Source organism: Nothobranchius furzeri, chromosome 6 (genome assembly GCF_043380555.1).
Source record: "Nothobranchius furzeri strain GRZ-AD chromosome 6, NfurGRZ-RIMD1, whole genome shotgun sequence".
Lineage (NCBI taxonomy): Eukaryota > Metazoa > Chordata > Actinopteri > Cyprinodontiformes > Nothobranchiidae > Nothobranchius > Nothobranchius furzeri.
The window spans coordinates 58,418,055-58,485,800 of NC_091746.1; the positions used below are offsets into that span (position 1 = coordinate 58,418,055).

Here is a 67,746-nt window from a genome sequence, read left to right on the forward strand (position 1 = left end):
GCTTCCAGCCCTTTGGATTTACCCCTAAATAAAGTATTTTTACGTTTTTCACTACTCCTGCTTTGTGTCATCCTGGGTCTGCATCTTGGGTCCTAACCTCCTCCAACTCACAGCGTGACAAAGCAAAAAGGTATTGTGCATTTGAAGCAGTTTGCTTGATTTCTTATTCACATGAATTTACTTTTTCCTTGGGTCTAATGTTCAGTTTCCATATCTTGACTCTAGCCCAGCTGCAGTTTGAGGAACACCTCCAGAAGCAGCAGGATAGAGGGCTATGCCTCCTCACCGGTGGACATCAGAACCACCAGATCAACAGCTTCTAGCATCGTGGTTAAGGGGCTCACCCCATGTCAGGCTAACTGTTCTTTTCGGGCATTTGGCAAACTTTAGCAACATGTTTTGTCTTATCTCATGATGCTGCACTGATTTACATTTCTGTAGAAAACATTGTACAAGGTGGATGTTGAGAACATGAAAGATTCACCAATAGAGAGCCATGATGCTTAACCAGCTACTTCTGCTTTCATCTATGGGAAAAAAAAACCTCCATCCAAGCAGTCCACACTGAGGAATCGAACTGTCCTGGACTAATTGATGGTAACCAAACAAAACGAGTTGCAGCTTCCCAAATAGTTTTCTTTCAGGATTGAATGTGAGGTCACAAAAAATACTGTAAAAATATTTTATTTTAATGGCTTGGGTTAAATTAGTGGTGTAAAGAACAAAAATAGGACTTGTTTGTTGTGTGATGCAAGACGAGATGCCATTTAAATATCTGAATTTAAGTGCATTTTTGTTTTGGCTGACTTTTAATGACATTGTGCTCCTAAAGCGACCCCAGAGGGTTAGGATGTGTTATTGTTTTAAATTAAATAATCCAGTTCAAATGTAATTAGATACGTGATGCTTCAAGGAAAAAATAAACAAATGTTTTTTTTAGGCATTTGTCAAACAAAATCTTCAATTTTACATCAGCTTGTGTGGAAAGTAACAGAAAAACCGAATTTTTTATAGAGCAAAGGTTGTTCGGGTGTGGGCATTATTCATACTTAATCATGCTTGCTCCTCTACATGTCGTAGTACATTTCTGTTTTCAGTAACAAAGCGGAGTTCAAGGGTCTGTGACTGCTTCTGAAGAGCGGAAACCCATCTTGTCAAGTAGGAGCTGATTTTCAAGGGTAAACGACAACAAGAAATTTTTTGAAGTGTTTCATTCAAACGATCTCCCTGAGTTTGTTAACCCTCTCAGGCTCAAAATAAGTTTTAATAAAAGGACGAACAACAAAGTCCTTCTGGGGTACTTCTGAACTAAAAAATGCTCATGAAATACGTATGTGGAGTAACCAGGTAGGTTTAAACTGCAAATCTGCAATGCCTGCCTCCAAAGGGTTACACGCTCAAACATAAATTCATGGTGCAGTGGTGAGAACTGGAAATGTAGTTTTATAAGGGATTTTTGGAGGTTGAGTCGTTTGACCAAAACACGTGTCTTTCTTTTCTAAAGAAATTGTCCAAATAATGCTGTCACAAAAACCAAACACAAGGTTCATGATTCACAGCAATGGCGAGCTCTGAAGGTGTTTGGTTTGCACCACAAGAGAGAGCCGAAAGGGCCACCAGGGACACAATTTTAATATATTTACATTCAAACCTGAGAACTCGCTCACTACAGAACACTCCAAAAAAATAGAGAATGGAGCACTCTGCTCATCATCCACTCACAAATTGGTGCTGCACGGCCGATGGACACTGACAATAAAAAAATTGGAGTTCTGGAGCACTCAGGTGAGCCAAGTTTTACTAGGTGCGAGTAAAACAAAGGAAAACTAATGTTTCTACACTGGATGTGTCTTCATCAGAGTTACAAAAAGTATCAGTTTATTTTGAAAGATAAGTTGATTCATAAAGCATTGATGTATTACTCTATCCATGACTCATAAAATGGACAAAATGTGTTACATTCACAATCACACAGACATACAATAGTACACTTTAGTTGATGTCATTGTGATGAGAAGATATTTCTTTTATGAATGTGTACAATAAGTCTGTTATTAATACTGGCACAAGTTTAAAACTGAAATTATAATCCTCTGTGAAGATTCAATTCAATTCAAAAATACTTTATTAATCCCAGAGGGAATAAAAAAATACATCCTGGCTTGGTTTGCTCTTCTGCTTTATTGAGGTCTCATCTTCGTTCCATGTAGTTTTGGATGGACTTGTTAAAAACTGCCAAGAAGAAATCTGCATCTTCCTTTGTGATGCACATGGGGGGTTTGATGCGAAAGGTCTTCAGGAGGGAAAAAAATAGAACAGGAGTGAAAATTATGCACTTGAGAGAAAAATCATTCCAGATGCCTTTTTCCTCTCTGACTTAACACAGGTCTTAAGCTTGGATAGTGTGGTAATTACAGCAAGGTAGGTTTAGTCTCATATGGTTCTGGGATGTTGTGGAGAAGAGAGCATGATGTTTTTAACAACCTAAAAGAAAAAATGTACACTAAATTACATTTTAAAGCTCAGTTCTTTTTTCCAACAGCCTCCCTTTCTGTCTCTTTGTGACGGCTATTCAAACCAGGCTGAATAAAAGTCAAATGTTAAGGAAATACTGCATTCAAAAACAACCAAGGCAAATGATTTTAAATGTAATATTTTAGGCTATACCTGTTTTCAAATGCCACCCACCTCCGAACCGAACATGATCAGAATTAAAGTGTGTATGAAATTAAATAGATCTTTTTTTGCTAACAGTTTTACCAGAAAAACCACAATGGCAGGTCGAAAGACCAGCCCGTCAGTCCAGAATCACGTTATTGTTGGAAGTCATTACCAGAGGATTGGCTTTGTGTAGATAATGAACAGAACAGAAATAAAGTGTGAAGGCAGCTACGTCGCACAGATCACGCAGAACTTTTTTCTTCTACAGAAGAAGCCTAATGCTCAATAAAGTTTCCTGATAGTAAAACCAGTCAGTGAGGCGGTAGCCGCCTCCAGAAAAGACTTCCTTGACATTTAAAATAAATTCATAAGGGAGCAAATATTTTTCATAGTACTGGTTCTCTTTGTATGGATGCAAGCGACAGATGGAGGCAGAAGGTGAGTGACGTTACCTGTCCATAGACTCCTCCTTTACCTATCAGGACTCCCATGTCTTTAACATCCTCAAAGATCTCAACCATGTCCTGATGGGACAGTGGGTCTCTGCTGACCTGTAGACAGATGAGACGGGACGCTGCAGTAAACAATGGCGGCCATGTTGATTAGGATAAATCACTCCTAGAATTTATGATAAACTGCTAATTTTCCTGAACGGCTGCACATTTCCAGCTTATATAAGATAGAAGAGACAATTTCACACAGAAGAACTCCTTACTATGCCACGAGTGAGCTTCAAGCTACAAAACATGTCCTAGAAAGATAATAAAGGAGTAAAGCACACACACTTCATTTATTATTATTATTTCAATTCAATTCAATTCAATAATTTATTTCACACAAAGCTTAAATATACAAACTTCAAATTAGAATATAAGCATTCAAATGAAATAGGGGGAGGAAGAAGAAAAAATCTACAAAATTATATAAATGTGGCTTCTAAAGCCTATGTTACGTTTAACGTCTCATTAATTCCCCTCTCAATGTTTCTTTTTCTTTTCTTTCTTTTTGTGTGCCCTGTCTGGCTGTGAAGCAAACAGAATTAATGTCTGAATGCTGGTGACAAGCCTTACAGATTTTCTCTCAGGTGGAGCATCAAAGCGTCTGCTTTTAATGTCACGCCTGATACTTAAAAGTTTATTGTTATTGTTTTTGAATGCTTTTTAATTCCGACCAGACACAGAGACAGAGGTGAAAGAGAAAGGAAAAGACAAAAGGTGTGTGTGTGTGTGTGTGTGGGGGGGGGGGTTCCACAAAAATAAACAATAATGAACAAGTATCTGCTTCTAGACCTGCAGAAAGAAGAAAAAAAACCAAAAAGACAAAAAAATAAAAATGGGACACAACAACAATACAAGAGGGTCAAGCTATCACTGCGTCAACTTGATGAAGAAATATGTAATCAACATTGTTTAACTGAACAATCACACGATAATAAATCACAGTGCATTAAGTGCCAACCACAGCCTTAAGACCTGTGTTGAACGTGCCCAAGTCCATACTTATGAGAGCACCATGTGAGCACCTGTGTGTGTACGCGTGCTTGTTTATGTAAGGTTTCTCTATAGGAGCGTCCAATAGAGAGTGTGAGGGGCCACAGATCACCCCCCAAAGATGTGCAGGAGATGGAGGGAGCTCCAAGTCCCAGAGATCCAGGAGCTGCCCCAGAGCACAGGAACTCCAGGGAGACTGCGACCAGAAAAGCCCCTGCCCCCGTCGAGAGGCGCAGAGGATCACCCCGGGGGGCCACAACCAGCAGCCGTCAGAGTCCCGGGAGATATCGGCGGCAAGCCCACAGGCCCGCCCGCAGCCTCCCACCCCCTAGCCGGCTGAGCCCGGGACCCAATGACCCGCGGGTGACCACCTCTGCCGGGGACCCAGCAGAGCCCAGGGACCCAGACCCTACCAGGCAGCCACCGGGCTGGGGCCTTTGACTCCTCCCTTCTCCTGGGACTTCTTTTGATGATGTAGATCTTCGTCTCCCCTCTCCCTGCCACACCTGGTGTGGAGTGCGGTGCCTTGGTCTACCTGGGTCGTGGCTCCTGGGTCAGGGGGTTTAAGATTTTTGGCATCTGCCTGACCAATCCCAGTGCCCTCTCAATGTTTCTAACAGAAATGTTCTACTTCCTGTCCTGCTAGGACGGCTTTCCTTTACTTCTCCTAGTCTGGATGGGTAAAAGAAAATAAGTCAAATAGATATTTTCCTTGCTGTTCAAGTCAACTTCTTTGTGAAAATACACAATTCTAAAGTCCAGTCCCCTTTCTTCAGACTTCTCCCATTAAGCCACGCCTCCAGGATGCTGAAGTCCTCTACTGGGGTTTCCACATCTAGGTTGGCATGGCTCAGCCCTTGTAGGTTAATTGTGTTCACATCTAGGTAATCTGTGCATTTTCTGTGCTCAGCTGAACGTTTTTTTTTTGGGGGGGGACCTGGTCTGTGGCGGTCAGGTTCACGCAAAACTGACTCAACTACTACCGACTGATTGGCCAGCTGAAGTTCACGTCTATAGAGGGAGCCTCTGATTGGCGAGTATAATTGGCCGGCAGTGGCTTCCCGTGTGCGTGATTCATTATCGGTGTAGATGCAGTGGAGTAAATATCTTCTCTGACTGAAGCTCAGAACCACCACTCCAGCAGGAGCAAGACAGACTGCTGTGAGGAGCATACGGCAGTGTGATTCATATCAGTCTCCAAAAGCAAAATGGCTCACAGCCACCTTTGTTTACTAACTGAGGTGATCAGTAAACAGTATGAAGTGATCTGATATTGCATCCAGATTGCTGTGTCTGTCCTGGCACAGCTGAAGCTGAGAGAGAGAGGGGGGGGCAGAGCAGAGCAGAGGGAGGGAGGGAGGGAAACGCTGTGTCAATATCATCCAGCCAGCGGCAAAAAGGGGCATTTTGGTTTGTAAATGGGAACCCCCTTCTTCTTAGTCGCTCCTGAATTGTTACTTCACATCTGGTCTCAATCAACATTTCAAAATAAGATAGTCATGATTTTGGTGAAATTCTCTAGCTAGCCTGACCAGCCAGCCCCGTGCTTCCTTATGGGAAGCATTGGTTCTCTGTGCAGAATTAAACAGAGGACGAGTGTGGCAGGCCAGGCTAGGAAATCTCAACTGATAAGGATGCTTCAGTAGCATTTTGTTGCAGAGGGACCGAGGAAGCAGAAAGAAAGAAAGAAAGAAAGAAAGAAAGAAAGAAAGAAAGAAAGAAAGAAAGAAAGAAAGAAAGAAAGATAGAAAGAAAACATGACTCGCAGCCGGAGGCTGAGGCCAAAGTGGTTTTGAAAACGATTCTTCCTCGTTGAGGAAGATGAGCTGAGCTGACACTAAAAAGAAGCGTTAACAGCGGCGCTTTATTTAGCTTTTTCAGCTTCGTTTTGGTTAGCGGTCTGCTTAGTGACGTACGTTTTTGGGAGGTGTGCTCATGAAGTAGCGTGTACTGCTGAAGTGACACGTTGTGCAGTCTGCCTCACAGAAATCTTGCGTCATACAGTAAAGTTTTCACAGTGTGGCATGAACAATCCTGTGCGATGGCCAAAAATCAAACAGTGTGATCCCAGCATCATGGACATATTGTGTAGACTTTTACTTTGACACATGTCTAGCAGTAAAATTTCGTATTTTGATGCCAATTCTGATTGGTTGGTGAAATGCTACAGTAACCCCCACTAAGGAGTTTTTGTAGCTCAGGGTTCAGGGGCCACAAAGAGGGGCCCGTGGGCTGCCTATTGAGTTCTGCTGCTACAAACAGAACAAACAGAATGGAACATGTTGTCCATGGTTTAGGCTTCACTTCATGTTCATCTGCTTCTAGCTGAGAATGTGCGATTTGTGCTCAAAGAGTGGTATGAGCCGAGGGGGGAGAGACGGTTTGAGGAGCGGTTTGACGGATTGTTAGTGATCCAGTCGTTATAAACAGAACGTTCACAATGAGGTTTTTCCAGGATGTTTTTAAGGGCAATCAAGCCCCCTCCCCCCCCCCCCCCCCTTATTTTAAGCAATATGGCTAAAAACGCTGCAGAAGAAACGTCTCCAACTGCATCTCATGCTGCACTTTGTATCCCTGTTTTAGATTAAAACAACAAATGATTTACCAGAGCCTGGAGTAAGCTATAAAAATGAGTTCAATCCTTTTTTTTACAAATAGTTTCCTTATAAATTATTCTATTTTCTACACCCAAAACTGTCTTTTTTGACTCTTTTGCAAAACAAATAGAGCATCAGCTGGAGTACATGCATCATGGCGGAGTTTGTTCTGTTCAAGATTACAGATGGACAATGGTTAACTAGGGCACTGCTGAACCATGTCCCAAAGGCATGAAGTAGACATACATGTTGTCCAAACATGTGAGAGGAGGTGAGTTTCGCTGCCGTCAAACACCTGATACCTTGTCTTTGACCATTTCCACTCCAATCTGCAGGCCTTTTCCACGAACGTCACCGATGATCTCATACTTGTCTCTGAGTTTTGCCAGTTCCACCATCAGATAGGAGCCAACGTCAAGGCTAACCTTCTGTGTGCCATCCTCTTTAATAATCTGTTAAACAAGAGTGAACTTATTTGTATCTAACATGTTTATATAAAGTCACAGTTTGATAAAATAAACAACAAACACTTACATCAAGCACTGATGAAGCAACAGCACAAGCCACAGGATTTCCTCCAAAGGTGTTAAAATGAATCCCTTTGGCAAATGAGGCTGCAATTTCTGGAAAACACATGAATAAACAAGCTCACACCTTCAGCCACTGCAAACTCAGATTGGAGCTTCTAGCAAAGAACAGAATGAATGCATTATGCAAAATCTATTTGTTGAGACATTGTGATTTCATGTCCGCATTTGTTCTTGCAAGTGTCTTTTCTTAGAACTAAAGAACACCTTTAGAAAACTACAGGGGTCTCCAGGTATGCAACGTGTAATTATTAACAGATTGCCATAGCAACAGGCTATCACAACAAATAACACAATAATAAATAAGACATACTTGTTTGGAGGCACAAAGCTATTTTTTAACAGTACTGTGGAGGTGAGGGTCAAGAGAGCTCATATGATTCATTTCTTAAGGCATTATTAAAATCAATACAGGTCTCAAAGGTTGCTAATTCTGCTGTAATAGGAATGATATCAGAAATATTTCACTGTTGTTTTGTGCTACGGCACTATATATTATTCACATCGTTCCAAGATGGAAGTTTTTCAGCCTAATACGATCCATTCTTTAAATTGTAACATTTCTGATCTGCTGAAAGTAAGTTTTGTTTAATAAAAATCAATATTAGGTTCAGCCCAGCCTTTAAAATAGCATCTCAGCTCTTCAATGCACAGTTTTAATACTAATGCCATAATCTCACCAGGTGTTGTAACAACAGCTCCCATGGGGAATCCATTACCAATACCCTTAGCCATTGTTACCATATCTGGAATGACGTCATGTCCTTGGAAACCCCAGAAGTGGCTTCCAGTTCGGCCAAATCCTGTTTGGACCTGCCAGGTGCAATAAAGAACGATATGGAATCCCATTAGTGCTTAGAAAGCCGAGCGATTAGGGTGATGGTGTTGCAGGTGTAGCATAGCATTATTGTAATGGACGTATCAGCCCACAAATGAGAAAAAAGTTAACTACAACTTCATTAATCCAACCTCATCAGCGATGCAGATCCCCCCTCTCTCTCTTACAAGTTTGTAAGCCTGTTTAAGGTAGTTTTTAGGGTACTGAACAGCTCCTCCAACTCCCTAAACAAACCAGAACAGAAAAGAACAAAAGAGGATGAAATTACAGACTCCCTCTATGCAACGAATAAAAAATAAGATTTAAAGTGCTAATGTGGTAGCTTTATGAGGAAAAGGCACGAATAAGAGTAAAGTGATTATTTGATTTCTTATAATAATTTACAAGTGAAAACAGCACCTGAATAGGTTCTCCAAAAAAAGCAGCAATTCTAGTTGGGACACTTGTAGCTAAAGTCTCTTGGAGTTGCCCAATGTATTGCTCATTTGCCATGCAAATACCTGTATCATAAAACAAGGAAATACTTTGGTTCACATATAAAACATCAGATCATGAATACAAACAGGAAATTAGAATTGTCTTCAGGACTTGTGAGAAAATTCCCAATAGTCAAATGTTAGCTCATAACTGACAAAAATAAATAAATAAATAAATAAAATAAAAAATCTACATTTTAGTGTTGCTTCGTCATGTGATTTTATCATACAACACTTTGTATTCGCTGCAGGGGCGAGATGGCCATCTGAATCCTGGAGAATCCCAGGACGGTCGACGATTGCCTGCTGCAAGAGTCCATTTGGGCCGACAGAACTCCGGACTCTTTGTTTATTGTTCTAATTGGCTCATAAAACCAGTAGATCAGCCCGATCACATTATTAAACACGAACACGTTTGCTTTGTTTCTGCTGTCATTCGGTTAGAAAAAGCAATTGAAGAGTTTGTCTGAGAACCACCAACCCGCTGACACATGTGGGTCTGGAGACCATTTTTATTTCTTTCACTGACACCAGCCTGGTCCAATCATATGAGACACCTGCTCCCTTTGGCGTTGTGTGCTGCTCTGTAACATTATCTATTACGATCTTTTCAAATGGGAACAATATGCAAAAGGAGTGGAGAAACTACAAAACAAAACAAAACAAACAAAAAAAGAAAAACAGCTACTTAAGCAAATGCTGTTAAATGAACAAAAATAGCAGAAAGTCAGTGAGTTTCCTTGTAATTTATGGCATCTTGGTGGGGGGTTGTGGGACGAAGTAAGAATTTCAGTGTACACTGTACAATTGACAATAAATACTTTGATTGATTGATTGACTGAGTGAGATCAGGTTTTTCCAGTCCTGAGCATCCATATGTTACAGCGCTTTCCAGTGGTTCGTATAATAAAATAGGAAATAAGAACAAATAACTAAATTATATATTTAAAAAAAAGAAAGCAGAAGAAATACATTTCCTAATGACTTATTCCCAACAGAGCTTAATCGTTCCAATAGGTAATGTACATGCTGAACAGGTTCCACTGACCACTTACATTATTTATTGTAGCTATAAATAAATGACACGTTGGAAGTATTTAACTTGTCCGCTCTCATGAATTCCAGTGAAGTTGTTGCACGGCTTAAAGTGCACATTTTTAATGACTTGCACAGTTGCTTCACACACTCAGGTGTGTTACGCTGAATGTGGTGGGCAGGTGTGGTCTGTAAATTCCATAATGTCCGCCCCTGACTCTTTATGATTTATGATGGGCTTGTTGTTCAGCTTGTTGACATTTTATACGGTATTACCACATTGTTCCATAAAGCTTAGCAAATAGACTTATATACTGACCTTGGTAAGACACTGACGTTAGTGAGAGTGGTAAAAGCTAAAAGTGGTAAATGATCAACAGCAGGAGACTTTGAACTTTATTTGGCTCATTCAACACACATTCTTGTCCTTCTCCTCCTCATTTTTGAGGGTTACAGCTGGCAGAATTCACTCTCATTGCTTCTAGCTTATCTTTAGCAAAACTAAACACATTTTTGAGTTGCTATTTTTAATGGTCTTAGCAAATAACAGAGTATAATTTAGCTAATTTAGACAGTAATTTAATGTATAATGGAGAGTTGTTCAAATATTAAAAAAAAAACTAAGTAAACATCCTTTGTATCAAAAGTCAAACATTGTTTCACCTGGAAAACATTGCACGAGTGCACTGATAATTGCATGGCTGTGTTTTTTGTACCTTGAGCACAGCTACACTCTCTGGTCGTCTGTACTGGAGAGTCCCTGCAGTGGCTTCCTCCCCACGGGCCTCTGAATACATCGGGACACATGGTCTAATTGTTTGGTAGAAAACAAGTCAGCTGGGTTAGGCTCCCACACTTTTGAATATCAGCACACAAAGACATGATTAAGAATCAGGGGAAGCTTTCAGAACATTTTTCATGGTTTGCATCTCAGGTATGAACTGATGATTATACCTAATGAATGAAATGTAGATATCTAACGTAAAGATATACGGAAAGTTTATTACATCACGTCTGATGAGTGAGTGGGTTCAAATGACATCTGTTACCAGATAAACAGGTTTTCTACTTTTAAAAAAGCACCAACATCACTCGGTATCTTGACACATAGCATTAAACAAGCAATTTCCCAACCTGTTTTTATATAAATGATGGAAAACCATCCAACCATACCCACTAAGCCTTGCAGGTGCCTACTTCCAGGGCATTAAGGAAGGGTACACCCTGGATATGTTTCCAGTCCGTCGTAGGGTGGAAAACCACTACAGATATATTATTACTAAAGTTACTATCGTTCTGTGGGACAATTTGATGACTAAATCATTTCACTAATTTAATCCTTTTTTCTTCATTGTGATCACGCCAGTGTGCTTTCTAATTATGAAATTCAAACGTAAACACAGAGGCAATAGGTTGGAAGTGGTGGCTTGGTTTTCTATTCATCATGGATAGATGCGTGTCTGGAGGTGGTGGACAGCTGTGTGATAGAGCAGGTGTTCATATATGTTTATCATCAGTAAAATAGGAATCATCCAATGTAATACATACATTTGTGCAACCTAAACCATTGGCAATGGGGTATTTATAAGCTGCATTGGAAGTAAGACCCATAGCCTGTGGGCTCCCACCATGATACGATCCTCTGAAATAAAAAACAAAACAAAATTACATTAAAGACATTTTCTAAACATAAATAAAGATCAGCTAAAATGTGGTTAGATCTTACTGTACATGAGGTACAATCGTCAACGAGTTTCTCCTAACACAATATCAATCACAAACTTCATAAAGCTCAAGTGTCCAAACTTTTCACCATGTGGGACAAAAACAAGATCGAGGTTGTTGGTCCAACATTTTGTATTTATTTTACTTAAAGGGACTGCATCATGCTATTTTAAACCTTTCAGAGTTAGGGAAAGCCCATATATGATTAAAATAACACAATCTGCACTATGGAGATGTCATATTTTCCAAAATAAGTTATTTTCTTGAGGACATTTTATCAACCCAGAAATCAGATGCTTGGAATCCATGAAATCCCATCTCTACACTTGTAAATTCCATCCATTTCATAATGTAACCCCACATCGCCAGCAAGGCATCAAGGAGCATGAAGAGGAACAAGGCAGTAAAGCAGAGGAGCTGGAGCACTCAGGTGAGCAAGGTGTTTTTAATAGGTGCAAAATTTAAAACTACACACTAAAGTTTCAACGCAACGTGCGTCTTCATCAGAGGTACATCACTGTTACATCAATTATTTAAAAGCGTTGGTGATTGGTCCAGAGGCTGGCTGTAGAAAGTCAAAATTTCATTGGTTCTCTTCATACTAGGTGGAGTTAGTATCTAAGTTGCATAAATCCATCTTCAATTAATTGAATGATGTAACTCTGACAAAGACACACATTGCGTCGAAATATTAATGTGTCGTTTTTTTTATTTTGCACCTATTAAAACAACTTGCTCATCTGAGTGCTCCAGATCACCTGCTTTACTCATTTAGTTGTCCTCCAGCTGTTGGAGCACAGATGTAGTGGATGACGTGCAGACCCATTGCACCTGATTAAAAAACAAAGCAATGTTTGCAGCAAAACACACACCAAGTGTAAAGCCTCATTCTCTGTTTTAGAAGCTGTTAATGAGCCATCAGCACACACACATGCACGCACACACACACACACACACACACACACACACACACACACACACACACACACATACACACACACACACGCACGCACGCACGCACGCACGCACGCACGCACGCACGCACACACACACACACACACACCACTCAGAGACTCAATGTCCCACTTTGTTCTACATGCTCACTCACTAAACTTTATAACCATTCTGCTAGGGGGCTGATGGTCAGCATTTTGGTTTGGCTCTGGCCTAGCCATCCTTTTTTAACGTTTTAACGTTAGAATGGTGCCGGTTTGTAAAAGTACTCAGTCTGAAAATCCACTCATGTGCTGGTGGTGGCCAGTACAAGCAGCCTGTAAAATTAAGGTAACAAACACATTCTTGCTCAGGTTTTAGAGCCCCCGGAAACAAAATCCAAGCATTTCTGCCAATTTAACTCTTCTTTAGGAAGACCGGATCATATTCCTCTTGCAGCCAAAAATGAATAGTCAAGTCCTAGGCATTAACAAAAGTGAAGATCCTCATCAGCTACACAGAGGGAGTGGGCGTTAGTGTTTACAGTCCAGGGAATGGGGGATCTGGATTCAATACTACTTGGATGGGGAGGAGTGGGGCATGATGACGCAAACTGGCCCCATCCAGCCGTTTACATTAGCTGGAAAGACTGGCAGAGGATCTGCAGCTGAGAGAGGAAAATGTATGTGAGCAGCCAAAGACTGCTTTGGAAGTGTTTTTGATGACGAAATAAGAATATAACATGACCAGAAGCTCCAAAAAGTGGATTTTGCATGATATAGGACAATGTCATCCTCTGCCCGCTGATAAACGCAGAAGGAAGTGACGACACCACTAACAGCGGCGAAGCTCTGAGGAAGACTACAGTGTTAGTCAAAACATCAACAAAAAAAGGTAAAAACAAATATTTTGCTGTATTAAAAAAGAACCAAGTGATGAAGTTGGACGAGCCGCACAGAATGAACGTACAAAAGACATAGAGATGCAATTTTAGCAAGGACGTTTCTCATAATAACAAAAACATTGTTATCATTATGAGATACTGCTCCTTTTTTTCTTTGCACTGATGGCAATACGCTTCTGCAATCATGCACATATTATAAGTCAATAAAAATGCATAAAACAAGAAATAAGATATTGAACCTTAAAGTGATTATGTCATAATTGCCAGTGTGAAGGCGAGCCATCAGCATTGCCAGGTCATTGGCTTCAGAGCCGCTGTTGGTGAGATAGATCACCTGGACAAGGAAACACATCAAGAGAAGATTTAATTAAAGATCTAAACTTGTGGATCATCTAAAAACCCACCACTGTACCTTAAGAGGATCTGGAAAATAGGAGACTAGTTTTTCGCAGTACTCATGGAGGGTAGGATAGACATAAATGTTCGTGGTATGCCAGAGCTTTTTCATCTGCTGCTCTGCAGCAGCCCTTACTTTCCTGTGCACATATGCATTAAGAACATGTTTGAACCGGTCTGTACCAACAGAAAAGAAAAATAATGACACGGTTTGACAAAAGAACAAGAATCATACGGGTGACAATGGCCCACACTGACAGTAGCCACACCAGCAAACAGATCCAGGTATCGTCTCCCGTCCACATCCCATAACCACTGCATGTAGCCCTGGTGGATGAACACTGGCTCTTTATAATAGGTGACCTTCATGGTCATAGGGCTGCAGTTCTGTTGGCGAATTTCCATCATCCGTGCCTTTGACATGCCCTGCACAGTCAAACAAAACTTAGGTCAAGATATTCATCATCTCTCTCTCTCTTATTTGATTGGGGCTTTTTAAAGCACAGGACTGTGTGAGATCATTAGAGCCACTTGAGAATGAGGGTGTGAATGTAATAACTTCATTGTTAATGATGAGAAGAGAGAGTGCATCAGCTGGATTATATCTAGCCTGAGTAGATAACATTTCAAATATAGATTTAGATCATGTATATCCCTAAATGCTTGAAGGTTGTTCTTACCTTGTATTCCTCTGGACTAAAACTGCAGGGTGGCATCTCTGGCACGTCTGTAGGAGGGGATCTCAAGGCTGATTTCTGACATAATGCACCTACATTTGTGATAAATGTCAGTCAGACAGGGAAAGCCCTAATCAGTTTGTTGTGTAACTGAAGTGACCAACTCTGTGCCAGAAGCAGTTAGTAAGGCAGTCTGCCTCATTGCTCACATTTCTGACAATCTTTTTAATGGCTAATTACTAATAAGCAGACACAGTAGATATAAAAAAGTGACTTCCCCAAAGCCATTTGATGATTTTATGTTATTTATAAAGACTTAAGTTACCAAATCAAATCTAGGCAGACATTTTCTTGTATCAATAATAAGATTTCCTCAGATCCTGCATTATGTAAGTTATTAGAATACAATGCTGCCTGTTCTTGTTCATAAAAAGCAGCAATCTGGGAGGTAGCTGCTCAGTTTATCCCATAATAAATCTGGGAACTGTAATGTATTTCAGAGAAACATTCAGGGGTTTGGCTGAATCCAAGAAAGGTGACATGATGTCCCGCAGCTGTTAAGTGTGCTGCTAAATTAGAAGTAATTATCAAGTCTATTGTGCTCAAACATTGTGGTTTATTGCAGAAAGCTCAGTTTAGGTTATTTGTGGTCTCTAATATGAATGAATGAATGAATGAATGAATGAATGAATGAACGAATGAATGAATGAATGAATGAATGCTTAGTGAGTTGTTTTTAGGAAAAACTAACTCTGGCGCTCCTGTTTCAGGAAGCAGAAGTTTCTCTGAGGAGTGGGGGTGGAAATCGGCAGGATTTACACTGAGTGTGAAACAAATGCAAACCACAATTCATGCGGCTTCTGGACAGACTGCCATTCACACTTGCTGTGGATAGTATTTGGAATGTCTACACAATGTTGCTCACAAGTTCAAGCAAGTTCACAAGATAACAACTATGTGTGTAGAGACGAGCTGGAAAACTTAAGCCACACTCACTCGTCTTCTCAAACTATCATTAACTGTGAACTGATATCCTGGTCATTAATGACAAGAAAAGCTGACAGAATGAAGCTACACAGGTTTTAACATGGCTGCTTTAAATACCACCTTGTCTTTATACTGAAACACAACCTTTTCTAGTGATGTCACTTATTTTTTAAGCTGGTAATAATTGGCTCTTTGGTTTAGTTCAGTGGTGCCCAATCCTAGTCCTGGGGGCCTTATCCAGCATATTTTTGTTGTTTCCCTGCTTCACCACCTTTGATTCAATGGTTAAATCGCTTGTTCAGAGCTCTTGCAGAAGTATGTAAATCCCCTGCTGATTAATATGTGGTGTTATAGCTAAGAAACACTAAAACATTCAGTAGGAAAAAGAAAAATCATCATATGTTGTGTTTTGGATGCTGGTCGAGCATGCAATGCTACTCCAGCAGGGACGCTGTTAAATGGATTCTGGACCAGCATCCCACCGTAGTCCAGCATGGTGGACCAAAATCCAATTCACAGCACTCCATGCTGGACCAGCATCCAAAACACAACATATGATGATTTTTTTCAGCAGGGATGCTGGACAGTGGCCCTCCAGGACCATGGATTAGGATTCCCTAGTTTAGTATTTCCCCTCAGCTCTCCTGTCATTAGTCATGCTCACCTGATTCTCATCAGCTCACCTCCTGTCTCTGTTTTGTAATCACGTCCCTATAAGACAGGGGCCATCACCAACCTGGTACCGGAACTATATGAGGGGCTCTCAGGCCATTTCTCCAAATAGCACAAGTCTAACATAACTAAATATAAGATAAGCACAGAAAGAAAGTTCAGCTTCAGGCAGCAGCAGGTAAGCAAGCGTTTTTGGGAGGCTGAACATGCCTGGTTTCCATGGTAACTCACCACACGCAACGTGGATTCGGGCCAAAGTGGGCGAAATGCAGGGCTGTCTCGTTAAAACCGCCAAACGGCCACGAAGAAAAGAGGCAACTTTATGCATGTTGAGCACAAAGAGATGAGGACCCAGAGCAGTTCAACTTTTATCCGCGTCCTGACTCTGAGCGGCGCGTGCTGTCTCAGAAAACAGCGAAACGAGGCGTTGGTAGGGGGCCAGCAGTGACTGGCTACTCCACGCCCGCGCCCGACAACGTCACAGGTTACGTGCGCGTGGACAGCATTCAACATGGTTACCGAATAATCTATAACACACATTCAAAACATGTACTGAAATCACTATCCTTGTTTGTTTAATGTGCGTTTTCGTTATTTCAAGGGGCGCTATTACACATATGTGCATGGACCTACTATTATACATGTATGTATTTAGTATAAATTATCATTATTGGGACATTTAAATAAGAACAGACAGACACACACAAGGAGAAAAACCCTTTTTGAGGCGAATTTATTATAAACATATTTTAACTGCAAGCTTCCATAAAGATCTAAGGGCTGTTTCAAAGGGCATTGAAAATCACCTGATGTGTAGCTGTACAGTACAGAAACATGTACATGAACAATAAAACTGTCAGTGTTAAACAGGGTCGTCCACGCAGATTATGACACTAATTCCCCATCAAAAACGAAACACATTTGTCCAAATGTTTTTTTTTCTCAAAACCGATTACACAAAAATATTCTCTTAATGGAAAAATAGATTTCTTTAAACTTCTTTTCAAACAACCTGTCAAAAACACTCAAACTGATACAAACACACACTAATATACACTTATAAACTAACATAAAGCATCTTTAAATGAGGTTTTCTTTAAAACTTTACTGGCGTAATTGGAAAAATAAATCTTCCTGATAGTGTTCACTTGTTTCGTAGTGTTCTTGTGATTCTCTGGTAGGAACTTTCTAAAATGATACCCAGAGATTTCCCACTGGTGTGTATCTAAGACAATATCCTGAGACAACCACAGACATGATACACATAGCGTTTATACTTCTTTATTCATTGACCATTCGTGGTCCATGACGGGCCCTGTTATCTTGTCAAAAATAATTTCCATTAGTGGCAAATGGATCATTGCACACAGAACATAATTACCTTTTTAATTCACATTGATTAAGAAGAGGACCCTCTGTTGAGCTAAACTTTTAAAAGTTAAGGGCCACAAATCCACTCACTGAGTCAAATCGTTATTTTTTTTCATTCTCATCCATTTGTATTCATACGGTATGCAATAAGCAGCTTAAATCTAGTTTTCCTTAAAGGTAAGGGAGCCAAGATTTACAGTAGAATCACAATATAATCATCTTGTACCATCTACGTTACAAAATCAATTCTTTCTGTAACTGAAGAATAAACTTCTATTCATTCAGATTATTTTGGTTATTCAAAAATTAGAGTTACAGCAGAAGAAGATGGAAAATAAATAGTGCTATTTATCTGGTAGCAAAATATTGTCTTTGCAACCACTCTGCAGGCGCCATTCAGTGTTAGTGCTCTTTTGATTCTGTTTTTTTTTTGTCCTTAGGACGAAAGCTTGTGCCGCACCTAGTAGGTGGGTAGAGTGAACACAGAGGTTTCAACGTAACCCCCGACCACCCTTTCATCCTGGACTGATGGGGCAGGTTGACTGCAAGGACTGGTGAATGTCGTGTTGGTAGTCTTTGATGGGTCACTCTCTGGCAGCTCCTCATAAGAGCACATGTCCATCCCTTCCTCCACGCCCTCCCTCTGGAGCAACAGGAGCCCGTTGTCATTGTCCACACACTTCACCTTGCTGTACTCTTCTGTCTGGTGCCAGTCAGGATAGCTGGTTTCTGGATGTGAGGGAACAGGATGCAGAATGACCATGTTCTGGTCGCTGACCCTCTGGACTTCGACGTACTCGGTGAACCGGACTGAAGGTAGCTGAAGGTGGCCGATGTTGGAGACGCTGGCATTTTTGTGGGCCTGGAGCTGCTGATGGGCCTCCATCTGCTGATGGAGTAGATGAAGTTGCTTGTTGCTGATGCCAAACTGCCAGTAGCTAGATCCAATCTCATCTTTGGTGTTGTGACCTAGGTGAGGAAAATGGGAGGGCAAGGGCCCAGCGGCGAACAGGCTGTCAGAAAGGCAGGGCTGTTTTGATGTCTCATGTGAGTTAGGTTGCTGCAGAGGGATGGGGCTGTACTCAGGCAGTGGAGAAAATGAGGAAGGCCAAGTCTTTACCTTCTCACTAGACAACTGATGGCTGTCCACATTTTCAGGAGAACATGTCAGATATTTGTCCTCCTCATCTTGTCCTTTTCCATCCATCTTAATTTCACTGCTCTGCTGATCTGGTTGCTGTCCCTTCTCTTCTTCACTTTTATCTATGAGCAGGGTGTGACTGTCACAGCTTCCCCGACCCGAGTCGCAGTCTGAAGTGGAGTTCTCAAATTTAAGGCTGTCATTGTGTAGCTCTTTTGTTTCCTCCAGCATCAACTCTCGCTCTTCTGGGACGAACACCTCTAGGTATTCCACAAGGAGGTCCTCATAATTAGTGGTCGTGGGAGGGAAGTTGGCCCCTACCAGTGAGCTGAAGGCATCCATGGATTTGCCATCCTGCAAACAAAATAAGCATTCTTATTTTTAGATAGACTCAAAAACAACTTCCCTTGTACTTTAAAGCACAACTCAAGTCTTCAAAATGACGCTTTACCTTTAGAAGCTGTTCATCAAATCCTTTAATCTTAGGTCCAGGAACGGAAGGCAGAATGCACTGCTTCAGGCTGCAAAAACATTAAAGATAGAGAAAAATTAAGTACATTTTGTTGAAGGTAAATCAGAGTTTGAAAATAAGTATATTTGATTGCTAAATGTAACATAACAGCCAAAAACTAAGATGTTTACAGTTTAAAAACACTCATAAGTTCTGCATATTTTGTTTTCAAGGACCTGAAGCTGCTTCTGATCTTCAGCAGCGATCCTGATCTAGTCAACTGAAGGGTTTTCAGGATTTTCTGGAGACTAATTTTGCTACTTCTGTTATCTTAAGTTTATTTCAAATTGACCATGACAACATATTGTTTTTCATACCTTTAACTTACAGGAAAAATCAAAGAAAATGTGAAAGTTTTATTCATTTAAAGCATTTAGGGTTACAGGATAATAATAATAACAATAAAATTCCTGAAGAATTTTTAAAGGGGACCTGCCCGCCAGTCCTTTTCATGTAACATTTGTTGTGGTGCACACCCGTAATGAAGAAATAATTTTGTGAAGAAAATTTTTAATGAACCATGAGAAGGTTTGCAATGTTTTTTGCTAATAATTTTGCTACGGAAAATCAGATCTCTTAGAAAAGAGAAAGCACACCTCTCACAGCCTTGCCGCTCGTTTTGATGTAAAATGTGTGGGGGTGCATGCAACCGTTCGCTTAATGAACACAGGCAAAATAAACACATGTGTAATAATGATAGTAATAATAATAATAATAACAACAACAACCCCAATAATAATAATAATAATAATAATAATAATAATAATAATAGTAATAATAATAATAATAATAGGAAATTAATAATGTGGGATGGTGTTTTTTATACTCTAATATCTAATTAAAAAAATACTTTTGGTAGTTATTTTTAGTAAAGTCCAGTTTATACTTCAATAATATGTAAGGATTGAAATGTGCTCTAGTTAACCTGCCAGTAAAATGATAATAATAATAATAATAATAATAATAATAATAATAATAACAACAAGGAACAGACAACTGGGTGATGCAAAAAGAAAGGTCACACACAACTCTTGACATTCATAACCCCCACCCCTGGAAAATATCAAGCAAAGACCTGAAGCAGGACCTAAGAAATTAACCCTTCTGTTGGTCTGCTTTTGACAAGTTCTCAGAACGGTGTTGGTGCAGTAATCCAGTCTTGATGTAATAAATGCATGAACTAGTTTTTCAGCATCACTTCTGGAAAGGATGCTTCTAATCTTAGCAATATTCCGAAGGTGGAAAAAGGAAATCCTACAAACCTGTTTAACTTGGGATTTGAATGACATGTCCTGGTCGAAGAGAACACCAAGGTTCCTTACTTTGTTCTCGGAGATTAATGTAATGCCATTCAGGTCAGGTGATTGACTAAGCAATTTCCTTTTCTGGATTTCTGGTCCAAAGATGAGAACTTCCGTCTTGTCTTGATTTAAAAGCAAAAAGTTTAGAGTCATCCAATTTTTTATGTCCTCAAGACAAGCCTGTAATCTACCCAACCGATTAGGTTCATCAGGGTTAATGGATAAATATAACTGAGTATCGTCAGCATAACAGTGAAAGTTTATCCCATGCTGTCTAATGATTTTACCAATTGGGAGCATATATATAGTAAAAAGAATTGGTCCAAGCACTGAACCCTGTGGTACTCCGCAAGTAACCCTGGGGTATGAGGAAGATTTGTCATGTACATTTACAAAATGAAATCTACCAGACAGGTAGGATTTAAACTAGTCTGGCGCTGTTCCTTTGATCCCCACAACATGTTCAAGTCTTTCTACAAGAACATTGTGATCTACTGTGTCAAAGGCAGCACTGAGATCTAACAAGACTAGAACAGACACAAGATTCTTATCTGAGGCCATGAGAACATCATTTGTAACTCTCACTAATGCAGTTTCAGTGCTGTGATACTCTCTAAAACCAGACTGAAATTCCTCAAACAGAGCATTAGTGTTTAAATGCTCACATACTTGGATGGCCACTATTTTCTCCAGGACTTTGGATAAAAATGGAAGGTTAGATATTGGCCTATAATTCATTGGACAGGTCGCCCACAAGTTAAATATCTAAATATCTCATTTAACAGTGGATCTTTGCTAAAATGTTGAAATCGATCAAGCCCACATAATCATTTTTATGTCTAAATGAGTTCTAAGACAAGGAAATGTGAAAACACACACACACACACGCACGAACACCCGCGCGCGCACACACACACACACACACACACACACACACACACACACACACACACACACACACACACACACACACACACTGTGCTAATAATAACTTCAAGCCCAGCTCTTTGAAAACAACATATTAATGGTTAAATACTTTTGACCATTACTGTATCCACTCCAATGACTTGGGAATAAAACTTGGCACATAGTTTCAGTGAGTTTCTGTCATAAGATTAGCTTGAAAACATGTATAAAAAGGACTTTCAGGCTCTCTAGCAGCACCACATTAAAACCAGTGTTGATATACTTTTTATTAAATTTCCCTGCAGACAAAAACAAGGTTTCTGATCATTATGATGCTAATTAATATAACAAGGGGACTGACATCACACACTGCTTTGGTAATCACTTGGTTTTGTGCAGATTTAACTTTCTGGCCTCAAATTATTCCATCGCTGATGGAAGTGTCCAAACGGGTGCAGCGCGTTCCTCATTTATTTAACCCTCTCAGGCTCAAAATAAGTTTTGATAAAAGGACGAACAACTAAGTCCTTCAGGGGTAATTCTGAGTTAAAAAATGCTCATGAAATACGTATGTGGAGTAACCAGGTAGGTAGGTTTTAACTGTTGCAGATCTGCAACGCCTGCCTCCTGAGGGTTAACCTTTTACATCTTACACAGTGTACTATTATGTCTATTTGTTAGACACATTCAGTGGCAAGGTTTCTTACTTGTGACAGTTCATGTGAATAAGCCAGGTGATGATGAACAAGGCAAAAGCAGAAAAGATCACAGCCAGGACCCACATGGACTTTTCTCGATTGAAATCTGAAAGGAGCAAAAACAAGTGTCTCACCACACAGGGTCCTTTTTGTACGTCTCTGGATAAATGCAGTCCTTTTCTTCTATTCTGTCAGCCATTGTTAAATCAGTAGTTATAAATAGGCTTACAGACTTTCTCTCTGATAATTAAATCTCACACATCTGGTTGACCAAGCCTATAGGTCATGCATGAGGAGCATGACAGTAATATTACAAATAAACCCATAAGTATGTCTAATGATCACTGATTAATGTATCATGTCTGTCATGCATAACAACTAAAAACAAAAGTGGAGGATTGAACATCAGGGGAACACAGGAATGTTCTGAAACATAATCTACCATCAGTCTGGGTTTCTATGGAAATGAAGTTGTTGTAAATTTATTAATACTATGTAGTTTTTTTTGAATGGAAGCAACAACAATTAGCAAACTCATCTTGGTAATTAGTGTGGAGATGCTGCGTAACCATAACAACTACATCAATGCCACACTGTTGGAGATGCAAACACACTAATTGTAATGCTTTTCTTCTTTGCAACTGCTTTTTGAGTATTATTGTTTTAAATGGTCAGAAGGTCAGACTAAACCTACTCTGCTTGTGTCAAACCAACTCTGGACCTGTGGATTTATACATTATGATTCATTCCTCAAACTTTTAGCAATTTTCTCAGAGAAGTAAATGTTTTGTTTGGGCGTCCGACATAAACTGATGGTTTATTAGCAGTATTTCTATGAAGCATTACTAACATTTTGATGTCAGTGTAGTACACAGCAAAAATCCACTTTATATGACTGGGCCTGCTACACGATCAGAGCAAATCTAAAGTTGTTTAAAGAGCAAGTCACCCCCAAATGAACTTCTTTGCTGATAAACTACATAAATGAGTGTCTAATCATGCTGTAGACACATGCAGTCAATAATTTGGCACTTAAGTGCATCTTAGTTAAAATTTAAATTTTCTGCTTAAACCGTCAGCGTTGCACCCTCGTCAAGTAAACAATTAAAATATGCCATTGCTATTGGCTAAGATGTACCTGTAACGATTCATGATGTTTCATACCTTATGATGTTAGCTGGTACCATATGATGTCAAAATGCCACTCTGTGTGTGTGTGTGTGTGTGTGTGTGTGTGTGTTATGTGTGTGTTTGTTTGTGGCTTCGTCCTCTTGGTCTACCAGGCAACGCCTCCTTGTGGTGCATTTTTCAAACAGGAAATGGGAGTGGAGTAAGACTCTGGTATGGGGTGACTTGCTCTTTAAAAAGCTAAAAGGTACTATTTATTGTTTTGTTGTTTTATAAAACAGTCCAAATGTAACACATTTCCCTGATTAAACCTTCGAAAACTGTATTCTATCTTCGTAGACATAAATGTCATTTGCTGGTCGATGACTCACATTCAGGCACTTTAACGTACTGCGATGAGCTCCATTCACTCCAAAAGCCATGATCAGGCTTACAGCGCACCTGAACCAAGTATTTACCCCCTGAGCAGAGGCTGAAAATGTTAAATGTCTTCTGTTGGCCTGCAGGGTGCTCCTGGAAACAAATCACACGGTTATAAGAGCCTGGTCAACAAACACATCAGCTATGTTGGGGCTTGAGCTGCATGCAAACAATCTCATTCGAGAAACAAATGCATAACTCACGTGCTGACTCCATTACTCACCTCCCATTCATCTTCATCCTCCAACTTGATCCGGAGCTCATAGATGAGGGTGATCCAACCTGAGCGAGTGTCGGCTTTCTGCGGGGATTCCCACGACACGTGGAGGTAGGGCCAGGTTTGGTCCCAGAGGACGGTCAGTGCTAAGTTCTCCGGAGGATTGGGCTTGACTGAGAGTGAGGAGAGAAAGGGTGAATCCCAAACTGAAGCACAGTGCATTTGTGAGTGTGTTGGTGTGCCTTGCACTGTGGGACTGCAAATCAATAGGCACCTCCAGCGGAGGAACTCTGATACTGCACTTCTAACCTTTGAAATATCTGCTGACCCATGTTCAGGTTGAGATAGGTGGATATGTTTTGGCGTTACATTGTCATGTTGGAGACATAATGGACAATGTGACAGGGAAACTGATAAAACAAAGGTCTGCTATGGAGTAAGTGTGACTATCAAAGACAAAGGGTAAAAGGAGCACTTACAGATAAACAGCCTCAAGGCCAAGGTGGATGCTTCACAGAATGACACCCCCTTCATACCTCATTACCCAGGCTGCAATGCTCCAATTTTAGCAGCATAACTAGATGTTTGAAAAGCCTCTTTTAAATATGGCATTTTTAAAGAAATCAATTTAACGTTGGCTATAAAGAGGAGCATGGCAGCACTTGATGCTCTCTGATTTAGTTGCATTCTTCCCAAAGCCCTTTATAATAGTTGTTTATAAGAAAGAAACCTGAAAATTAAAGCTGGTTTAATCTGAAAAATGATCTTTTCACTATATTAACCAGGTGTTTTAAACTGAGTTCATCTAACAGCTTGTTTTTATGAACTGTCACTTTAATAAAACGAAAACTTCAGCTGGGAGGACAGAGGGAATGAACCCTGCAAAAGTAACAAAGGAAGCAACTTTTCTCGTGTGCACATCCTCGCAAGCTTGTTGTGTCTACAGCGTCAGACTAAACCGTGAGAGCACGTTTCCCTCACCTATGTAGACAACGTCAATGTCGACGGGGTCGGAAAATGTCCTCCCCAGAGCGTTGGTGGCCACCACCGTGATGTTGTAGTTGACCCAAACGGACGTGTCGTTCTTGTTGAAGAAGCAGGAGTTCTCTCCGGCCGTGCGGTAGTCTGGACACTCGAACACCTTGTCAGAGCTGTTGAGAGGACGAGGAGCACAGAGCGTAAATAGTGTGTGTGTGTGTGTGTCATGCTGCACTGTTGCACGGAAAGAATAATCCGTGTTCTTCACGCTACAATTTCTTAAACTTTGTGTGTGATTGAAAAGGAAGGATAAAAATAAGAGAATGATACATAAAAACAAACAATAGTGACTTCTGTGTTTTATGCAGAAATAAAATAATAACAACCAGCGCCATCAACTCTAAACTAAATGTTCTTCCTGTTTCCACGACTGCACTCATATTGAGGCCAGCATCACACATACACACGTCTTTGTATGTGTGTGTGTGTGTGTGTGTGTGTGTGTACATTGTTTTCTAAACACATGCATTTTTCATAAAATTATGAATGAAGTAAAGTGTGATCATGGTCTGCAATATCTAAAATTAAAGCCAAAGTACAGAAAGTACAATAATATTACGATTAAAATCAAAGCTCGTTAGAAATATTTTTGCTGATATAATGTGCTGCACTTGGCAACCGGTACCAGTTCAAACCCCTTTAGACCTGAGTGGTTAAGTGAACCCAGCCCTGCGTGTTTCTTTAGAACATGCCGTCGTTACTGTAGCAGCGGTCTTGTTTCTTTCTAATAGAACTTGGGGAAGAAGTGTCACTGTCATCCTGCAATCAAGTTCTTTGTCGTTGATCCAAATGAAGTGAATTACTGTTGCTGCTACTGTTTTATAGACGAAAACTATATTAAAATGTTCAACCGTCATAATAAAACGTTATTTTGTTGTTTTCCTACTTTACCTTTACACTTGCCTGCTACGCAAAACCAACTTGTAATTAAAGTTTTAATCCTAAACATTTGTTTTTCAAATCTAAAGGTCTCGCCTGCTACTGAGCTGAACCTCGATGGCAGGATTTAGACTGCAAAGAGTAAAAAAAATTGTTTGCAGTCTATTTTGGAAAGACAATAGATGGGAAATTGTGTGGGAACCTCATTTAATCAGGTGGTCTCTGGTAGGAACAAAAACCTTGCAAGCAGTACTCAGGGCAAAAAGCCCAGAAGTGCTTGGATCAGCATGGACAAGTCTGCTGCAGCAGTCTTATTTCCTGATATTTGGACAGTGTGATGTAGATCTGTCAGGCTTTTCTAATCCTAGGTTTTCACCATCTATTTTCTATTTGAAGCTAAAGCAGGAGATAGGTGTTGGAGACTATTTTCATGTCCAGCCTGCATGAAAACTCACAGTGAACAATTATAATCAGAAATAATATTTAAAACATGTTTTTTTAGTTCCACACCTCTAAAATACAAAACACCAAATATTTTTTGAGTTAACAAATAAAAGCTTTAGTTTGAATTTGCAATTTAAGTTTTGTAATCTATTTAATTAGTCATCTTGGTTTATATGTTTATGAATTCAAATGAATGTATTTATCTGAAAATTGAGAGGCGATGCAAGGCCATTGTCGGTAGTAATTACATTTAAATGTGGATTCAGGGTGTTTTCTTTTAAACATCAGCCTTTGTGAAAAAGCATACCTTCACAATGCTCTTATTTAAATAAAAAACCCATTGGAAACACAAATATATCTTCCTACTGAATGTAAATCAACAAAAACTAAGATTTCAAAATAAAAAGGAGTTCAAGTCATAACCGACTTTATAAACTAGTTCAAAAACACTGTAATTCAGAGAGGTTTATAATAAATGTAATGAAACCAAAATTATCAATGCACTGAAGTACAATATAAAATGCAGTGAAAGTCTCTAATTAAACTTGATCTTTAACTGAATAGAAAAAGCTCATATTCAACACACAAATGAGAAAATGAAGAGGTTTTAGGTGCTTTTAACTGGTCTGCAGCTTCATCATGACTCACAGATGGTCCTCAAAATAACAAAAGGATCTTAAGCGTGTCTTTGGTGGGGACGTTCTGATCACATTTGTTTGCTCTCAATCCGATTCCAAGTAATCAAATTGTGAGTATCTGCTGATACTGAGTCCCAATCCGATACTTCAGCCAAGCATTAAAATAAGAATAACAAAGAAAAAACACATCCACATTTTCCTTTATTGTTTTTATTATTATCTAGGTATTTATTTATTTCTGCATTTATGTATTTTCCTCAGTTTATCTGCCAAAAAACATCACTTGTTTAGGAAGTACACTGATAAAAAAATGTGTTTATATTATTAATATATTTAAAAATAGCGGAGTTGCTCATATTTCAAATTTACTTCCTCATTAAGCGGCTCTATTGAGTGATGTGTGTTCCCGTGATGGGGGAGGCACGCAGCGCCACAGCCAGCAGACTAACTTTTATCTGCACAACACCTGTAGCTACGCCAGTTAGCTCAGGTGCTGCAGAATGAGAAACCACAACGTTTTGCTGTCTGTCTGCAATTTTTCTGTGTATATTATTGCATCTTTCACTGTTGGCTGGCTCTGTGTTTTTATTAGAGATGCTGCTGTGAACTGGGGCTTAATGCAGACTGATGAATCGCTCTGGCGACGCCTGAAGGGAAAAGCCGAAGGAGACGGTAGTTCATTTTGAAGATGCTTATCATACAGCATGTTGAAGGCATGGTATGGACACATTATAAGTGGCTGTTACACTGCCTTCACTGTCCGGTTTAAAACACCACCATAATACAGACATTTTAGCTCTGCTGTGGAGACATGTTAGCTACATGCTTTAGCCTACTAGCTAACAGCTGCATGTAATGTGCCTGTGACTTAATGGTGTTATTTTTGTCCAAGAAACAAAGAATGCTGACGTAGAAAAACTTGTTGAGATTAAAACTAAACTGTTGTTTGAAAATCTCTATCTCAGGGTAAATTTAAAAACTCATGTTTGTTATTTTCAAAGGTTAAATCCGATCTTTTTCACACGATTCAGATCCTTTAAAAACATGCGTTCGGATCAGAGAATCAAACTCGAGAAATAAAAACTTAGCAAATCACCTAGCATTACTGGAGTGATTGCCTACGACCTTTCAGACCAGAGTTTTAAAAAAAGGATCACCTGACAGGTGATGGAGTTTAAAGTTAAAGAGATACCATAAACATGTCTGGACTACTGTGGAAGAATCTCCCACCTGCTTGTACATTTATAAATGTAAGAGTAAAAGAAAAAGAAGGGCGATACGACTTAAGGCAGAAACGCATTGGAAGGCAGAAACGCATTGGAGTGCGAGTTAAAGTGACAGTGTGCATATTTTCTGGTGATAGGGGGCAGTATATACCTGAATTGTTGCATTCAAGCTGTATTTTTGTGTTAGAGTAAGACTTTGCCAATGGATGCCCATTATGGTCAAAAAGCCCCGGGGAGTGCAAACTTCAGCAAAATGACAAGCACATCAGACTCCCTTTCATCACTGACAATGAGTGAAGAGGCAAATGTGTAAAACAACAATGTTTATGAATGGTGAAATTTTTTAACCGCTGTTACAAATCAGTAAATGCATTTTGTCCTCAAGAGCTCCAGTAGAAGGAAACATGGCGTCTAATATGGCGTCACCCAGAGACTTAGACCCGCTCCCATATATTTTAGACCTGATTTTTATGGTTATATGTTACGAAGCCGCCATGCTTTTTCAACAACTGGGAATCATTTAATAAATTTTCAACAACATTTTGGTTGATATTTACTGAAATTAACAGTAACAACTACACATTGTCACTTTAATAGTGGAAACCAGTGACATCATGGCAACACTTGGTCCAACTCCCAGCTGACTGACCTCCTCGAAGCCAATAGGATTAAATAATTGTTTCACAACAACATGTCCTAAATACATTAAAGAAAATCTTCTGATTGGGTGTTCTTGAAGACAATGTCTCAGGTTTATATCATCAGAGAAGATCAACACCACCCAGACCAGAGCTTTTTACTTGTATTCAGTTTTTCTGATGAATAGTTATGGTTGCCACATGTTATATAGCCTTCGTGTCTTCATGTTAAACTGAAGATGTATTGGGAACTGCAGAACAAAAAGTTTCTGTGCAGTTGAATTTGTCTCTTAAAACTCAGATTTATGACAATCCAGAACAAACATTTCTATAAAACTGTTCACATCCAAATGAACGTTAACTCTTCAAACATTATATCTGTTTTTTTACATGCAACAACTTTAAACAAATAATCAGGACACTGATGAGTGGATGAAAGACTTCACAGAGCTCCTAACTTCATCTTCCTGTGCACCCAACAGTTTCTATCTGCTCTGCAACCTTCGCTTTATCCACACTCAGTTTCCATCTATTTCTTCCACCAACACGCAGCTTGCTGAGGAAAATAAGCTTTGAACAAAACGGAATCCTCTGCTTCCCTACATCTGTGTTGGCACACTACCAGGATTGCCTTTAAACCGTATCGTCACAGCAACGAGCACCACCACATCACCTTTATCCTCTTACAGCAGTCTGCTGGGGTTCACTCTGAGGGCAGCAGATGGACACTCAGGAAACTAAAACATTCACTCAATATTTAGTGGTATTCAATTTGGGCAGGGGCAACAGGAATGAGGGCTGTTAGCTCCACTATGGAGCAATTGGATTGCTGTGATTGATCAACCCTAACCTCATCGCGCCCATGTTGCTAACGCACGTTAAATTCACCACTAACAACAGTGTTGTGGTTGTATTTGTGCATTGTGGGTGTTTGATGTTTAATTTGTTCAATCAATCCATGCAGGCTTAAAGACCCCCTCCAATGAAAATCGTGTTTTTTTTTCTGGTTTTAACATATTATTGAGGCATTTTTCTTAAGCTACAGGACATATCTAAAACAATTTAAGCTCAAAGTTGCATTTCTGAGAATTTCTGCATTCAAATCGCTGACCCTTGAACTGGACTAGCCCAGAGTTCAACTAAAATGTATGTAAAACAAACATATTTTAATGTTTTTCAATGAAATTTGTTGTTTCAATATCTATATTACTGTAATGCATTTGTGATTAAAATGGCAGCAGATTTATTTATGTATTTATGTCAGACTTGTGCTATTTGGAGAAATACCCTGAGGGCCCCTTTTATGGTTCCTGGGGACATCACGGGGGCCCGTGGGCACCAGGTTGGTGACCCTTGCTCTAAACAGTCCAGGAAAGCTCAGGGAACGTTGTGTTGTGGGATTTATTATCATTAACATTACTATTACTAATGTTATTTTTATTGTGACAGTTTAAAGAGATAATGATACGAGAGTAATGTTATGTGTCACAGTTTTATTTTGAAGGGCAGTTCAGGGGGTGGAAGGGTTGTTGCTGGTTCCGGTCAGCGGCTGTTATGCTAAGGAAAGCCGCTCTGTTCTGAACTGTTCTGTGGATAAGTGGAGAAGTTGTAAGCAGTGGGTTACTGCTGACATTAGTCTGAATAAAATGTCACTAGACGAGTAAACCGAGAGTTCACCCTTCTCATTGGGCATGTGGGACTGCTCTTACTTTACCAATAAACATAGCGCTGAGTTTTATTTGTCGTTTGTTTTATTTCACCAAACATTTACGTGATCGGCGATCACGATCATTAAGGATTTTTTCTAGCCACGTTTCTTCCTCGAAGACGATGGGCTCATACTATCCTTTCAGTTTTTAATAACGCGTTGGAGAGTCCTTAACACAATTTTAGTCATTTCTACAATCTCTTTAAAGGTTTTCTCTGCTTGATGCATGCCAACTCTCTGACCCTTCTCAAACAGACTGATGTCTTTTCCCTGACCACCAGATGTGTCTTTCCACATGGTTGTTGAAGAAACAAAAAGCAACTCATTGCACCAGTTGGGGTTAAATAACCTGTGGCCAGCGGAAAGATCATCGCCCATGCAGTAATTATGCAATAGGAGGCTCGTAGCTATTTGCTTAGTTAAATCCAGGTGGCGACTCTTTTTGGCTAGGCAGTGTGAAAAAGTATGTTAAAGTATGTGTCTGTGTTGGATCAGAACCCCAAACACTTGGATTGGTACCTCTGTTTAGTAAGTACTCTGATTGTTCAGATTATCAGATTATTAAGGTAGCGCGACTCGGTTGCGAATGACCACAGTCACCAATTCTTGTCATGTGTCTTGCCCAGTATGTCTGATCTATGAATTGTGTGTACTGAAACTCTAATTTCCCTTCCCTGGGACAAATAAAGCTTTTCATTTCATTTCATCTGAGGAAAAATAAATAGATACAAATTTGTGTTTAAAAAACATCTCAAAACTTGTCCAAAAATCCCAAAGTTCATCCCAGTGATTTTCTGAAAACTAACATAACTGACGCCCAAGCAGACAATTGTTCTTTTCACAATAAAGCTGAAAATTATACTTTAAAAACACTTGAACATTTCACTCCCATGTAGACATTTGAAGATTTTGACGTGACCTTCAAAATTCTCCCAAAGCTTTTGAAAATCTGTGCATACAGATTTAAACTAGAAGCATTTTGCAGGGAGAACGCAAATATGCAGAACAACAAATGAAAAATTTGTAGCTGGACTAGAAGTTCTGAAAAACTACCTCAGTATAGAAACAAAGCTAATGTTTTGGCACATTAGGGTACCGGTTTACCTGTACACACACACGCACACGCACACGCACACGCACACACACACGCACACACACACACACACACACACACACACACACACACACACACACACACACACACACCACATCTGGTTCAATATATGCGCTGTGATTGACCCAGCTGAATGAAGATTATATTGTAAATTCCCTAAGCAACCCATCCGTGTCACTTTTCTGTTACATATTAGTAAAAGATAAATAAGGAAACAGAATATTAAACAAGAGAGGCCAGAGAAGGGTGCTGTAGTCAAGGTCAGTGCTTAAATTATGCATAATTCAAACTTATAGTAATTGGTCACGCTTTATCATAGTTCTGCTCTATCTGTTCTCTAGCTTTCCATGGTGCATGTGGCGCTGCATGCCAATAGGTGGAGCAAGCAAGTGCTTGGGGCCAACAGAGCCCCCCAGGAGGCTGACAAACATTTCAGCCTGATTCCTGGTTTAATTTATTATTTTAATTGAGGTGAAGGGACAACAGCAGCTCAGGAGGTAGAGCGGGTTGTCCAGTAATCGGAAGGTTGCAAGTTCGATCTCGGCTCCGACCAGAGAATGCTGCTGTTGTGTCCTTGGGCAAGACACTTAATCCGCCTTGCCTGCTGGTGGTGGTCAGAGGGACCTGTGGCGCCTGTGTTCAGCAGCCTGGCCTCTGTCAGTGTGCCCCAGCGCAGGTGTGGCTACATTGTAGCTCATCCCCACCAGTGTGTGGATGTGTGTGTGAATGGGTGAATGACTGATTGTGTTGTGAAGCACGTTGGGGGGTTGTAGAACCCTAAGTTGGCACTACACAAATACAGGCCATTTACCATTTAACACATTGTTTAAAACAGTATTAATGAAATTGCTTTGAACTGAATATAAAATACAAATGAGAAAAACTGGATTGATTTTTCTTACTGTGGAAATTAAAGGACTGGAACCCTTTAATCAATATACTTACACTAGTGGCTTCTAATTGGAATAAATGCCTTCAAAGTCATACTGTGTCTGTGTGTGTGTGTGTGTGGGGGGGGGGGGGGGGGGGAAATACACACACCGGTGCACTGTTTATAAGACCCAAAAGTCACCTACATCACAGCTGAGCTGCAGAAGACAGGATTTGGAGTCTTATTTCCCGATATTTGGACATCCATCATTTGATTGGATAGCAGCAACACAACTCTACCACATGGATGCTTTCTCTCCACAAATAACACAAGCCTGGAGAAGTTTCTGCTGTGTGGAGAAGTTGCTAATGCTAACAGGTAGCCTTTACTAGCAGAGATGTTGTCTGCTGACTCCCGGATGTTAAAACAACAGCAGCCTTCCACGTTAAGTCAAGATGGGTGAGTCCATGAATGTTAAGTGGCAGTGTCACGTAGATCTGTTTTCAAATCCCAGATTTTCTATTTTCTATCAGAAGCTAATGCAGGAGATATGTAGCTGTAGAAGACCATTTTCATGTTCAGCCTGCATGAAAAACTCAGAATGACTGATTGGAATCAGAAATAATCATTAAAAAATGTTTTTTAGTGAACCACACCTTTAAAGAGTTGAACAAACCACGCCTGAACACCAGTAATCATGGCATAATTAAACCTGCAGTAGGTGAATATTTGGGTTTTAGACATTTGGTTACCTCAGTCAAATCTTCCTGTATTTTTGTTTTATTTATTATATGATTTCTAATTTCTTTCAGAGACACGTAAACCTGTCAGGTGTTTACGTTTGATCGTTTATATCTGATTCTGACTCACAACTATCAGCTTTTATTCTGCTGCTAGTGAACTTTCTTTTATAGTTACGCCTCTATCTCCCAGATGGTGACAAAATATGAACAACTAGCAGTTGGAAGTTTCCCCAAATGTCTCAAGACTTTTGGAACGGTTCTTAAGTTTCTCACCAGCTGCATGGCCTTCCTGCTGTTTTGCTCAAACTCACTTCAAACCCCTCTCACTCTAGTTTCTGAGTGGGAAAGCGTGAGAAATGTAGGACAACTAACTTTTGGAGCTAATCTTGGCCAAACTTAGCAAAGAGAAAGGGCTCTAACTATATAACTTTTACAAATGCTGAGATAAGATTTGGTGTCCCTGTGCTGAATGAGAATGCAAGCTGCTTACTTTTCCTTGCGATAGTACAAGGCGTACTTGGTTGGAAGCCCACCGTCCGAACCCGGCTCCCACCAGCAGGTGAATGTCTCTTTTTCAGGAGACCGACATCTCGTTAGCGTTGGTTTCCCTGGTGGGCTGTAGCCTAAAGACACACGCAGCATAAAACTCAAAAACCAAATGCTAAAAATAAAACCAAATATCACAAAAAAATATCTGAGATGCACAACGTTTGAACCGAAAACACCAGAAAAAATCCCTTGCTGTTACTTTTTACTAGTTAATCATGCAACCCTGGCTCCAATTTCCTGTTTCAACAGCCAGCCAATTTCCAGACCCATCTCAGATGTCTGAAGTCATCTACTGAAACAGTCTTTTTTTTTTTCAAAGTCTCACTGCCGACAAACACCTATGCAATCTCCCTATGGGTATTTGAAGACATGAACTCTATTAACACACTAGCTTTCTCTGGGCCTAATTAATCTGTCCCGACTCCCGTGTCTGTTCCTCCTGTTTTAACCTTTATATCACTGACCAAAGTACACACGATTATGTCCATCTGCTGGCCAGAGATATTGTTTATTGTTCCTCCTATTTTCAGACTTCTATTAATAGAAAATCACTTTAAATGCTTAGAAAAACCCTCACAGAGAAGATGACGTTCAGTACCATTAGGTATTATGGACTATACGAGGCAGAAATATTTCGTTTTTAACTTATAACGTCTGAAATATTAAAACGTAATCCTACAAAAATGTCTAATTAATTTTTATTCCTGAAAACTTTAGTCTACAAAGGCAGGTGTAATAATAATGGTTTTAATGATGCAGTTAAATGTGATGCTGTGTAAAACTAAATGTTAGGATTTCAGAAGAAAAACAACGTGTTTGTGTGCAGCACAGTTAATGTTTTACCTTGAGCTCTGGGTTATATTGTTTATATATTAATGAGCTGACTGACGTTTGTCCAGTGTCAACAGGTACAAACACAAAAAATGCATTTTTAGCAGGTTTTGAGCTAAACCTGGCTCATCTGGATAAAGAACATACCTTTTTGGCTGACATTCATGTGTCTCTTTGCAAAGAAGCAGCTCAGGTGTTTTACCTATGTTTTCAGTACACACTTGGAGGACCAACACTTACTTGTTCCGGTTGCGTGCAGCATGAATAACAGCAGCAACCGCAGCAAAATACCTCCCTCAGCCTTCCTCATCGTGGCACCACAAAGACTCGGCTGTGGGACGGAGAAGAAAACAAACAAAGACAGGTGAGGATGGGGAAAGTTACTGATCTGTGCTCTTGACAAATCCTTTGACCTGTGATGTTTGACGACAAAGAAAAAGTGCATCCGAGATATTTTCTCATTCATTTTTGGGTTGAAGGCTCAATGAGATAAACTTACAGGATAGATTAAATCTTTAAAAGTGGGATTGTGTGGAAACTCAATCAGATAGTATCTTACCTGCTGTAGATAAACCTTTAAATGACTAGTCTGATGAAACACACTGTTCAAAGGACCCGCGAGATAACAGACAGACGAGCAGGCCTGCTATTTGTAACATCATCTATTTAACATTAATATGGAAAAAGTGTTTTTTTTTATTTCTGATGCAAAAACCTGCAGATGACTTATGTAAATAAGTGTTTCAAGCAATATTCGCAGGTTAATTAATTTATTTATGACGTTTTTGAGATTGTTTTTTTGTATAAGATCCTCTGTGGTGTTGGCTATACTTTAAGCCTAGTTTATACTTCTCCGTCTGCGTTGGTACAGCAACACCATCATTCGTCGTTGCAACGGCTCTTCAACAGGCTCACAATGATGGATGGAGAAGAATCCACTTTTCTAAATATCCATTCAAATCGACAGACAGCGCAAGCTTGTGATTGGTCAGGGTGCCGCTTCTTTTAACTCTGTGACAGTACCGCCATTCCCCCTCCCAAAAAATAAAATGAAAGCTGAACAAATCTAGTGACAGACACGGGGCAGACTGAAGAACGTCTCTTGGAAAAAGTCTGACGATAAAAATGTTAGTACACACGTGACCGAGTACGATGATAGCAGACTCTTTTATTTGTGTCAGGAAATTACAGGAAATGTGAGTTTAGAGGTGGTGACTGCATCGACAAGTGGATAACTAATTTGTTCATGTTAAAAAGTCTCTGAAATACATAAATACAATATTAACACACTAGAGACGTGACTGCAGCGATGGTAGGATACCCCAGAAAAGCGCTATGCCCTCCGCTGTCCTGGCGGGGAATTGCCTTTACAACAGTGACACATCGACAGATGAGAATAAAGGCAAATGTCTTCGTGGACACGTGCGCACAAAGTTGCTGAAGCTGGGCAGACACTGTTTTCACTAATAGCGTTCAGCTTCAGCTCAAACTGTACGACTTACTGGCAGAGCAAATCTCACGAGTCATGTGCTCACACCGTACCACCCAGTAGGGGTTGTACGAACTAGTCGACTAGTCGACTTCACGGCTCTGTAGTGACTTTTATGCCTGTCATCAACTAGTCGCTGTCACGTGATAATGACTGACAAGATGCAGTCCTCGGAAAAGACAGCAGGTGATGAGCCCCTGCGCGTCTGGATCGAGGTGGAGGCGACGCGGTACTGACACCGGCGGTAAAACGGACATTTAACCAAACTGTGACCTTTTCCCTCTTGCAATTTAACCTTCCCCTCACCCCCATCCTAATCTTAACCAGTTTGTGCATGCAAAGCTCTGATCGTTGACGTGCGCTCCAGACATTGCATTCTGAGCACCGCCAAATCAGGTGTCACCACCTCAAAAACAAATTAAACACGCGATCGTTCATGTCGGCTCATTTCCTTTCATGTTTTCTGTCTGTTATTTGTGCCTGATGCATTTCGCTGCTGCGGAGCGAGGCGCATCACCTGTTGTCCTCCGGTGACACACCCCCAAGATTCCACTATCTCCACTCCGCTCCGCTCCGGCATGAACTCCGCAGCAAAAACGGTCCCGTTGTAGTCGGCCGGCGAGCAGCGGCACTCCACTGTTTTTGCGGTCGGTAGATCTTTTAGAACTGCAGTTCAAATGTAACTCATAAGGTGAATATGAACGCAGGTAGCAGTTTCTCTTTAGGATTGAGAGGAGATGCAGGAAGATAATAAACAGGCAGGACAGAAAAATAGTCAAATAAAAACAAGTTAGTTTTTGTACCTGGTGGTTGCAACAAACAGACACCACTGAAGGTAATCAGAAGTGAGGAACAGAAAATAATTATTTTAATGTTTAGAGCAGCAGGAAAGGCTGCAGGCGCATCAGTGAGTTTGCGGCTGCTGCGCAGGGGGAGGTGGGAGAGGACTGAAGTAGGATGCAGAAACTACCGTTGTTAAAAGAGATGTGTTAACTTAGAAAATGTGGGCGCAATTTTAATTGTCAAAAACTCCAGCGAACCTACCGACCAACCCCCCCCCCCCGCTTCCGGCGTATGACGTCATCAACGACTAGTCGAAGTCGACTCGACTTTCATTACTTGACTGTCGACTTTAAAAAAAATAAAGTCGTTCAGGCCCTACCACCCAGTGCGTCTGGTAGCAACACATCAGACCTAAAAATATGCTAAAAATAGCAGTTTTCACATGACGCGGCTGACTTTTTTGTGTTTATTGATTGTTGTCTTTTGGGAGTGCTGTAGGAGGACACACAGGGATTCATGGGGGTTGGAGAAGGAAAACAAAAGTAAATCAATGTTTTGTGATTAGTTTAATTTGACATAATCACCGCAAACACGCTTCCTTGGCAATCCTCATCATTGTGTGCGGGAAACAAAGTGTATAAATAAAAACAAATGATGTGTGTTAATAAGGAAATGGCTGGCGAGCCGTGTCGATGCATGTTTGCACATGTGCCGTGAGTGGTTTTGGTACTTATTGGGTCACAGCCGCTCGCAGCGCAGTGAGATACCATCACGAGGGAAGAGCAAAAACAAGCAGATTCTCGCATGAGGGGAAAAATTAGCTCAAAAAAGTGAAAAAATGCACAGTGTACACCCGACTTGACGGAAAAGTATAACCTAGCCTTTAGCCTATCAATCTGGTCTGAGCTATCATGTGCACAGCTGTTAACATGAGGTAAGATATTAACTGTGCATTATCTTTCACAAAACCTGCTTCTACACTTCTGAACTATCCTTAGAAATCCCTTGAAGGTAGTTGCCTAAAGCAAAACATGCTTTGCACAGGCGAACAGTAAGTACTAGAACCCCATCAGACATTATATCATTTACAGCAGGGTTAAAAAGTAAAACAATGACTTAGGGAATGTCGGCTGATTTGTTCCATTTAACCTGTGCAGGGCACCAGCCCTTGACATGCATAAGAGGGAGGAAAAAATGAATGAACATGATCAAGTGAGAGATGAAAAATCCTTTTCAGTGGGAATGCATTCTGGTTTAGAAAGGATTAAAAAACATCCTCTCAGTTTCTGACTACCTCAACCAGCTGGCACATGCAGCGTGACTGATTGCATAACATGAGTTAGAGCTTCAGAACAGAGACACGCGCGCAGCAGGAGGCTGGCCGGCTGCGTGCAACTGTCTAGACTTCCCTCCACAGCATAGAAGTCTGCATTTGCTTACCCCGGACCAGATTCGTTATTACTCTGCATGATGGTTGTCTTTTCTTTTTAACAGAAAATGATGCGTGGAAAAAAATTGAAAAATACAAGGTCATTGAATTTACTGTGGTTACACCGATGACAAAGACGATTTTGTGACTTTTCTCCACATTTAAACACAGTTTCACGAACAACTGATGATGACGATAAGTATAGGAATAGAGATGACAGCTGATTCATTTGAGATTCTTAAATAGACAAATCTGACTTTAAAGTGTATTCCAAACTAAAACACCTGTAGCTGAATATAGTTGATATATTCTTTACACTTTTATTATGTCCAGAGATTAATCTGTGAACTGGGCCCTTATAATCAGAAGAGGTTGTTTTTACTTAGGGAGTTTTATTCAAACACTTTGTATTGAATTAGAGACAAGAAAAGAGAGAGTTGGGATCGTTTAAGAATCTTTAATGTCCACTCATTTATAACAATGAACTAAGACGCAAATACGACTAGAAGGAGAAGCGTGTACCTCTCATAATATTTCTGCCAGATTGGCTTTGTAACTGAATGGTGACTGATTTATTAAACAAGATTGTGTTTGTGTGAGACAAAAGCCTCAGAGCAAATAGAGCAAATAGAGCTTGTTTCTACCAACCACCAATCGGTTGCTCTGACGAAAGCGACAGTGGACGCTGAAACATGTCAGCAAAGGTAAAAACTAGCTCTACTTGCTCTGTGAATGATGAAGAACCACAAAACATTAAATCTGTGCAGAAAAGTTGCACAGGTGGGATTTGAACCTGCATCCATCTCCAACTGCCCAACTATGCAGCCCCCAGAACCTTGGTGTGAGATGCATTGATTTTTAACCCAAAGCATGTACAGTTGCTGTAGTTTGACATGATTCAGAAAAAGGCTTAATTTACTTTTGTAGTGAGTCTTTGTTCTGTTGGCTTGGATCTAGGCTTGGACCGTGTGCACCATGCTTGTGCACACTGCCCGGCCAGCACTCAACCACAACATGGAGAGTTTCCTTTCTGCCTGTGCTTTTTTCTCCATGTCACGTTAATAGCAGCCACGGTGAAACATGGAGGCACAACATTCAAATACAGGAGTGTCGGTGGTTTTTCAAAGAATGTCACAGTGGTTGAGTGTAAATACGTGCGAAACACTTAAGCTCTGGGTGGAAATCTGCAACACATTCTCACACCCAAAGTGTCAAAATATGACGCGTGTGACCAAGCCTCAACATATGACGATTCAGGATACCCCAGTGCGTCAGGAGAGGACGAATTGAGGACGCACTGTCCGAGAGCGTCGGTGTCCAACGCCCGCGGTGAGACGGACGTTAGACCGACTTGTGAACTACTTAACCTTCCCCTCACCCCCATTCTAACCTTAACTCAGCTGAGTTACTGTGTTATGGTTAGGATTGGGGTGAGGGGAAGGTTGGATCGCAAAATAATGTCCGTGTGACCGTGGGCGTCAGATACGGACGCCAGCGGTGTGACGTGTCCCTGCGTGTCCCTCATCGCCTTCTCCAGACGCGCTGGGGCATCCGGAATCGTCATATATTGAGGCTTGGTCACACGCGTCATATTTTTACACTTTGGGTGTGAGAATGTGTTGCAACACAATCTAAGAATCCATCCATCCATCCATTGTCGGAACCCGCTTTGTCCATGTAGGGTCGCGGGGGGACTGGTGCCTATCTCCAGCGGTCAATGGGCAATCAGGCGTGGTACACCCTGGACAGAGAGCCAGTCCAGCGCAGGGCAACACAGAGACACACAGGACAAACAATCATGCACACACACACACACACACACACACACACACACACACACACACACACACACACACCTAAGGACAATTTAGACACACCAATCAACCTAACAGTCATGTTTTTGGACTGTGGGAGGAAGCCGGAGTACCCAGAGAGAACCCATGCATGCACAGGGAGAACATACAAACTCCATGCAGAAAGATCCCAGGCTGGGAAGCGAACCCAGGACCTTCTTGCTGCAAGGCAACAGCTCTAACCACTGCGCCACTGCGCAGCCCCAATCTAAGAATCACAAAGAATTTTTAGAAAATAAAATACATACACCCATTTTATCAATTAATAAAACTAGAATTTAAACTAAAAATAATCAATAATTGTGAGATTAAATAAACATGTTTACATAGAGCTCCACTTCCACCGCATTTAACTGTAACTATGTACATTTGCATGAATGCTTTCTAATATAATACACAACTGTGGACAAGTCACGGGGTACTTTTGTTGTTTTCGGCCGCAGGACTAACATCTACCATGACGGACGTTTCCACATAACTTTTACAGTGTGGCAACAAAGGGACAGAATACTTTGTGCTCTTCTGGAATGTTTTTGGAACGTGTTGCGAGAAAACAATCCAAAAAAGACTATTTTCAGCAAGCTAAGACTCACTTTGTGTGGTTTGAAATGATTTGAAGTACTGCATTTCACAACTCAACATGCGCTTCCAGGTAAATTCTACATTAATAACATGCTGCAATACCGGTCTGGGGTGGGGCTGCCTGGGCATGTTGTCACATCATGTGTGACTGTTTGACTTGTCTAACAAAGACACCTGAAAAACTAGAAAACTTTAATTAGAATTAAAGTTAACACTTAAAAAAAGCCCATCTCACCTTTAAAACCTTCCATGAAGCAACCATTAGGGGTTTGTGCCTTCATTTCAATGGCGTCATCTTGATCTGATAATGGGTATTAAGATCAAGTCGCTGGATTAGCCTCCTGCTACATATAGCCAGCCGTCTTATGTAACCAACTTCATAAGCTGCTGGGGGAGAAGTGCTGGTCATTACAGTGCTCTTGTTCAAGGGTTCTTCATGCTTTCTGTAGGTCTTTAGAGCCTTTCTTTAGGTGTTGAAGATATTTTTTGTTTTTTAAGCCACTTAATTTTGACTTATAAACCATTCAAGGCTCTTGAAATCATGTTCTGAACCCAGCGTTAAATGGATTTAGGCACTTGTCTCCAGCAACCTGTCACAAACACTGTTTTTAAACATTGATTCCCATTGAATCTAGTTTGAATTTTAGTATTTGTGTGCATGTCACAGCTATAAAATTTACATTTTTACTAGCTTTGTTTTAATATTTGTATAGATCAGGACTATATTCTGAACTCACAAGTAGATGTAGCCTGACCAGCCAGCCTATGATACTGTCTGAAACTAGAAACTCCATGTACAGCCCTTTACAGTACCCAGATTACTCAAGCTATGATCTATTTAGCATTCATTAAAAGCCTGGATATTCCCTGTGGATCCTGGAATGTGAGCGGAGCTCCAACATTCTTCCTTGTTTTCCTCTTGTCCAAATAGGACGTTAGCGCTAGCTCAGGCTAGCCTTAGCAGGAGCTTGGGCTAGGATATAGAAGCTCAAACTAGTGTTGCATTCCCACCAACACCATTTATTTAACGCCACAGTGAAGTAGGTTGGGACATGAAATGGTAAGAAGGTGTGACTCAGCGACAACGCGTTCAACCAGCATTTCTCAGAATGAATTTTATTTATTTATTTATTTATTTAGGAAGTGGGTCAATACATATTAATGAACATTTCAATAAATGTAAATATGCCAGATTATAGCCTTGGGCTAATTTCCATCTGCAGACCCTCCGGCAGGTTGATGTTAGACACAAAGTAGTGTAAACATACAGAGATAGTATTTACAAGTCATGTGACAGAGACAAAAACTGTCATCATTTATCTGTGGCTGCTATGTGTATGAAGGAAATCAGGTCAGAGACATCTATATTAAACCCTTTTCAGATAGACACTCTGGAATATGTGTGGACAATTCAATCCGGTTTTTAACCGGAACTGTGTTTTCAGACACACCACTTTTGTACCGGAACTTGTCCTTTCGGCTGCGTTCACACAGCAGGGAAAAGTTCCAGATGTTGGGGGGTCGGACTTATGTTAAGCATAATTCTGCGCACACGAAGATGCATAAAAGACCTGGATGATGAAGCTCAGGAATCACTGAAGCGGTGTGAAGCGCTCCGTCGCGCGTCTAGACGGTACCGTAGGAGGCGAGCTGCCATGGTTCATCGCATGCTACAGCATCGGGCTATCTAGGTGCGCACAGCGTCCCCCGGTCCCCTCCCCCTCCTCCCTGTCCGGAACTCGACCTCACCAGTCTGAAGCAGCCACCCTGTCCATAACAAGTCCGACCTGTTACTAGGGGCTTCGTCCGGTTTAATTACGGAAAACGTTATCCGGATGTTTGTATTCAGACACAAAGGTCTTGCGGACAGAGTCCGGAACATTTCCGTTTTTCATGGCCTGTCTGAAGGGGGCTTTAGACACCTCGAGCTTCCTATATTCAACATCAAGGTAAGGTCTAGCACCCCTTTAAAATGTTCCTCACACTCGTTCATGTGAACATTATTTTTTTAACCACTGATGTTCACTTCAGGTTACAGTTAGCTCTGGGGAAATGTTTTGATATTCCTGCACATACAGGCTGCATATGAGACTACTGGAATCACATGACTTTTCCTGGTGAATGTTCACACATTTCCCACAGCTTTGCACAATTTCCTTCAGTCTGTTATGGGTTAGGGTTAATCTACAAAAAGGCCAGTCAAATTCTGCTCTGCACCATGCTCCCATCAGCAGAGGTTGCTCCCTCACTCCACATGACTCAAAGCTCCACTCCAGGTAATAGACCTGACCCTACCCAAGCATCAGTGGAGATGTGAACAGCAGCCATGAAGCAGGAACTAATTACTCAAACAAAAGCTAAGATGCAGCATTTACTGTAGAGAGAAATACCAAAATCAGGCTGATAATACTCTGTTTTCATACATAGGGTTACACTTTTGGTGTAATAATAAAAAATGTCATCTTTGTGAACCACTTGTTGCTTAGGACACACGTGTCTTGTTTAAACCTTTTTCTACAACATTCTATTTTCTTACTACGCTTAAAATTTTTTGTGTTTATCTGTTTTTTACTAGTTTAACAATCCCGCACCTCCAGAAAAAACAACAACCATAACTTTTCAACCAAAAGGGAAAATTTATATTCAATTACATTTAATTTTAAAGCGCAACTACAGTAATGCCATCTGCCAGTAACAGCATAAAAATTATAAAAACATTTACTGACTAAACCTATTGAGAGACTATTAAACTGAAAGGTCAGCTAGAAAGGATAGCACAGACTTTGTTGTTTACATTTTTGTAAATGTCAGTTTATAAATTCTAGTATAAAATAGTTACTTTTTTTTTTACCAATTAATGATTGAAGATTATTAGGCTGAATAGCATTTATGCATTATTTACATGTCCTTTAACCTATAGAGACATTATTCGTCCTTCTCTTGTTTTTCTTGTCCCTTTTCTTGTTTTTTTAAGCACACATTTAATCTGTTGTGGTCAGGGACAAGAACTGAACTGAAAATGAGCTCCAAAGACACCAAAGTCCAAAAATAAATATGAAAAAACCTTCAGAGACACTGAAGAAAAAGAAATATTTATCAAAAGTGTGGAGCATGCACCGTTGTGCAGTGGTTAGTGCTGCTGCCTTGCAGCTGGAAGGTTCCAGATTCGATTCCCAACCTGGGGTCTTTCTGCATGGAGTTTGCATGTTCTCTCTGTGCACGCATGGGTTCTCTCAGAGGACTCCGGTCCAAAATTATCAGGTTGATAGGTGTGAGTGTGTGTGTGCATGGTTGTTTTTCCTGTGTGTTACCCTGTGATGGACCAATAACCTGTGTGCACCCCACCTACTGGAGACAAATACCAGCCCCCCACAACCCTGCATGCGCCAGTGGGTATAAAAAAAAATAGTTGGATGGATCAAACATGTTTAAAAAGGTCTGGCAGCTTTGAAGCCAAGCACGAAGGAATTTCAAATTTTTGCACAGAATATAATTTTTTAATGATTGTGTTTTGCTTAAAGAGACTGTGTGTATTTTCTCTGGCAGTAGGGGGCAGTACATACCTAAATTATTGCAATCAAGCAGTATTTTTGTGTTTGAGTAAGACCTTACCAACAAATGGCCATTAGGGTCAAAAATACCAGGGAGCCAACCTCCATCAAAATGACAAGAACATCAGACTGCCTTTCATCACTGACGTGAAGAGGTAAATGTGTAAAACAACAAAATTTATGAATGGCGAAAGTTTTGTAACTGTTACAAATCAGTAAATGTATTTTGTCCTCATGGGCTTCTGTAGAAGGAAACATGGCGTCTAATTTGGCATCGCCCAGAGATTTAGACCTGTTCCCATAGATTTTAGACCCGGTTTTTATGGTTATATGTTATGAAGCTGCCAATCTTTTTCAACAACATTTCATTGGTTATATCCAATGATTACTTAATAGTAAAAACTACATATTGTCCCTTTAAAACATCTAGTTTTCTTGTATTTCAGCCAATCCCATTAGTTTATATATTTCTTTCTGCTCTCCTGTCACAGTTACTGTCATCATTCGTGTCACTCCTTTTTATCTTAGGAGGGTTTGTTTTGTTGGAAGATGCTTGTTGCTTCATGTCTGATCTTGGGTTTGCTCCCATTTTTGTCTCTGACTTTTACACTCTTTTTGTCCTTTTAGTTTTGTTGTGGTATAGGCTATAACCCACCAGCTGCCTGACAACCTTCATTTGGTCTACATAAGGGCTCCCCAGCACCACCACCGTGACAACAACATTAGAAAGTGATGGTTAAGCAACAGAACATAGGCAGCATGAAAACCCATTTGTAGTTAATGCAACATGTGCGTTCATCTGCATCTATGCCTAGATGACATGCTAGATATGAATGAGCAGGTTGCAGAGAAGAAGCAAAATGTTGTGCAAAAGGCTGCATGCATTGAATGTGACCGTGGACCCCAGAAACATTAGGTTTCAACTTTAAAGAAAAAAGACCGTTTGTGATGTTATCTGAGGCTAAATGAAAACATTAAATTGTCGTAACCTTTATATTATTAGCACCCCCAATTCCCTGTGCGATGTAAATACAGATTTGATAAGAAATGACTCAGCAAGGTCATCAGAAGGCTAAGATGTAAATTCAGCCAATTGATGAATAATTCATAGGGCGTGTTCTTCTATGGCCTCTCAGTTTCAAAAAGGTGCAAAGAGGATGTGTCAAATGACACGTCTGGGGCCAGATGTGAGCAGTGATGCATCACCTGGCAGGAGTCGAACGCTGGAGCGGACCACCTTTGTAATCGAGGAGCATCGAGTGGGCTGACCGCCACGGCACAGTTCCAGAAGTTCTGTTTCTGAGAACCTGCCTCTCTGTTCCAGAAGGTTTCAAAGATACATACGCCCATTTTTCTGTTTTATATTAACTTATGTTTAGTGCAAATAAAACAAGGTAATGAAACTGTCTGCACTTTCTGTCATGCTCCTGTTCAACATGGAATGCCAGCACTTCATTTCATTGCACTTAAAAGCCTCCGTATTTAGAACAAGGACTATCTGAACCAGCAGGTTTTTTGTGTTTAAAGAGTGGCTGGTGCCTGTAGCAGCGCCACTGTTGATTACAAAAGTCTCATTTTACCGTACAGAACAACTCGGAACTTTGGACATGAAGCTACAGGCCAGCGGTTTAGCAGGAGCAGAAGCAGATACCAGAAATCACTCAAAGCACTCTCGTATCAAATCTTGACCTGAAATCCAGCTCAGACTGGAACAGACCTGACACTTCCCAGTACTGTAAAAAACCGGTTTGAACAGTAGCACAAATGCATTTCTAGGAACTATTTTTCCTCATGTGGGCAGTCAAGGGTAGAAAGTAAAGAGAACCAAATGGAAAATCATAAGCTGTTGACTAATTTTAACTGCAAAGCAAATGAATCTAATGATCCACATGACATAATATCATTCAGGTGAAAGTTTTACAGAGGATTTAACACGTTTACCTTTAACACGGTAGTAAGTTTTATTGGTTTCTTTTCAATGTAACCCTTGGATTCCCTATCATTTGGATGTGAGCTGACTTCTCCATTTTCTTTGTAAAAGCTCTCATTTATAAAACACAATATGACATTAAACTTTAGTTATAAAGCACCATAAATAAAAATATATGGTTGACCAAATTTTTGTATGATGTGCAAGATACAAATAGCACAGCCAAACAAAAAATAAAACATCGCCTACAGCTGAAAGGGCTTAAAGGCAGAAGTATAAAACATTTCAAGGCATTTCAAACAAATAAAAGCCAGGAGAAAATGAGTTGTGGGTGATCAGTGAAGGTCTGACTGATCCCTTCAGCATAGGGCTTCAGTTGGTTTAAAAACAGTAGTTGTAAGTTTTGAAATTGCCTTAAAGACCAAGTTCACTCAGAAACCATTTTTTACTTGTTGTCTTTTAAATTTATGATAGGTCATTCTGAGTTTAACATGCAAGTTGAACGTGAAAATGCTTCTTTACCCCATTTGCCACATTACCCATCGATAGAAAATAGATGGGGAAACGCTCATTTAAAAGAAAAACAGTCAGATCCATGCCACAGTGAAGATTTGCATTCATGGAATCTTCCATCTTGGCTCCCAATGGGGAAGGCTGTTGTTGATTTAAAGTCCCAGTACAGGAGAGCACGTCTCAGCAAGTAGACGCTTGCCGTTAGCATTAGCAACTCCACAACATGGCAGAACTCCTTCAGGCTTGTGGTATTTGAGGCAATAAAGCATAAACAAAGTAAACTAAGGGGGCATAGTTGCTGTTAACTAATCAGAGGCAAGATGTCAGAATATTAGGACATAAGACTCCAAATCCTGCTGTCTTCTTCTCCCCTATGTGCTCTGGCTAACTCCTACCTCCTGAAACAAGAGCGCCAGAGCTAATTTCATTTTTGTCATGTATAATAAAGACTACTGTAAATGCATTAAAATACAAGTGAACTTGGTCTTTAAATGAGAGAATACAATTTTCTAAGTCAACAGTTATCCACATAAGAATCAAATTGAATATGTTGTTTTCCAGAATCCCTTGGCCAAAGAGAAAAAGGCACACAGAAAAAAAAAGAAAAGGACCAAGGACAGAACCTTGTGGGATGCCCAAGGAAATAAAAGCAGAGCTGGAGAAATAAATCATTCACCAATTTTAACCGTTAATTTTGAAGAGTTTTCTTATTTAGAGATGAACAAATTTTGCACAACATGCTATAGATAACAACACATTCTTCAGTAATGTTTTCTGCAACAAAAGTGCATGCAAGATTATGCAATTCTCCAGTTTTACCACAAAGCAGAATTGTTTGCCACACACGGCGTGCTAGTTGAATGCACAAATGTATGGGCTTAAATAAGGGCCATAATGTTGTTGTAGTTAAAAGAAAAATTTGAAATTGAAAATATGTAAACTGAAAGCAAAAGTCACATTTTTAGAGTGAACTTTGAAAAAGAAAGACTTGGATTTAAAATAAAATCAAACGTTTGGAATATTTGTAAGAACTGAAACCCCAATGGTATTTTTATTTAGAATTTTTCTGAGTAAACTTTACTAAAGAATTTTCAGTAATTTTTTTTTAATTATTGTTTTTTTAAAAATCCATTCAGTCTCAGATTACATTTTTTTCACATTCAGATCTTTTTAATTAATGTACAAAAAATTTCTTCAGGTTCAGATTTTTCTTTCAGCTTCAGATTTTTTTTTCACTTTCGGATCTGTATTTTTCAGTTACAGACTTTTGGCCCTGTTTTGGCCTGGTGGGCATGGCTACACAGAGAGGGGCGGGGAATCATGAGTGACAGCAGGACGCTGGAGGCTGAAGACGGCCCATTTTTCATGTTGCCTTCAGGAAACCTGGGAATAAACACAATTTATCAAACACCTCCTGCACTGTATTATTTGATAATGGTTAGATAACATGTCATGCATAACTGCTTAAACTCAGTTACTAAAGCTCTTTCAATCAGTAATGTGTACAAATTACGCAGTGACTGATCAATTATGAGAAGTTTTCCCAACTACTACGTTAGAAGTAGTAGAAGTTAGGCACGGACAGACAGGGAAGTTGTCCGGGGCGGCATTTTTTCATGACACAAAAGGGACGCACAAGCGCTGAGTAAAAAAATTAAAAAGAAAGAAATCTGTGCCGCACCGAGGTTTTCTATTCTATCTGTCATATCACAGAGTCTGGATTGGAAACAACAAGTTGGCGCCCCCTGCAGCTGCAGGCGCTCCTGCTGACTGAGAGGGTTCAGGTGCACTGTGTGTGTATGAAGAAGAGGAAGGGGAGGGGCGCGGCGGGGGAATTCACCTCTGGGTCTTTCCCAAATGAAATGAGCGGGTAGGGGCTGAATCAACTGTATTAACATGGCTAAAGTCAATCACATCTTGATGTTCTTCCATTTAACACACGTTTCATTCATAATATCATAAACACAGGCCTATCATTCTTTCAGGTTTTTCTGAATTGTGTGAAATGGCCGAATAAAAAAAGGAAAAACAAAACGATTTTGTGGTCACCCACCCAGGTCAAATTGTTTAGTCCTGACTAAAGGAAACTTATTGAGTCAAGAGCCAAACAGAAGAGATGAACATGAAAAAGCTAAAACCACCAGCCGCATTGTGGGGGCCTGGGAAAGACCCAGAGGTGAATTCCCCCACCGCGCCCCTCCCCTTCCTCTTCTTCATACACACACGGTACACCCACCTGAACCCTCTCAGTCAGCAGGAGCGCCTGCAGCTGCAGGGGGCGCCAACTTGCTGTTTCCAATCCAGACTCTGTGATATGACAGATTGAATATAAACCTCGGTGCGGCGCAGATTTCTTTCTTTTTATTTTTTTACTCAGCGCTTGCCCTTTTGTGTCATGAAAAAATGCCGCCCCGGACAACTGCCCTGTCTGACCGTGCCTAAAACTGCTACTGATTTCACCATGAAAATTAAATAAAAAAACAGAATAGCCGAAAATGAATCTTACTTTTAACCGTAACAATAGCCACTTCGTAAATTCTTAGCATTCACAGACTGCAGTGTAACTTTTCCAAACTTAAACACTCACCTGACTGTTCGCACCAGCAGTGTTGTTGGATGACGACGCCATCGTTCCCTGAGGCACAACAGCAGCACCCACGTATGCTACTTTGAGAGCATGGGAAATGATCACTTCTCACGTAGTAGTTGGGAAAACTTCTCATAATTGATCAGTCACTGTGTAATTTGTACACATTACTGATTGAAAGAGCTTTAGTAACTGAGTTTAAGCAGTTATGCATGACATGTTATCTAACCATTATCAAATAATACAGTGCAGGTTACTGATTGAAAGAGCTTTAGTAACTGAGTTTAAGCAGTTATGCATGACATGTTATCTAACCATTATCAAATAATACAGTGCAGGAGGTGTTTGATAAATTGTGTTTATTCCCAGGTTTCCTGAAGGCAACATGAAAAATGGGCCGTCTTCAGCCTCCAGCGTCCTGCTGTCACTCATGATTCCCCGCCCCTCTCTGTGTAGCCACGCCCACCAGGCCAAAACAGGGCCAAAAGTCTGTAACTGAAAAATACAGATCCGAAAGTGAAAAAAAAAATCTGAAGCTGAAAGAAAAAATCTGAACCTGAAGAATTTTTTTGTACATTAATTTAAAGGATCTGAATGTGAAAAAATTTAATCTGAGACTGAATGGATTTAAAAAAAAAACAATAATTAAAAAAAATTACTGAAAATTCTTTAGTAAAGTTTACTCAGAAAAATTCTAAATAAAAATATCATTGGGGTTTCAGTTCTTACAAATATTCCAAACGTTTGATTTTATTTTCAATCCAAGTCTTTCTTTTTCAAAGTTCACTCTAAAAATGTGACTTTTGCTTTCAGTTTACATATTTTCAATTTCAAATTTTTCTTTTAACTACACAAACATTTTGGCCCTTATTTAAGCCCATACAAATGGACAGCATGCTCCTTGCCTCTGTTTAGCAGCAGTAATTGCAACATATGGGAATAAACTTGCCTGAATGTGCTTCTCGTAAAGCTGGACCTCCTTACTTTTTTTTACCCAACCTGCAAGCATGTGCCCTCTTGTGTTTTCAAACAACCCAGAGTGGAAAAACAGCTTCAAGGACGACAAACACACCCTTCCCTTCCTGCAGAAGTAATGATCCCACTTATCTTTGGTTGCACCAAAGTTAAGAAATAGGTTAGGGAGATAAGGGGACCATCTGATTTTATAAGCCACTTCAGTGGCTATATGGATCCTGCAATACTCCTTTTAAGTGTTTTCTTAAATGACACATTAGCCCAAGGTTCATGAATGTAAAATAACAGGTCAGATGAAGGTGGCTCCTTTTCCAGCTTATTTATCTATTTTACTGTGACAACTCAACTCAGTCCTGCAGAATTAATATTTATTTCAGCTTTTATAAAAACAATGAAAACAAATGATGAGTTTGAATTGTTTTCCCTCTGAAACGCTGCCATCCTAATGACGATGTCAGTGTAATTAATTTAAATGAGTTGTGCCAAATGTTGCATGGCAAGAGTAAACTTTACGCTAAACCACTGGGTGACCACTAATAAAACTTAAACATATCCACCTCCAACCAAAAGAATGTGCAACTTTTAAAGGGGAAAACAGAAGTTTCTTCAAAAACGGGGCTCTAAGACTCAGTGGTTTAATCATTACAACAGTAATGAACATCCAGTACCCAACACCGAGTTTAAATAAAGCCTGTGTGCCTGATTTAAAGCAAAAAGAGCCAGTAATCTGCCGGCACCAAAGATTGTAATCCAGTCTTGGAGATGGTCATCCTGCTCCAGCAGAGGCCAACAACGTCCCAGCCTGGCCTGAGTTCTAAAAGAATGGACCCCATTAACTCCCCAGACCTACATCCTCTGCTTTAATGGACCGATGACAGCCTCCTCTCAGTGAGACAATCACCGACACTAACGGCTACCGGGGAGATCATGAGATGTTTCTTTAAAAGTGATCCATAAAAGAGAATGAATTAGTGTATTTGCGTTTGCGTCTTACCGACTGCCAACAGGTGTTTTCTGCCTCTTCCTCCGTCCGTCGGTGCGTCCGCACGCGCCTCACTTCCCTCCCGAGAAGATTTAGCGACCTTCACTTTTTTTCTTTATTTTTTCAGGGATGAAATCAGAGAGGTGTACACATACAGCCGTGCGACATGACCAGTTTCAGCCGTCCCGTCAGCGAAGGAGACGCAACAGATCTCTCCGCGCCCTGACTGTGCCGATGAGGGCGGCGAGGAGTGCAGCGTAAACCCCGCCCCTCCCGTCCGCACTCAAGCTCAGCCGCGCACTCCGCAGGTTCAGGTTCCCGCAGATACCGCAAACTCATCAGACGGGTTTGACATCTATATAAATGAGCACACAAATAAAAGTTTTTACCGTGAAGCCATGTGACGGAGACGTTGAGTGTGTAGAAACACAAGGTGCTGCTGCTCACGGGAGGAGCTGAGTAAAAGTGTGGATTACTTATAAAACAACAGTCCCCTGAGTCTAGGGGACAGGAAATGGTCTCTGTGTTGTTCTGATGAGAACTAAGAGACCAAAGACAACACAGATGTGTGTTTTTGTTCACCTAATAGATGTTTGAAATCACTAGAATTTTATTTTGGTAGCTTATTATGAAGAATTTTAGTAATTCTCTGTGATCATTTCTGATCATCTTTTCTTATGTTCTAGTGATCTGTCTTAAATGATGTGTGATGTATTTTTTTAAATGTACATGCATTTCTCTTTAATGAAATCTTATTTGGCATCTTTTTCTTTTAATTTTATTTTCTGGGATGTTTCACAATTTCTCGTATTAATTGAGGCAGGCCTAGAAACTTGTATGACCACGACAACGGAAATACACCCACATGCTCCACAAACATTTCACAGAAATGAACAAACCCATAAAAGCTCTCAGTTCCTCTCTCTAATTAATTGAATTGCTCTTGGAATACATCACAGGAGAAACTCACCTATTTTGTGGAAAGAACATGTAAATTGCTAAAATGACATTAACCCTAAATAAAACCATAATCATGGTAGAAAAGTGGAAATCGACAGTCAGTGAACTGTTTAAATCCACCAGATGCCTCCCTTTGTGACTGAACCGGGGTCCTTATCGACTGTGTCTTTTAGCCTGCATGATGCTTATCTAACCATTTGTCTTCTACATGACAGCGAAGGCCAGTTTCCCATAATGTTCAAAATCATATTTTGCGACCTGGTCATATCTTAGGGCAAGGGAAGGGAAACTAGATGTCATTTTCCACCATAAATTAGTTTGCGATTGTGATCTAAACGTTGTCTTCATAATCCAGGAGCCTCAAATAATGAAGGTGTAAGTGAAAGCACAAACCGGTTATATGGTAACTTTAGAACAAGCCATTGGGGTATATGGTGAGTCAGTGATCTGTGTTAAATGTAAGCATTAATGTGCTACAATAAGGGATCAGGTTACAGGTGATAAGTCTCTGGGAAATGAACAGAAATGAAATTTCCATCTGAGAAAAAAAATCTAGTCTCTCTCTCTCTCTCTTTCTCTCTCTCTCTCTCTCTCTCTCTCTCTCTCTCACTCACTCACTGTGTGTGTTTGTGTGTACGTGGGAGTGTCGGTTCACTGCAGCCTCTAAGAAATGCAAACACAATGCCTATCTGTTTTCCTATCAGAAAACTGGCTTCTTGCTGGTATGAGCAACAAAAACACTGTAAAAAAGCTCTCCTGTGGTAAACCAGCACAATTAGCCGTGAGCTGTAATTGGAACCACTTTAGGACATGATGCTCAACGTATGCGTGCAAATTTTTGGGTTTCTTTACAAAATAATAAAAGCAATCCTTGCTCCAGAAAAAGCAGGCTTCCTCTTTGCGGCTGGCAACTTTTGCTTGCTCTGCATGAGAACAAATATTGTAAAACTCCCTGACGATCACACTGGTGTGCCCTAAATCACTTAAAAAGCTGTCAAGTTTACGACTGGTAAACATAGTGAGGTCTCCAAGCCTATGAAATTCCTCTTGCCACCCATGCACAACGTAACCTCAATTCCCTATATATATATATATATATATATATATATATATATATATATATATATATATATACACACACACATATATCAATCCATCCATCCATCTTCTGAACCCGCTTGTCCATGTAGGGTCGCGGGGGGCTGGTGCCTATCTCCAGCAGTCAACGGGCAATTAGGCGGGGTACACCCTGGACAGAGATGTCCAGGGTGTACCTGGGCAACAGGGCAACACAGAGACACACAGGACAAATGATCACACACACACACTCACACCTAAGGACAGACCAATTAACCTAACAGTCATGTTTTTGGACTGTGGGAGGAAGCCGGAGTACCCGGAGAAAACCCACGCATGCACAGGGAGAACATGCAAACTCCATGCAGAAAGATCCCAGGCCGGGAAGCGAACCCAGGACCTTCTTGCTGCAAGGCAACAGCTCTAACCACTGCGCCACTGCGCAGCCTACATACATACATACATATATATATATATACATACATATATATTCATATATACATATATATAATTAACATTTACTTGTTATTTTCAGTATTAGGAAAAGTATACTTTGTGTATTACCATAATATTTAGTGATTAGGATGTGTTTTTGTTATGTACTGTCCAGTCATGTCTTTTGGTGTCGTGCTTGTGTGTTGGACAGTGAAAAACGTAAATCTTACTCCTTTGAATGTTTAGTGCATGTGAAGTAATCGACAATAAAAGCTCTCTTGTCTGATATATATATATATAGCGGCTGAATAGCTCAACTGGATAAGCACCGGACTTACAAGTGGAAACCCGGGAACCCGTTTTGAAACCCGGGTTGGTTCCTCAACATCCAGTGTGGGCTCTTATAGGCAAGACCCTTGACGGTATTGGCTACACAAGAATCCTTGGGCAAGACCCTTGGTGCAATTTGCTTACCTCATAACATGATGAGAGCAACAAAAATGAATGAGTGTCGGCTCAGATGTCGCCCGGCCAAACAAGGTCTGCATCAGGTGCGGGGGAACCAGAGCACCCTGATGAAAAGTGGGCTACTGGAACAACAACAAGACGGAAATGGGCGAAATACGAGATCCTGGATCTGTTGGTATGCCACTACTCCAGTAACCCTAGTCAGAGGGGTTACATGCAGAGAATGCGGGAAGAATGGTTACTTTGAAATCTGCACTCAACACTAACAGCCAAACAACCAGTAGCACAGTGTTCCAACATCAACAAACGGCAACTGCTATCACCATGAGGTACCATCAGAAATCCTTGAAGATGTCAGTGCAGCATTGAGAATGATTCCTACAACCACCAATGAAGCCAATGAGCTGAAATACACTTCAGCGGCAGGGAGATCCTTGAGATGCTTGGCTATAAGAGCAAGTGCAACCATGAGATACAATACCCACCATGGAAGAGAAGGTTGGAGGCCAAAATCAAGGCAGCATGGAGAGATGTGAGCCAACTGTCAGAGTTCTAGAAAGGTACAATGAGAAAACCAGGACCCAAGAACTACAGCCAGAAACCCATAAGCACTGGAAACTGCCAAACAAAAGCTCCAAGCATTGGCCCCCCACCTAAAGAGATACACAAGAGAAAGTGAAGTCAGACGAATAAACCGGCTCTTCTCGACCCAAAGCGTACTCAGCAGCTGCTCTAGCCACTCCTCCAGGCTTTCTCAAGTTCTTCTTTGAAGCCCTGGTACTTCTCTAGTTCCATGCTTTCGTTCTTTTTTAAACACAGAAACAGTTTTGTTTACCTGTTTGTAGCTACAGTTTCGCCGACGGCTGCCGGCGCCTGAAGAAGCCGTCAGCCGTCGGCGAAACTGTAAACAGGTAAACAAAACTGTTTCTGTGTTTAAAAAAGAACGAAAGCATGGATTTAGAAAGACACAGCAAGAACACACCTAAGACTTCTTTAGTTTCTCGTGTTCCTTTTTCCTGATGTGACCATCACTTGGTATGGCCATATCAACCACAACGGTTGTCCTCTGTTGTTTGTCTGCTACCGCAATGCCCAGTTGGTTTGCCACCACCATTTTGTCAGTCTGGATCTGGAAGTCCCACAGGAGCTTGGCTCTTTCATTCTCTACCACCTTAGGGGGTGTTACCCACTTTGACATTGGGGCTTCCGGTCCATACTCTGCACTCTGCACAGATGTTTCACACTATGACAGCTGTGGCGTTCCATGTATGCTTTCTCTGCCAGCATCTTACACCCTGCAGTTATGCGGTGGATTGTCTCAGAGGCCTCTTTGCATAGCCTACACCTTGGGTCTTGTCTAGTTTAGTAGATCTTGGCCTCTGTTGCTCTGGTGTTCAGGGCCAGTTCCTGTGCAGCCATGATGAGTGCCTCAGTGCTGTCCTTCAGACCAGCTCTTTGTAGCCATTGGTAGGATTTCTTGATATAAGCCACTTCAGTTATCTGTCGGTGGCACATCCCATGTAGGGATTTGTCCTCGTATGATGGTATTTCCAGCGCATCTATAGGACATGCATACATGGGCTCTCCCTTAGAGATGGGGGTGAGAAGCTCAGTCATCTGGGAGGGGCTCTGAGTAGATCTGCTGCTCCTCCACATCTAGAGGAGCCAGTTGAGGTGGCTCGGACATCTGATTAGGATACATCCTGCATGGAGAACTCCCTGTTGAGGTTCTCCGGGCATGTCCAACTGGGAGGAGACCTAAAGGAAGACTCAGGACATGTTGGAGGGACTATGTCTCTGGTCTGGCCAGGGAACACCTTGGAATTCTCCTGGAAGAGCTGGCCCAAGTGGCTGGGGGGAGGGAAATCTCTTGACTTAGGCTGTTGCCCCCACAACCTGACCCCGGATATGCAAGAGAAAATGGACGAATGTGTGTGTGTGTGTGTGTGTGTGTGTGTATATATATATATATATATATATATATATATATATATACACACAGCTCGGTCATCTGGGAGGAAGAGAGAAAGGCTCTTTTTAATTAAGAGCACTTTCCCTACAAGAAAAAGGTGAGCTGTCGGTCAGAAGGAACATACAGCATGATATCTTTGTGAATCAATGCCCAGGCTGCAGGGTATCTTAGACTGCAGCTTTTCCACAAAAGGTAAAACCTTTTCAAGGTGCACTTAGTTTCTAAGGAAACTCAAACGCTGCTGGAAAGACACAGATGGAGATGGAGACAGATTCCTTCAGGGATCTTTAGGGATCTTTGTATCCGATTATTGTCTGTTGAATGAAACTTCCTATTTGCTCATTGTGTTGAACCCCTGAGAAGCCACGCCTGAAACGATTTTACAGGCATTGACGCAAACACACACATGCAAACACACATGTACATTCTTGTCAACGGTATACAAGGTCGGAGAGAATGGAAGTCTCTGGAAATGTTTGAAAAGTGAAAGACGACGATTTAGGCTCTGCAAAAAACTGTGTCAAGCCTTGTCAGTAAACACAGTGAGCTTTTCTTGTGCAGGTGGAGCTTTAGTGTGCAACACCGCAGTCCTTTCTTAGTGCCAAATCACTTTACTTTTATCAGTACTGAGAAAACGACGCATCACACTTTATGCAAATCACTCTGTGATTTAATATTCAGAATAATGTTGTGTAAGTTGTGTTTTACTTATGATCTTTGAGCTGAGAAGCATTGATGCACATGGGCAATAATCTCTTCATAAAGCTTGAAGAGCTTTATGAATGGAATGGATAGCTTGTTGTTGTTGTTTACGACCGAGGAAATCTTTGCATCTCCCCTTTCCACTTCTGCTTAGTTGCAGTAACGTTACATAACAGGCCATCTGCTCTGGACATTGATTTAAAAGTCGCCATGTAAGCCATATGAGAATGAAGGTAAACATTAGGAGAAAAGCAGCTTGAACGCTGCTTTAGACAGACATTGTTAGGCTTCTGAAGGTTATAGGTAATCACACCCTCTCTATCCATCTCTTTCCAAAAGATTTCCCTCATTTTCAAAATAAACTGCATCAAATCTTGTGTTCTCAGAGTTTAGGTAATGCTTTTTGTTTTTGAAGCTTATGGTTATTAGATTTAACACCAGATGAGTAAAACAATGAATACTTTTAAACTGTAGTGAACATCTGGTTTAAAGAAATCAAATTATAGGTTCAAGAACACAGTGAGCATGGTTCTTTAGGGACATCTAGTGGTAAAAGTGGGCACTGTTTTTCAGTAAAAATCAGTTGCAACTAAACTAAACATGAAAAATTTACTAGTTTGATTCAATTATTTTTAATATTCATCCTTGAGCTACTATGTGTTTGGTCATAATGTTGCCCAAGATAGCAACATCTGGCATAATAAAACAAAAGGACATCTATCTTGTGTTTGGTATACATTACAATGTTAAAAAAAATAACGTTTTGCTTGAGTTTGCACTTAATGCAGTTTTAATAAAAATTATATGCTTTAAACGTTTCAGAGAACTTAATGACTACAACAATTTTGGCCACAGCCTCATTATAAGCCATGCTTGTATTTGAAAACTTTGATTTGGTGTTTCACGGTGAGGGCAAAACTCACCTGGCGGTGTGAGTTAACCACCTTTCACAGGGGCCTGTGCTCTGCTCACTCTGTTTTCACCTGTTCTGACCACCATCCCCTTCACCACCAGGTCTAACTCACCAATAGGTGGTAATCAGTTAACAGCGCTGCTATTCTCTTTACTTTCAGTATGGAGATCTGAAGGTCTGATCATATGGTTATAAAATCTATAATTGAACTTTGGCCCAGATACACAATGCACAAAAGTCTAATAATGACACCATCAGTTCAGATCTGGTTTTAGACCATTAAAAGGGTGAAATGTTCCCCCATGTTGGAAGGAGCTCTGCCTGAAGTGAGAAAATTTCAGTAACTGAGTTAATGATTTTGTGAGTGATGGAGGGAGATGTGGATCAAGCAAGGCTTTGTTTTCAGTAATAAAGGTGCAGCAGCACCAGTCTGGCAAAGCTCCAAATGCAAGGGTCTGTCTATGGTCCGGTTCTCACCTTTAAAAAGGGAGTCCGATACATACAGAACTAACAGAAATACAAGCAGGAAAACAAGATAAATAGCACGTAGTGCACCTACAGGAGGTCTTGCAAAAACCAGCCTGAACAGGTGAGTTTTTAGGTGCTTATTAATGGAGTCCACTGAGTCCACTGATCTCAGGCTCAGGGGGAGAGAGTTCCAGAGTCTGGGGGCCACAGCAGCAAATGATCTGTCACCTTTGGTTGTTAGATTTGAATAAAGACTGAAAGAGTAAAATCCTGATTATAAACATGTGAAATGAACAACCTCCACTAGAGGCCGGGCTCAGCACTAATGAAAAAAGGAGGAGCTTCATCATTTATTAAGGGCATGGAGTAGAGATGATGCTCCTCCACATGCAAAGGAGTCAGTTGAGGTGATTTGGGCATCTAATCAGGATGTTTCCTGATCGGCTTACTTTGGAGGTTGTCTTGATGAATCTCACTGGGACAAGAGTCTGAGGCAGAGCCAGAACTTTCTGGAGGCCTGCTCTGGGAATGCTGCTCATCTTGGCCAGGGCATTTTTGTAAAATAGCTTTTCTAATCCATTGAATTTTCTTCCTGGATAAATAAAGATTAAATATAAATGAAGTAAACAAATTTGTATAATTTATTGCATGTTTCGTTATCATACAATGTTTCTGGAGGAACACAACTACACTTCATTTGTCAACAGTTTTCTGGGGCAAGTCTGGGAATTCCACAACACAAGTTCTCTAACTTTAATTTCTGCAGCAATCAAAATTCAGTTTTTGGTTTCACTACTTGAGATAACAGATACATTAGTTTAATAGTAACTTGTACTATTGTGCTTGTGCCTTTGTCATGCTAACTAGTAGATCGTGGCTAAACCTAATGAATCAGTTTAGTGGTGGAACTCAATAATTAGAGGAAAAAAAGAAGGTCATGCATTTGCCTTCGTTTGTTTTCTAACCTAATTTGATGCCCATAGGAGGACATTTAGAGCTAGAATACTCAATGCTGACTGAAAAATAAGCAGATTAAGTTAAAATCTGCGGTCCTTTTCAGCATTATGACAGCCTCGCATGAATGTCGGTTTTTTTGGGGGGGGGGGGGGGGGGGAATCCCCACTTTTTCCAAAGTAAATTTTTGTCCCCTGCTCTTTCTACTGTCCAAAAATAATATTACAATATATAAATAGATACTGGTAGAGCACTAGGACCAAGTGGAAAACAACCACTTGCGATGAAGCCTGTTTCCCATCAGAACCGCCCATAAGCTGATCTATTGGCTCTGCTGATACTTGCTAACGTGTGATTGGCCGTTCCTGCCGCCTGTGTACTTGACAGTACTGCATTCCTGACATTGCATAAAAGTGCCTCTAGGCTATAGTTTTATACATTTTTTTATATTTACTATAAAGACCCCCTCGAGGTTCTCACCACACCAAAAAGCTGATTGAAAACAATAGTAGATGCGTAATTGTCAGTTTGATGAAGGGTGACTGAACTCTAAATCTTTACAGTGCAAAACTAAACAAATAAACACATAAAACATTCCCTGAGCAAATACAGTAACTATTTCAGTGAATTATTTATTTTAATATCCAAATGTAAAACTAAATAATAAGTAAGTAAAAATGTATTTTTTACATAGCCTTTCAAGATCAACCAGGGGCAATCAAAACAATGGAGAGGAATATGCAGAGAAATTACATTTAAGGCCCTAAAAACTCGAACAAGAATCTTGAAATGAACTCTTCTGGAAGAGAAGCAGGGTGTCGTAGGTGTCTCAGTCAGAAGCCGAGCACAGGCATCACAGGAGGTTTTGCTCAGACAGGTAATGAGGGAGAAGCAGAAATTTAAGGATAAAAAAAAATTCCAGCTCAGTGTGTGACTCACCTTGGCAATGCTCCTGAGATGATAGAAAAAGGAGAGAACCAGAGAACTCACACAAGACTCGCCCTGTCAAAGGTCTCAGCAAGTTTAACAGAGATGAGAGGTGGGAGAAGCATAGAAAATAGAATAGAATAGAAGGCTTTTATGGTCACTGCAAGTACAATGAGATTAAAAGCAGCTTTTTCAGTGCAGTCAAACACAAATCGTAAAATCAATAAATAAACTGTGCAAAGTTGTGCTACATACACATCATATATTGCAGTTACGGTCAATAACATATAGATATTGGTTGTACATGCTGCTCAAAAGAATATCCGACTAGGAACGAGCTTGTCCAGGGCACAGGTTAATGAACACTTCACTGTAAAAAAAACACCTCTCCATGTAATGGTGGATTCAAATGCATTTACACCCTAAGACTGAGTGGCTCTCTGTCATAAGCCCTGGCCACAGCACCAACGCCATCATTTCTACCAACACAATTTGTGTGGTAATTTTTTGTAATGTTACGTTACTTGATTTCTTTAAACGCTTGCCTTTGTGAGTAATGGCTTCATTTAGCCTTCAAATCCTGAAAAACCCCAAAATAACACCGACCTACGCTACACCACGCCTCTTTTATTTGATTGGCTGGACGATAACTCACAAAGCCTCTCATTGGTTAGTAGCTAAAGCAATCATTTCTAACCGGCAAATGATTGGTTGAGCTGCCTGGAGGAAGTCCAGCACCACAACATAGACGCAATAACCTCAGAGTTGACAAAAGCGAGCTGCTACAGTGACAACATTTGGAGTGTAGACTAATTTTTCATCCCTTGCAAGCTGTGCCTCGGGCGGACCACGCTGGCGCGGATTAGGTTCTTTGTCTGTGAATCCTCTCCCGGTCCGTGTCAAGGATTTGGTCTCAGAGTGGACTTTACCACCACCACACGGCAGAAAGAGGAAAGTGGGGCTGTATTGTTCAAGGCTAGTAGGTAGCTAGCTTTGCAAAGCGGCTTGCGTTTGTGGATATTTATCGTGGACCGCAGGCTATATGGCTGTAAATTACGAGCCTATATATGGACTTTCAGAAGACGAGGTAAGCTTTAATGTCATTAAAGCCCGTGTTGATTTGTAGCGTGGTGTCGTGAAGAGGGGTTGAGCTAGAGATGGCTAACGGTTAGCCGTCAGTGAAGCCAAACAAGACCTCACCCACGGCAACATTCCGCTGTACTGCTCAGGTAGCTCCCATCATTCCCCTTTATCACTGTTTTATCACTTCTTCAAAACATCAGCATCTGCTTAATGATAAGAAGCAACGAGCCGCTTTGTTAGCAGACTTTTCAAGTTAAAACGCCCACTTTATAGCTTTGCTGCATCCTCTTTTGCATTAAAATGTATGAACGACTTGTAGCTGTCACTGAAAGTGCTGTGTCGAAGTGCGAGTGGGTACATTTATTTGTGCTATTTTTGGATCCGATGATGGCTGAAATTACCGGATAACTAGTTTAGACCCAAACATCTCATTATCTCAGCTGTAATCACAGATGTTTAGATGGAGAGCTGACCACAGAGGCAATGTGGTCACAACTAGAGTTAGATAAATATATCTGTGTTGGATGTGGCACTGCAGATGCTGTGATTCCTCAGATCAGCAAACGCATTTCAGCACTGCTATGTGACAAACGAGACGATTCCCCCATGTAGCACGTGTTAAATCACTTCACCTGTCAGCCATTTGTTATGCAGTCACTAAAAACGAGGTCTAGACGATTGTTATGTTGATGTTGTTGGTAACTTCTTTTTAAAGATTTATGAATTACATTTAACAATCTGATTTGCATTGGATTCAGATATTTCTTTTTGACAATCTTAATTTGCATCTAGACATTTCAAAACCATTTATCTAAACAGTTTTCTGAAATCCAAATTCAGAAACTGTCCTATACACTGCTGCCACTAAGACAAGCACTGATAAAAGATATCTTGATATCCTGGTATCTTTTCAACCAGTTGAAAGGCTTTTTGCGACTCGTTTTGACATTACCTAGTCATTTTAAGAATGATTGAAATGTCAAAAAGCAGGGCCGCTAATTTCTTGAAAGGTTGGTAAACAAGAGGAATGCAAGTTACTCCACCAAAGTCTGAGTTTTTTTGTGTTTGTGAAAGTAAAGCATACTGGAAACCACAAGGTAACGTGCTGAACCATTTAACATGTTTCCACTCTTTATAAGGAGCCTGGTGGTTTTTATGTAGTTTTACTGACGTACGACGTGGATGCTGCAAAGGAGATGTTATACAGTCCTGTCATGTAAAGTTATACATGAAATATAGAGTCTAGAATGCATAACTTTACCACAATAAACATTCACATAACGGTTTTTATTGTGTCTTTGTAGTGGGGTACAAAAGAAATCAGATTGAATTTAGACTGACTATTTCCAGTCACCTGCCAATTTCTTTTGTGTGCTTCTACGTCCTACTGCTAACAAACAGGGTTATGTAACTGGTCTGATTTAAATTAGGGATACACAGGTTCAAAAATTTGGGCCGATCTTATTAACCGGCATTAATACAGCTAAATAACTTAATAATACTTATTTTTCTTACACTTTTTGCACTGTTTAAAAGTGATCACACCACCTACATTGCTCCTCTGCTTCATTAAAGCCGGTCGTGCACTGTACAACTTTTTTTTTAGCCAATTTTCCCTTCGTGCGAGAATCTACGAGATTGGGGCGAGTTTTGCGCTGAGCGTCGTGTAATATTCAGGGGTTACAAGAGGCTATTAACACCGCGTGACCAATCACCGGTCAGCAATCGTAAATTTGCACGAATTTCTGGCATGCTTGATATTTTGCTCGTCCCTCATGACAGTATTGCACTGTTGAAGTGGTGCTGCGAGCGGCTGCAACCCAAAAAGTACCAGAACCGCTCAGCTATTTCCCTATTAACACACGTCGGTCTTTTTCATTTATACTTTTCTTTTTGCACACAATGACAAGGATTGTCAAGAAAGCGTGTTTTTCGTGTTAAACTTATAAAACATTAATTTACTTTTGTTTCTTTCTTTCGTCTTCCTCCTCTAACCCCCATAAATCCTCGTGTGTCCTCCTACAGCACTCCCGAAGGACAACAGACATCAATAACAAAAAAAGGTCCGGCGTGTTGTGTAAAACCTACAATTTTTTAGCAATTTTTTAGGCCCGACGTGCTGCTACCAGACGTAATGTGAGCACATGACTCGTGAGATTAGCTTTGCGAGGATGTTGTACAGTTTGAGCTGAACGCTATGAGTAAAAAAGTTGCACAGTGTCCACCCGGGTTTAAACACCCCAACAATCCTGCGCTGCATCTCTGTCGCTGCCACATGTCCAAACAAATACCACACGGCCAACACCCTCACTTCCTGAAACAAATATGCTATCAGCTAAATAAAGATGGAAATAAACATTGGTTTTTAATATTGGCTCAGTTTTATTTAATGACCCGATACCAGTATGTTAAAAAAAACAAATGACAAACCGATAGTGATGCTGATGTTTCGTGCATCCCTGATAAAGTGTTTTCTTTTGTGAATGCCAACACAGAACTACTGATTATCTCAGCCAGCAGCTTAAAGTGCTTGATGCAGATTGATAAGGAAGTAATGTGAGTGTTTTTCTAGGGTTGGGATCAAATATTTTCCTATATCTTTTTCTTTTTTGCAGAATGATACACGTGTGCTGCGGGTCAAAGTCATTGCTGGAATTGATCTGGCAAAGAAAGACATCATCGGTGCCAGGTAAGCGCCACAGGATGCCTTGAATGCAGCTGTTTCTTCATTTAAAAAATATATTTTAAACATTGAAAGTAGGGATGTTCCGTTCCGATGTTGGATGTAATTCAATATTGGCCCAAAAACACTGTATCGGTTTATATCGGACGACATCAAACATCTCAGATACAAGCAGTCCGTTAAGGTTCACATTTTTGCAACCAATGGTTAAGAAATTTTCATATTTTTCTTACTTACTCTTGTTCTCGGATTGAGTAATATCACTTGATCAAGCCTTTCATACATTCCACACTGTGAAATAGGTAAAAGTATGTATGATTTGTGCTGATATCGTATCAAATTGATATCGGTATCGGTCAGTAGCCTGGCCTGCCAGACTCCTCCTCTGTTTAATTCTGCACAGAGAAAGAGTCTGGTAACTCACAGGCAGAGAGGCACTTGGGGGGGGGGGGGGGGGGGGGGGACTAGGCAGCTCAAAAGTAACCAATCAGAAAAGAGATGGAAATCCCAATTGTACCGCACAACGCTGTAGTTTTCTAGCTGTAGTAAAAAGAACTAGCGTCTGGCAATGGCGCAAACATCTTTTTTTTTTATTTTTTAGAAGAAATGCTTTTAGCGCTTCTACTTGTGGTTTTAAAGACATTTGAGTCATTTAGAACAGAGGAAAGAGCCGAAGCAAACTCCGCTGCTGTCTTTGTTGTTTATGAGAAACTGAGCATCGCTGTGTGTGACGTTCGTGACGCTGCAGTTTTTTAGCTGTAGTCAAAAATGGAGTCTAGTGACAGCGCAAACATCTTTCTTTAGAAGAAATGCTTTTAGCGCTTCTACTTGTTGTGTCCAAGCCATTTAGAGCAGAGGAAAGAGCCACAGCAAACTCCGCTTCAGTCGCCATGTTCGACAAACTCTGCGTTGTGGTGTGTGATGTACGGTACTCAGCGCTGATTGGCTCAGTTAGAATTCTCACGGGGTGGGGTTATTTTAATAGGAGAGTTACCAGACTCTTTCTCTGTGCAGAATTAAACAGAGGACGAGTCTGGCCAGGCTAATCGGTCAGTATTGAAGACTGTAATATCGGTATCGTATCGGAAGTGAAAATGTTGAAGATTCTCAGGTCCTGACTATTGCAGCTGTTATGGACATCAGCTGACGAAGTTCATACGGTCATCCCGTAATAACTGTCAACGTAATAATTTGACATTCATAGAAGGCGAGTCAGGAATAAGACTGGGACTGAAGCTAATGGGCTCAGCATCCTACTCCTAAGGGCTCATTTTGTGTGCCTTTTTAACCTCGGTCACCAACAAGTTACAAACTTTCACTGCATTCTATTAACAAAGACCTTGAACTCTGAGTGTTAATCAGTGATTACCTGCTGCTCCCATCTTACTCATAATCCCACTTGGTTGCAAATTTTCCAGATAGAAACTGCTGATTAATAATTAAACACGTCTCATACTTTGTCACATGTGACAACACACTGATGTAACTGACAACACCCTTTTAGATTTGGATTTGGATTTAATGTCTCTTTCTGTTTGTTGCTTGGTATATATTGACATTTATTTTTTTATTTTATTTGATTGCATCCTTAAGCTGCATGACATCCGTCCATAAAAATCTAATAGCCTTCCACTTTACACTGGCAGTGCCAAAACTTGTTAAGAAATGAATGAGACCAAGTGAAGCGATGAGCTACCACCTGCTCTTTCCTTCATCTGCTCGATGTATCCGTTCTCAGAAAGAACATTTATTTTGCAGGAAAGTTGCTTTGTTATTGCAAACGATTTCAAAACAACCCTCAAGTGTAACGTGAATCACTTAAAATCCTAAAGAGGTTTGTTTGGAGTTCCTGTAATGCCATGTTGATGTGTTGCAATCACTATTTTTATTGGAGATGACTGTTTATTATTTTCCCCATACAAATACAACCAACAGAAATATTCATGCAGACTGAAAACAGTAGGTTTGGAGTGTCTGCTTAAAAGAAGTGCTTGAATAATTAATTACCGTAATTTCCGGACTATAGAGCGCACCTCAATATAAGCCGCACTGGGCTAAAAGCCGCAGATATCTACTGAATTGAAAACGTAGTTTAACTGAACTGATCAGTATCAAACAAAACAGAAAAGTTATTGATTAGTTTATTCATCGTCCTCCTGCGCACTGAAACCACTGAAGTCATCTTCTTCAGTGTCTGAGTTGAACATACCTTTTCTGTGACGATGTCAGTGTCGCTCTCCGTGTTGCTGTCATCATCCCGGGGTGAAGCTGGGAAAACAAGCAGCGCCGTTTTACTGTGAAAAAAATCCTCCTGGGCGCTTTCCGTAGCGCTCCTTTAACCAATCCTTCATTAGACTTTCCAGCATCCATCCTTTCTGGTTGACTAAAGCCGCACCTCATTATAAGCCGCGTGGTTCAAAGCATGGGTAAAAGTAGCGGCTTATAGTCCGGAAAATACGGTAGTTAGCTGCTCTTTAATTTCTTTTGACAAGGTGAGCCGATTCAGCTGTAGAACGGATTGAGACTATTTTTAAGCGCTTCAGATCCAAATCAGTGATTTTATTTCTCATCTTATTTCTTTTAACACCAAGAGCAGCAGCAGATTCCTGGAAAGCTTGATTTACACTTATATCCGTAGCCTCCTTTAGAAAATAATGCCACCAATTAGCAGCAATGCTGAGCCGGCATCAGTGAGCCTTCGGTTGTTCATAAGTGGTCAGACCATGACAGTAAAGTGGTGCAATCGTGCCTTTTTTTATTTTTTTTTTTTACAAAAGATAACGTGATGGCTGTTTAAAAGGGTTATGGGGGTGGTCTCTGCGCTGCTGCGGACTTCCGTTAAACTTGGACATGAGTTGATTTTTATTGCGATTGAAGCCGCGCTCTATAAGTTTATTCTGGTGATCTGAGCTCCAGCTCTAACTGAGAGAAGCTCTGCATCGCTCCGGTTTATCATCTCAGCTGTTTACTTTCATTTTCAAAATAGTTTTTCTCGGCATTAATTGCACATGTGATCGTGACATCTCTCTTTGTTGCGCCAAGGCATAACATGCATTCACAAGTCCGGCGTTGTGGCAATATTGCAACCAATCTCGGTGGCACGAATGCAGCTAAATTCCAGCGCCACCTTGTCGCCCCGGCGCGTTCATAAGAAACACCGTGGTGACAGTATTACGCTGATTTGCTGGCATGGTGTGTCTTATAAAAAGGAGTGTTAAATATGTCTGCACACAAAGGTGTGATGCTAACACATGGAGCAGCTCTTAAGTCAAGAGAGGAGGCTGACTGATTCTTGGCTATTTTCACTATTTACTCACAAGCTGAGCGTGATTAATGAAGGCTTCATGAATATTTAAAATGTGACTTCATTCTGCTAATTCTAGTAATGTATCAGAGCAGTGTTAAAGCAGACATTGCCAGAAAGAGTTCTTGCCCTCATGTAGAGGGTATGAGTGAGCATCCTGGTGCCCTGCTGGCAGGACATCTCGGCCTTTCTCTGTCGGAGCTGAACTGTGATGCAGAAACACTGAATGAGGACTTGGACGTGTGGCTAGCTAACCACAGTTGGTGCTTACTTGGCAGTCTGTCGCATTTTGAGAGGTTTCAAACAGAGCCAGCCTTTTCTCTTTGCTTCAGATGTCATTCTGTTCCTACTGTCTTACATATTTATTATTCTTTTATTCCTTAGCCATGCTGTGTTCTTCCAAGTTATTGGGTTTTGGTTGTGTTGGTTTCCAGGAGTGTTGATAAATTTTCAAGGACCTTGCATGCAGTGAAAGGAAAAATCCAGCAATCTGATATCATTTATCTAGTGTTGGCTTTTCAGGCCAACTTCCAGGGGGTTTCACTAATGGAAGTGAAGGAGAAAAGAAGACTTGGAAAAGCTGAGATACATTAGATTCATTTTTATTGTTTAGTCACAGCCCGTCACAGAACCACACAAACATGCAATTAGAGGCTGTGGGGTTCCTGAAGATATGAATTCGTAATCAAACGGCAGGACTTGGGGTGAGGAACATTTTTCTGACAGCTTTATGATGACTCGTCTTAGTATTATTTGCTTTTTTCTCACCTCTCCTT

The 67,746-nt window shown here is 40.6% G+C and overlaps 3 protein-coding genes across 6 annotated transcripts in view; 1 reads left to right on the top strand and 2 right to left on the bottom strand.

The window, feature by feature from the left end:
• Positions 1–1,774: 1,774 nt before the first annotated feature.
• On the bottom strand, positions 1,775–16,432 carry agxt2 (alanine--glyoxylate aminotransferase 2). Its single transcript, XM_015942880.3, has 14 exons — positions 16,210–16,432; positions 14,323–14,411; positions 13,878–14,068; positions 13,659–13,782; positions 13,486–13,580; positions 11,233–11,326; positions 10,401–10,494; positions 8,573–8,673; positions 8,305–8,397; positions 8,016–8,148; positions 7,283–7,371; positions 7,051–7,200; positions 3,114–3,212; positions 1,775–2,293 (listed from the first exon to the last, which is right to left on the bottom strand). Exons 1-14 carry the CDS (start codon positions 16,304–16,306, stop codon positions 2,192–2,194), a joined length of 1,551 nt encoding a protein of 516 aa, XP_015798366.3. The 5' UTR covers positions 16,307–16,432; the 3' UTR covers positions 1,775–2,191.
• Positions 16,433–17,715: 1,283 nt separating this feature from the next.
• prlra (prolactin receptor a) lies at positions 17,716–51,177 on the bottom strand. The gene is made up of 9 exons (XM_015942882.3): positions 51,037–51,177; positions 34,591–34,681; positions 33,461–33,593; positions 24,653–24,822; positions 23,678–23,844; positions 23,406–23,547; positions 21,916–22,012; positions 18,942–19,011; positions 17,716–18,844 (listed from the first exon to the last, which is right to left on the bottom strand). The coding sequence occupies exons 2-9, from the start codon at positions 34,658–34,660 to the stop codon at positions 17,810–17,812; spliced, it is 1,884 nt and encodes a 627-aa protein (XP_015798368.3). The 5' UTR covers positions 34,661–34,681; positions 51,037–51,177; the 3' UTR covers positions 17,716–17,809.
• A 9,533-nt stretch (positions 51,178–60,710) lies between these two features.
• Positions 60,711–67,746, top strand: part of nedd4l (NEDD4 like E3 ubiquitin protein ligase) — a 71,584-nt gene continuing 64,548 nt past the window's right edge. For all 4 annotated transcript variants that reach the window (XM_015942886.3, XM_015942887.3, XM_015942888.3 and 1 more), the window contains exons 1-2: positions 60,711–60,987; positions 63,599–63,672. In XM_015942886.3, coding sequence (XP_015798372.3) covers positions 60,943–60,987; positions 63,599–63,672 — 119 coding nt within the window. In that variant the 5' untranslated portion in view covers positions 60,711–60,942. The remainder of the gene's footprint in view (positions 60,988–63,598; positions 63,673–67,746) is intronic.

Coding starts and splice junctions, on each gene's coding strand:
- agxt2 (XM_015942880.3), bottom strand. CDS start 16,306: ATGCATAAAGTTGCCTCTTTTCTTCGTGGCCGTTTGGCGGTTTTAACG. Junction 13,783..13,877: donor AGTGTGGGCCATTGTCACCC/GTATGATTCTTG, acceptor ATATGTGCACAG/GAAAGTAAGGGCTGCTGCAG. Junction 8,398..8,572: donor TTTTTGGAGAACCTATTCAG/GTGCTGTTTTCA, acceptor TGGTTTGTTTAG/GGAGTTGGAGGAGCTGTTCA.
- prlra (XM_015942882.3), bottom strand. CDS start 34,660: ATGAGGAAGGCTGAGGGAGGTATTTTGCTGCGGTTGCTGCTGTTATTC. Junction 23,845..24,652: donor CATTGACGTTGTCTACATAG/GTGAGGGAAACG, acceptor CCTCACTCTCAG/TCAAGCCCAATCCTCCGGAG. Junction 22,013..23,405: donor GTACGTTAAAGTGCCTGAAT/GTGAGTCATCGA, acceptor TGCTCCTTTCAG/ATTTCAATCGAGAAAAGTCC.